Source organism: Medicago sativa, chromosome 3, assembly GCF_051527215.1.
Source record: "Medicago sativa cultivar Bolivia chromosome 3, Bolivia_mono, whole genome shotgun sequence".
NCBI lineage: Eukaryota > Viridiplantae > Streptophyta > Magnoliopsida > Fabales > Fabaceae > Medicago > Medicago sativa.
The window spans coordinates 31,391,175-31,463,263 of record NC_140751.1 but is presented as its reverse complement, the minus strand read 5'-3'; the positions used below and the strand labels follow the sequence as shown (position 1 = coordinate 31,463,263).

At 36.1% G+C, this 72,089-nt stretch overlaps 4 protein-coding genes across 7 annotated transcripts; 3 read left to right on the top strand and 1 right to left on the bottom strand.

Annotated features, from left to right (window-relative positions):
• Positions 1–33,092: 33,092 nt before the first annotated feature.
• LOC146937133 (FKBP-like peptidyl-prolyl cis-trans isomerase family protein) lies at positions 33,093–36,521 on the top strand. Its single transcript, XM_085751594.1, has 5 exons — positions 33,093–33,145; positions 34,450–34,599; positions 34,939–35,048; positions 35,663–35,805; positions 36,279–36,521. Exons 2-5 carry the CDS (start codon positions 34,461–34,463, stop codon positions 36,319–36,321), a joined length of 435 nt encoding a protein of 144 aa, XP_085607720.1. The 5' UTR covers positions 33,093–33,145; positions 34,450–34,460; the 3' UTR covers positions 36,322–36,521.
• Positions 36,522–37,370: 849 nt separating this feature from the next.
• Positions 37,371–41,085, bottom strand: LOC146937132 (galactoside 2-alpha-L-fucosyltransferase-like). Its single transcript, XM_085751593.1, has 2 exons — positions 40,894–41,085; positions 37,371–39,013 (listed from the first exon to the last, which is right to left on the bottom strand). The coding sequence occupies exons 1-2, from the start codon at positions 41,066–41,068 to the stop codon at positions 37,566–37,568; spliced, it is 1,623 nt and encodes a 540-aa protein (XP_085607719.1). The 5' UTR covers positions 41,069–41,085; the 3' UTR covers positions 37,371–37,565.
• Positions 41,086–42,719: 1,634 nt separating this feature from the next.
• LOC146937131 (uncharacterized) lies at positions 42,720–46,984 on the top strand. Of its 4 annotated transcripts, none has more exons than XM_085751591.1 (3): positions 42,720–44,725; positions 44,825–44,929; positions 45,835–46,984. In XM_085751591.1, the coding sequence occupies exon 1, from the start codon at positions 42,954–42,956 to the stop codon at positions 44,670–44,672; it is 1,719 nt and encodes a 572-aa protein (XP_085607717.1). In that variant the 5' UTR covers positions 42,720–42,953; the 3' UTR covers positions 44,673–44,725; positions 44,825–44,929; positions 45,835–46,984. The 4 variants fall into 4 exon arrangements, with proteins under 4 accessions (XP_085607717.1, XP_085607716.1, XP_085607715.1 ...); XM_085751590.1 differs by having other exon boundaries at positions 42,822–44,701; positions 45,835–46,337; XM_085751589.1 differs by having other exon boundaries at positions 42,822–44,731; positions 45,835–46,337.
• An 879-nt stretch (positions 46,985–47,863) lies between these two features.
• Positions 47,864–50,329, top strand: LOC146937130 (Tetratricopeptide repeat (TPR)-like superfamily protein). The gene is made up of 2 exons (XM_085751588.1): positions 47,864–49,300; positions 50,091–50,329. The coding sequence occupies exon 1, from the start codon at positions 47,974–47,976 to the stop codon at positions 49,228–49,230; it is 1,257 nt and encodes a 418-aa protein (XP_085607714.1). The 5' UTR covers positions 47,864–47,973; the 3' UTR covers positions 49,231–49,300; positions 50,091–50,329.
• Positions 50,330–72,089: the final 21,760 nt, after the last annotated feature.

Genomic DNA, 72,089 nt, shown 5'->3' with positions numbered 1-72,089 from the left:
GCTCTGCAACTTCTCTCTTCTTCTCCGATCGTCTTCTCCGATGAGCACAACGGTGCAGGGATGGCAGTTCGCTGGTGGCGCCACCGTACCGGAATGTTTTTCTAAATCTTTTTTACATCGTTGTGTTCGTCGTCTCCTCCTCTTTATGATTTTGAAACTAGTTTTCGGATGAGAAGCCGGATCCGGAGTAGATCTACGGTTTTGTTTCAGATGCAAACTTGAATACAAAACGAAGAAAAAGAAAAGAGAAGAGGTTTACCTCGGTTTTAATCGGAGGAATACGAACTAGAAAAGCTCGCCGGAGATCTTATAACTTTCTTCGAACCGGTGAGTTGCTTCGAATCTCCTTCTCACCGAAAATAAATCGGTGAAACCTCTCCTTAGCCGCTGATTTTGCTTCCTTTTCCTTTCTGGAATGAAAACTCTTCTTCTCCGATTCGAAACCGCTTCGATCCTTCTTCTTCTCTACTCAAACCTCTTCCCTGTGATCGTATGAAAACGCCATTGTCGTGGTGAATTCGTACTGGAATTGCAGAGAATAGCGGTTCAATGATGAAGATTCGACCTCGAATCTCTGAGAACCGTGAAGAATTTGTTCGATTTTGGCTTTGAATTCGGTTCTGGAGAATTAGGGTTTGTGATTGTTCTTTTTTGTTCTTGAGTTTTCTGAAGCTTTGATCTAACTGAATAGAGAGAGAGAAAATGTTACTCTGTTTGAGATGTGGCGGTTATGGAATGGTGTGATTCTGAAAAAAATCTCTGACACTTGTGATGAGTTGGCTTGTATTTATAGGCCAAGTGTGACATCTGAACCAATGAGCTTGTGACATGTGTCCTGGAACTTATTTGGCTCGGCCTTGCTGCATTTTTGGACTTGGGATTTTTCTGCAATTTTTGAAAATACAAGGACCAAACTGCAAATTGAAAAAGGACTAAAAAAATGCAATTTTAATAACTTGGAGGACTAAAATCAAAATAACAGAAAATAGGGACTAAAATGAAAATAATAATAAAATTTGGTTTAAAATTGGTAAATTGAAACTAACGTAAATTGAAGCAATTAAAAACAACAAAAAGGACTAAAATGAACCAACTACAAAATGAGGTACTTTAAAGTAACCTCTCTGCCGAAATTTTGTCAGGAAATTACCAAAATGCCCCTAGACACAAAACAAACTCAAATGCAATTTTTGAAATGGATTTTAACATGGAATTAAAGCAAGGATTCATACAAACAAATTGAAAAGACTCAGAGACAATTTTCAAAGATAAAAAAGGGTTTTAATACATGAAAAGACTAAAATGCCCCTTTCCCTGATTTTTGCAAATAAGATTGAAATAATATGCAGAGATATATGCAATTGATCAGAAATAATTTCAAATGACTTTAGATGCAAGAAAAACCTTTTGGATGACTTGAAATGCAAGAAAACCACAGACAAAATCACAATTAAACATTTTCAAGTAACAGCAGTAAATTTCAGATAAAGTAGAGTAAAATATCAGAGTAAAACAACAGTCAATCACAATTTCTCAAGAGTCAAAGACCCATCTCAGAGAAGTGGCAAATCATTTTGAGCAAGTATTTTTAGGTCCAAAATTAGGGTATAACAGCTGCCCCTATTTAAGTTTCTTTGTCCGGAGGGTCAAGAGACGAAGTCTTTGATTTGACGGGACGAAGATACTTAAATATTAACATTTGCACTGTTTTTGGACGTAAAAATACGCTCTCACATTTTCAAAAACATGAATGCCATGCAACACTTTGATTATGAATGCAAGATAAACAAAACTGGAGTCCACAAGATATGTCATATCACTGGGGATCTAGGTAGACATTAACAGGGTAGACAAACCAGGGGACAAAAGGTAGGTACAAGCTGTTCTTTGGAGCGAACTAGCCACTTGACCAAGTAATACAAACAAAAGATGGGTACAAGCTGTTCTTCGGATCGAACTTGCTACTTGACCGGAAACGAAAGACAGGTACAAGCTGTTCTTTGGATCGAACTCGTCACTTGACCGGAAACACGGATACATAAGCAGATACAAGTTGTTCTTTGGATCGAACTTGCTACTTGATCAAAAACGCAAACAGATAGACAGGTACAAGCTGTTCTTTGGATCGAACTAGCCACTTGACCAGAAACATAGGCAAAAAGGAAGATACAAGCTGTTCTTTGGATCGAACTTGCTACTTGATTGAAAACACGCACAGATAGGCAGGTACAAGCTGTTCTTTGGATCGAACTTGCTGCTTGACCGAAAACATAGGCAGATAAGCAGGTGCAAACTGTTCTTTGGATCGAACTTGTTGTTTGACCGATAACAAAACATAAGCCGGGTACAAACTGTTCTTTGGATCGAACTTGTCGTTTGACCGGAAACACAGGCATATAAGCAGGTACTGTAACACCCCGTTTTCCCAACTTGAAAATTTCATCATAAATCAGAGTATTTAAATCACAAACGGAATGTCACATACTTCCTTAAAACCACAAAATAGATAATAATAATTATCTTTCAAAATTCAACGTCAAAATCTATAATCATGCAGCGGAAATTATTCGACATAATAAAAGTCTTGGCACACAGGCCTTATCAGAAATCTCATAAGTTTTAGTTAATGTTTATTCATAAAAAGTTCATGAAAGCAAGCCCCATCCCGTTACATATCAGAGCACCTAGACACAAGTGAGGAGTCCTCTCACGAACACTTCTAATCTTTATTACCTGCACATTACCCACGGTCGAGGCAACATATACGCAGAAGGGGTGAGATTTCACAGTCAATAAATTAAACATATAATTCGTCAAAATGCATTTAACAACATGAATCATCATTTACATTTAAAACATTTACCATTTAGCATTATATGAAATCATATAAATATATTCTAAATTCACATCACATATATAATCACATAAAATCACACCACATCATATAAATCATATAAATATACACATCACATCACATAGTTCATATAAACATATAAGTCATATCAATATTCACATCTCATCACATAATTCATATAAATATATATAAATATATTTCTAGGCTCAATAAATAAACCAAATAAATCAAGTAACAAAGAATAAATCAAATAATTAAAAAAGTGGGCGTTACAACTCTCCCCCACTTAAAGAATTTTCGTCCTCGAAAATTAAACATCCTGCAAACAACTCTGGATTAGTCTATACAACAAACAACAATTTTAAACAACATACAATCAAACAACAAGTCAGAACAACAAAAGACAATGTAAAATTATTACACAACACTACGTTGCTTGACACGACTCTACTACTTGGCCGGACGGACCGACCTGCTCTGATACCAATTGTAACACCCCGTTTTCCCAACTTGAAAATTTCATCATAAATCAGAGTATTTAAATCACAAACGGAATGTCACATACTTCCTTAAAACCACAAAATAGATAATAATAATTATCTTTCAAAATTCAACGTCAAAATCTATAATCATGCAGCGGAAATTATTCGACATAATAAAAGTCTTGGCACACAGGCCTTATCAGAAATCTCATAAGTTTTAGTTAATGTTTATTCATAAAAAGTTCATGAAAGCAAGCCCCATCCCGTTACATATCAGAGCACCTAGACACAAGTGAGGAGTCCTCTCACGAACACTTCTAATCTTTATTACCTGCACATTACCCACGGTCGAGGCAACATATACGCAGAAGGGGTGAGATTTCACAGTCAATAAATTAAACATATAATTCGTCAAAATGCATTTAACAACATGAATCATCATTTACATTTAAAACATTTACCATTTAGCATTATATGAAATCATATAAATATATTCTAAATTCACATCACATATATAATCACATAAAATCACACCACATCATATAAATCATATAAATATACACATCACATCACATAGTTCATATAAACATATAAGTCATATCAATATTCACATCTCATCACATAATTCATATAAATATATATAAATATATTTCTAGGCTCAATAAATAAACCAAATAAATCAAGTAACAAAGAATAAATCAAATAATTAAAAAAGTGGGCGTTACAGGTACAAGCTGTTCTTTGGATTGAACTAGCCACTTGACCAATAACAAAACATATAGCAAGATACATGGGAAGCTTGATTTAGCAAGATACAAATTGAGAGTAGATCGACATTGACTTGACTTGAAGATAGACATGACCATTATCGTTGGCCCAGAAGAAACTTTCACAGAGATTTTAACATAGACATCAAATTTGCAGGTAGAAACATGGCCAAGTAACGTTGGCTCACAGAAATTTCACAGGAGTTTTCACATAGACATAAACAAAGACTTTAACAGAGGCATTAACAGAGACATTGAATTGAAAATTGAGATTGAAAGAGACATAGGCATTGAATTGAATTGAAAGTTGAGATAGAAAATGCAACATGTATGTATGGTATAACAATTCTACAAATGCATGAGCATATAGAATGCATGATTATGCATGTATGAATGCTTGGAAATGCATGATTGGTTTACAATTTGGCAGAGAAGTTTCACAGAGACAGACAGAACATTGGAAGATTGGGCACGCAGTGGCTCGTGCTATAACATATACACATGGAAATCCTCCCTGGAGAGACCGTCGTTGAGAGACGTATCGAAACCATGACTGAGGGCAATATATCACATCACATATACAAAACTTGCAGAAGAGGGAACCTTGGAAGGTTCTTTGATACAGGTTGCCATTGCTAGGCGTGTCAGTGCTGGGTAAACATTGGATGTTCGCATCTGTGGTCAATGCTTTTCATATCATTTTTCATTCTTCATTTTTCAATCTTTCATTTTTCAATCCCATTTTTGCCTGAACCGCCCTTTCGGGTTTTCGATCCACCGGAACACATTCTTTTCATTGCCCCATTTTTGCCTGAATTGCCTTCACAGGTTGTCAATCCAGCGGGGTGCTCATTTTTTCCTAAGCCGCCCTTTCGGGTTTTCGACTTAGCGAGCTTTTCATTTGCATTTTTCCATTTTTCATTTTTCATTCTTATTCTGTTTTTTCATTCTTGCCATTGACCACAGATCATCCTAGGGAACAACCTGCTTGTAACATGTATTGAAATGGACATTGACACACATTTATTCATGCATGTTTCACTTGAATGTACCCTATTGCTCAGGTTTGCTTTCAAAATAGAGAAAAAGGTTTTTCAATTTTCAAAGATGTTTGTTTCAGACATTGACATTATCAAATAGAAAGAAAATGTTTTGTATATAGCATTGAAAATGGAAAGAAAATAGAATTTCAAACAAAAGCACAGGCTCAAATTGATGTAGAAATTTTGAATTCACAAGTACAGAAGCTTCTGATGAAGACGATCATTGACAGCTGCAGATGCCCCAAGGGGTGATGGTGATTTGCCAGATATGGTTACTTGTCTTTCATTATCAATCTCATTTTTGCATGAACCGGCCTTTCGGGTTTTCGGCTCATCGAGACGCTCATTTTTGCCTGAGTTGCGTACAATCTCAGCGAGCTTTTTCATATTCATTTTTTTTGTCCCTAACTTTTGCCTGGATCGCCCTTTCGGGTTTTCGATCCACCGGGAAGCGCATTTTTGCCTAGGCCGCCCTTTCAAGTTTTCGACCTACCACGCTGTTCTTTTCATTTTTAGATGAAGTATTTCTTGACTATATCGGCATTTACGGGATTTGGAAGCTCAACACCATCCATGTGTGTAAGAATCAAAGCACCACCAGAGAAAGCCTTCTTGACAACATAAGGACCTTCATAGTTAGGTGTCCACTTGCCCCTTGGGTTGGGTTGCTGGCTCATCCTTCTTTTCAAAACAAGTTCGCCTTCCTTGAATTCACGAGGTCGGACTTTCTTGTCAAAAGCATTCTTCATTCGCACTTGATACAACTGTCCATGAGCCATAGCACCCATGCGTTTTTCTTCAATCAAATTCAACTGATCATACCGACTTTGACACCATTCAGCCTCAGTCAACTTTGCTTCCATGATCACTCGAAGAGATAGAATCTCCACTTCCAGAGGGAGAACTGCTTCCATGCCATATACAAGAGAAAAGGGAGTTGCCCCGGTTGAACTGCGCACTGTAGTACGGTAACCATGCAAGGCAAAAGGTAGCATCTCATGCCAGTCTTTGTAAGTAGTGACCATCTTCTGAACAATCTTCTTGATGTTCTTGTTAGCGGCCTCAACTGCACCATTCATCTGAGGTCTGTAAGGAGAAGAGTTGTGATGTTCAATCTTGAATTCTTCACATAGAGCTTGCATCATGTTATTGTTCAGATTGGAACCATTGTCAGTGATGATCTTGCTGGGAACACCGTATCGGCAGATGATGTTATTCTTGATAAACTTCACTACCACTTGCTTGGTCACATTTGCATATGAAGCAGCTTCAACCCACTTGGTGAAGTAGTCAATTGCTACTAGAATGAAACGATGTCCATTAGAAGCTTTTGGCTCGATTCTTCCGATCATGTCAATGCCCCACATTGAGAAAGGCCATGGGGAAGAGATAACATTGAGAGCATGTGGAGGCACATGAATCTTGTCGGCATAAATTTGGCATTTGTGGCATCTCTTGGCATGTTTGTAGCAGTCACGCTCCATAGTCATCCAGTAATAGCCAGCTCTTAACAGCTTTCTTGACATAGTATGGCCCGTAGCATGGGTCCCGAAGGTACCGTCATGCACATCATGCATTAATTTCTCAGCTTCTTGTTCATCAACACATCTCAACAAGACCATGTCATAGTTCCTTTTGTATAGGACTTCCCCGTCCAGAAGGAATTTACTAGCCAGTCTTCTCAACATTTTCTTGTCTTTGTTAGAAGCACCAGGTGGATATTCACGATTCTGCAAGAATTGCTTGATGTCATAATACCAAGGCTTTCTATCATTCACATCTTCATCGGCCTGACTATGCACTTTTTCAATAGTAAACACATGAGCAGGTCTATCAAGTCGTTGCACCTTGATTATGGGCACATCATTCCAGTGGTTCACACGAAACATGGAAGACAAAGTAGCAAGGGCATCAGCCATCTGATTTTCAATCCCGAGGGATATGGTGTAGCTCAACGTTCGTAAAATATGTCAACAGCCATCTTGCATAGTCACGGTAGGGAATCAGCTTCTCATGATGCGTTTCCCACTCGCCTTTTATCTGATTAATGACAAGCGCGGAATCTCTGTAGATGTCAAGACACTTGATCCTTAGGTCAATTGCTTCTTCAATTCCCAAGATACATGCTTCATATTCAGCCATGTTGTTCGTGCATTCAAAAGTTATTCGAGCAGTAAAAGGAATGTGGTGCCCCTGCGGAGTTACAACAACGGCCCCAATCCCTTTACCATAAGCATTGACAGCACCATCAAATACCAACCCCCATTTGCTATTGGGATCTGGCCCTTCACCAATCAGTGGTTCCTCACAGTCCTTTGCTTTCAGATACATAATCTCTTCATCAGGGAATTCAAACTTGATAGGTTGGTACTCATCCAGAGGTTGACAAGCAAGGTGTTCAGCAAGAATGCTTCCTTTGATCGCCTTTTGAGCTTTATACACCATATCATATTCAGACAACAGCATCTGCCAACGTGCAATTTTTCCAATAACAGCAGGCTTTTCAAAGATGTATTTAATTGGGTCCATTCGGGATATCAACCAAGTTGTATGATTCACCATATAATGACGCATGCGTTTGGCAGCCCAAACTAGAGGTCAGCATGTCTTTTCAAGCATTGTATATCGAGTCTCACAGTCAGTGAATTTCTTGCTCAGATAGTAGATAACATGTTCTTTCTTTCCAGTCCCATCTTGTTGACCGAGAACACATCCCATGGATTCATCTAATACTGACAAGTACATAATCAAAGGCCTTCCTTCCACCGGCGGGACGAGGATAGGAGGTTCTAACAGGTATTCTTTAATGCTATCAAAAGCTTCCTGGCATTCATCATTCCATACAACAGGTTGATTCTTTCTGAGCAATTTGAAAATTGGTCCACAGGTAGCAGTCATGTGAGATATGAATCTAGATATGTAATTCAGGCGTCTGAGGAAGCCTCTGACCTGCTTTTCAGTTTGAGGAGTTGGCATCTCTCTGATGGTCCAGACTTTGTCGGGATCAACTTCGATGCCTCTTTGGCTGACAATGAAGCCTAGCAGCTTTCCAGATCTTACATCGAATGTACATTTGTTGGGATTCAACTGTAGCTTGTACTTTCTCAATCTTTCAAACATTTTTTTCAAGTATACAACATGTTGCTCTTCGTCACTTGATTTCACGATCATATCATCTACATATACCTCAATCTCTTTGTGAATCATATCATGAAACAGAGTAGTCATACCCCTTTGATAGGTAGCACCAGCATTTATCAAGCCAAAAGGCATTACTTTATAACAAAATGTCCCGCACGGAGTGATGAAGGACATCTTTTCCCTATCTTCAGGCGAGATCTGTATCTGGTTATAGCCAGAGAAACCATCCATAAAGGAGAACACTTTGGACTGAGCAGTACTGTCAACGAGTACATCAATATGAGGCAATGGAAAGTTGTCTTTTGGACTGGATTTATTCAAATCTCTATAACCAACACACATCCGCACTTTTCCATCTTTCTTTGATACTGGTACAATATTGGCAATCCACTCAGTATATTCAGCTGTCATGAGGAAACCTGCATCGATTTGCTTTTGCACCTCAGCCTTAATTTTAAGAGCCATGTCTGGATGAGACCTTCTCAATTTCTACTTGACGGGAGGGCATTCAGGTCTTGTTGGTATCCGATGCTCCACAATCTTAGGATCTAGACCCGGCATATCTTCATAGGACCATGCAAAGACATCTGGATAATCACGGAGAAGCTGAATAATCTTCTTTTTTACTTCTGGCTTAAGTGCAGCACCAATTTTGATCTCTCTCTTGTTCTCTTTAGTACCCAGATTAACGAGCTCAATCTCTTCTATGTGAGGCTGAATGGCTCTTCTTTCTTGCTCAAGCAGTCGAGTGATCTCATACGGTATCTCTTCATCATCATCCTCATCTTCAGCTTCACATACAGGGAATTCAAAATTTCGAGGAAACGTAGGGTCACTGTGTTCAACGGGTTTATTATTATGGTTCAATCTGCATAATATGATTGGGATGATTTTAGAAAAGGTTTTTTATGCAGGTTTTTGAAATTAATAAGAAAATAAAGACGTTTTAGTTTTTTCTGGCATTACCGTTATTTCCAAGAAAAAGGCACTAAAAAATAAAAAACAAAGAGTCGCGGAAAAAACGACAACTTTTATTGATAACAGCAATGCCGAAACAAACATGCCCTTACAAAGACATCACTTTCGCCTTGGGCAGAGCGAAAGGATTGTTATTTTGAAAACAAAGAAAAGCATGAGCAACAAGACACATTACATGGAAACATGCATGACTAAAGGAATATCAACGGCCTCCCAATTTCTCACAGTGCCTCCCGGTACAACAAACACAGGCACATAACTACTTTCAGCAGCATCTTCGGCAATAGCGTTGATAAACCCAGCACTGTAGAAAGTTCCTGTTGAAACGCCTGAGGTCGGGGAGAACCCAAGGCCCTCTTTGCGCTTATTTTCCAGAATCTGTATCACTTTGCCCTAGCCAGCAGCTTGCCCTTCTTGAACAGCTTTCTGGGCGTCTTTCAATGAGGCCATAGTACCACTAGCTCTTCGAGGCTCCGCACCTTCGATAGTCAAGCCTTGAAATGACGTCCCTTCAGCGGACCCTGCTTCAACACAAGAGAAAGATGACACTTGGCTAACCAGATACGCTTCTTCACCATGTACAGTGACAAGCTTACCATTCCTCACAAACTTGAGCTTTTGATGCAGAGTGGAAGTCACTGCCTCACAAACTTTAAGCGATAAAACACGCGAATATAACAAATATTCAAGAAATAGACGCTATGTCTCATCAAAACATCAATTCTCATGCATATGCCATGGTCAAATACATCAACATAAATCTCCATCAATACATATGTCATGGTCAAATACATCAACATAAAATTCTCCAATCTCAACAACAAGTACATCTCAATAAGCAGAATAAGGCCGCGTTTGGATAAACAACTTATATAGATGCTTATAGCATTAGGGCTTATAACATTAGAGCTTACATCATAAGCTCTTATACTTGATAAGCTATTTATGTTTGGATATGTACACTAAAAAGTACTTACATAAATTGAAGTGTTTGGATGTGACATTACATAAGCAATTATCGAAATTTTAAATATTTTTAATTTAACAAAAAAATCAAAGAATCGAACCACAATTATCAAGATTTTTTTTGATAAAATTAATCAAGATGTAAAAAACAATATTATAATATCTTAATTATAATTATATAATCAATATTCGTCCTTAAAAAAATATCAATATTCATATAAGACAAAATTAACATTAGAGGTGTAAATAAACTTACCATATATATAGATATTAGTGTACAGTTTGTTACCAAAAAAAAAAAGACAAGTTAAGTTTGTTTTTTTATTCAGTTTCATTTTGTTATGTAACAAAAAAATGATAAAAATCTTCCTTAAAAAAAATAATAAAAATCTTAGTTACGTGTGTTACTTAAGATAAGTAAATAGCAATTTTGTTACTCATGCACTACCAAAGATAACTAACATTATAATTAAAATATATGTTTCGAAAAAGTGGATCCAGAGAGAATCGAAGGAGGTTACATAAATTCATAAGCTCCTTGTTAAGCCGGAGGGTAAGCTGAAAATTTAAGCTTATTAAAATATGGCATAAGCAGCTTATGAAACTATGATAAGCTATTTTTATTTATTTACCCAAACACCTTTAAAAAGGCTTATGGGAGTAGATGAGCCCACATAAGCTCAAAATAAGCCAATCCAAACGGGGCCTAAGTCCAACAAAAGAAAAAGGACACCGACTCGACCTAATCAGTGCCCTAAACTAAACTCCAACCGATAGCGGAGGCTAACTCCAGCTATCCAAAGCACTCACCGCAAGTGAACTACTCCTGCACAGCGTCTACCCATCCATACAGACAGGTAGGCGGTTAAAACCACTGGAGGTTAGTATTACATCAATCATAATCAATATAAATAACTTGATATAGATAAACAGTTCAATTCTCAATTAATCAACATGAATAAATAACCTCCACATCCACATTCATATTACAACCACAATCATTGCTAATATATAAACATTTAGCACATTCATCATCAACACTCATCATTCAATACAACAACCAAGACTCATGCAATGTGACATGCCTAAACTCGACACATACATGCATGTGGTACCAAATCACCTCAAGGTCGTCACCCATGATGCAACAAACACATCATAATCACCTCAATTGGATATATAATCCACCACCATCAGTCATGAATGCATGAACATATGACTCGACTACAATGTATATGTTCACACAAAAAATAATCACCTCAACATCACCAACATCTAGTATATATGCAATCGACAACAATTCACCGCCACTTGACATATATACAACCACCAACATTTAGCATATATGGAATCAACAACAATTCACCATCATATATACAATCACCAACAACATCCGTAAGTCAATCAACATGTAGTTGTCACATATATACGTCATCAATCATCTCCACATAATTTATATCAACTATCCACAAAGGATTCATAAGGCAATCGACTCTTAAAAACATTTCCAACAAAGTTCGTCTCTCAAATCACAACTTAGAAATAATTGAGCATTTAAGCCAAAACCAAGTAAACAAGTTTCAATGCCTCAACTAAGCATACCCCCAGGCCACATATGAGTGCAGTAGAGGATGCCTTGGCGTTTCACCGTCCAAATGTGACGGATTCACGAAAATCACAAAGTTCGTCTCATTTTATCATTTTTCAAGGAATTTCCATTTTCAAACTAAAATAAGTTAGATCCATCACATCATGATTTAAAAACCATTAAACACTTAAATTGAACTCATAGAAACCAAGTTTAAAGTTAGGAAACAATCCATAAGGTTTGGGTCGACTTAGGATTAGTTATGTGGGTTTTTCAATAAAAATTTTCAAAAGTATTTTCCCATAACTTGAAAACCAAAACTCATTTTCAAGTCAAACCAAAGCCTCTGGAAAGCTAAAAATATTATCTACAATTCTCATGTTTATACCAAAAGCCAGCTCAAAAGGGAAACGGGAGAAAAAGGCACAAAAACGCGAAACAGGGGGTGTTGCCCTGTACAGCTCGCCGCCGCGAGTAACCTTACTCGCGAGGCGCTAGAGAGCCTCCCTTGCTCGGGTCCAACTCGCCTCGCGAGCGCGGTGGCGAGTTGTGACAGTAGTTTTGGGAAAAATAACCATTTCCACTCCAAAACCCCAATTTGGACTCCCCAATGCTCAAATTTGATCCCAAGGTTTGTCCAAACATTTCCAAACATAAAAAGACACTCAAATCCATATAAAATTTGCATTAAAACACTCTTTCCATAAAATTCATCATTTGACCCATTTTTCATAAAACTTCAAAAAACACATGATTTCATTACAAGCTCAAAGATTATGACCACCCAAGGTTCCATTCATCAACAACAACATCTCTCAACAACAACAACAACAAATCATGAATTCATCAATAATTCATCTACAATAACACCTCATATCATCATTTTTGGGCAAAAATGCAAAGCACACATATAACCACAACTTAAGCATGTAGTCTCATCATCAACAACTCAATTAACATTCAATTTGCATACTCAAACATTGCATCAAAACATAAGCACGAATTTCACAATTAATTCTACCATAATCACTTATTCAATTAAGCACTTAAGTAAGAATTAGGGTAGAAGCTACAACTAATTGATTATGCTTGAATTCTAACCCCCTTACCTTAATTCTTCACAATCTCTAGTTAGTGCTTCACTTTGGCTCCAACCCTTGATTCTCTAGCCTCTTCTAGCCCTCTCTAGATCCTTCTCTTCAAACCCTTTTTCTCTTCTCTTGTTCTTTCTCTCTCTACCTCTCCTCTCAAATGAAAATGAAATGAAATGTTTGTAAAACCGCAATTTCACTACCAACTAGAGTTTATATAGGCTCCCCTAATTGGGCTTAATTCACAATGTCTTAATGGGTCTAACCCATTTCTATTCTAATCCAAAATGTTACTATTCACTTAACGGTAAAATATAACACTAACGGTCACTTACCGGTAAATAATTAATTACTCCACTCTCCAATCACTTAGTAAAATAATAACTCTCACTAAGCACTAAAAATAACTTTCAGTAAAAATTACAAAATTACCCCTGCTCTCAAAATGACCAAAATGCCCCTAAGTTCAAAATGACTAAAATACCCTTCTCACACCGAATTCTACGAATCCCAACCAAAAATACACACAGAGGCAAATAATCACACAAGAGCACATATAACACACATAAATAAATAAAATAAATCTAATCGAAAAATCGGGATGTTACAAGTCCTTCTTTCTTTCTTTCTTCTACTATTTATGTCCCTTCAGTTTCGAGTGGTCTTCATACCATACAAAGTGGTTTAATCAAACGATTAAACCATATTTAAATGTGTTATTTCTTGAACGATTACTTACGGTTCAGTACGTAATCGAACAGGTGAATTGTATTGTTTTATCTTGGAGGCGGCGTGGTTTTAGTCTACCTTGCACAAACTTGGGTTGTGCCGCAAAACGTCTTAAAGAAAGCGACAAAAGTAGATCAAAAAAGTGAGACATGACATGTTTAGGAAAAACCAGGCGACCTTCCAATGACAAATTCTTTTTAATATGGTCAACTAATGACTACAAAAAAATTATCTGATAAGGGTCGTTGCCTACGGGAATAACAAGTTACAAAAAATAATGAAGCCAATTTCACAATTAAAAAATGAATGCAACAAATATTTTAATAAGATTAAAAATTTGTATTAAATCAATTTTAATTTGTTTTCATAAATATTAAGAAATTAAATTAAAATTATAAATCAATGGTTAATATTACATTTAGTTATGACACACAAATTTATCATTTGGATTAAACACATAATTTAGGTTTGGATATTATTTGAAACCCTAGTATAACACCGACCTACTCACACAATATATACTAAGGTTAGATTCATAGGATAGATGCGGCTAAACAAAAGATGAGAAAATAAGGTCCAAAGTTCAGACCACTCAGTCCATCGTAAGTCAATAGGGTTCAATGTTTTTCTCTTTGCCAGCACCATTCTTTAACTACAAGTTTGTATATGTTTCCACCATGGGCAGCTTCTCCAATTTTCCGTCTATTAATCAATTAATTTTATTGGAATGTTTCTTTTTAATCTATTCTGTTTTGTTGGCACTGCAGTGAAACCTTTATGATGCTTTTGTTGTGGATGATCTTTTCTTCATCCTTCGTTCTTTGATTGATGTGTTTTCTCCTCAGTTCCTTTGCATGCTGCGATGAAGTTTCATCAGTAAAGATTGTATGACCCTTTCCCATTGTTTTCGTTTAACCATATGTAAATCTGATTTTATTGTAAGGATTTACATCTATGAGGTTTCTTATGCTATTTCATGATGATTTAAATCTGATTTTTTTTGTTGAATGGATTTTTTATTATATCACAAATATATGAAATTAAATTGTCTAATAAAATGGTGTCAATCTTAACTTGGTTATATATTTTTCATGTGACTTCTGATGAATTATTGATTTGTTCTATGGAGATGATGAAGATGATTCCTTCCCCGCAAATAATATCTTACGCAAAACGCTCATGCTTTCTAGTAATGATAATGATGAGGCTCTTTGTTTTAATAATGAGAGTGATAATAAGTGTAAGATTTTCTTTGAAGAATTTCCTAATGACCAAACACTTGGTAACCATTGGATGGAAAATCATGAAAAAGAAGCACAATGGTTATTTAGAAGTTATGCTCGTGCCCTTTGTTTTAAGTAATTCCCTAACAAGAAACTATTGAAATCACATGTAAACTTTGTTGAATGCTTCTTGCTTTTAAAATGTATTCCTTGTGGTGAACAATTTGGAAATAAGGATGAATAATGGTTGCATGTTAAGTCAGTTCTCCCTGGCGAACTTAATCTGTTAAAATCCCCCGAGCAGCTAACTTTGTCTAGCGGTGATGATTCTTTGAAAATGATTGAGAAGGCAAATGAGATGGGGGAAACGTCTATGAAGCAGCCTCATGAAAACAAGAAAACATGTTGTAAATAAAACTTGAAGGAAAAATCTACGGATTCATCAGATCCATCAAGCGTTGTAATGCAGCAAGATGAATCTCAATCCATCATAAATTCAAATCATATAAGATTAGGGTCATCACGAAGAATCATATGATTTCAATCCATCATGAATCTCAATCTGTGATGACCCTAATCTTATATGATTTGAATTTATGACGGATTGAGATTCATCATTAAAATCTCAATCTGTGATTTTAGTAGTTTCTTGTTAGTGAAGGACTTAAAACAAAGGGCACAAGCATAACTTCTAAATAAGCATTGTGCTTCTTTTTCACGATTTTCCATCCAACGGTTACTAAGTGTTTGGTCATTAGGAAATTCTTCAAAGCAAATCTTACACTTATTATCACTCTCATTATTAAAACAAGAGTCTTCATTAGGAGAGTGCTTTCCCTAAGATATTATTTACTGAAGGAATCTTAACTTGGTTTTCTATCTTGTTGTAAATAATAGAATTTCATATTTCTGAATTATTAATTTATGAATATCTTATGCTATAGCTTGTTTAAGCATTGTTGTACTTGTTTGTGTTATAAAATTATTCTTTGAGCTGTAGACAGAGGTAAATTCAGTAATGATGATTGCGACAGTTTATCGGTGTTATCCAAAGTTGTGCAATGAATAATAGGTTTTTGGTAAAACCTAAATTAAGGCTTTGATGGGTGTCGTTTGGTTCTTGTAGCTTCCCAGATTGTTCTTTAGTTATTTTATTATTTATTAAGAGCATGTTTCTCAGGTTGGTTGTTTGCTTGTAATTTTTTTTTTTTCTGGCCTTATTTTGCAGAACAATGCATTTCTGTTACGCCGTCTATTAAATGGATAGAAAGAACCTTCAAATTTACTAAATTGTGTAGAGGATTTGAAATGGAGAGAAAGAACGTTTTTATGGAGGAAGATTACTTCAATTATTTTATCAGAGTAGGTTGATGCATTTAAAAATTGATTAAATGTGTAATTGGTCCCTGCACTTTCAACAGATTTTGGCATTGGTCCCTGCACTTTTTTTTGTTTGGCATTGGTCCCTACACTTTGTAAAAATATTGGCATTGGTCCTTGTACTTTTTTTTGTTTGGCATTGGTCCCTGCACTTTGTAAAAATATTGGTATTGGTCCCTGCACTTTGGAAAAATATTGGTATTGGTCCCAATCATTTCATGCCACGTGGCACCAATACCAATATTTTTTCAAAGTGCATGGACCAATACCAATATTTTTACAAAGTGCAGGGACCAATGCCAAACAAAAAAAAGTGCAGGGACCAATGCCAATATTTTTACAAAGTGCAGGGACCAATGCCAAACAAAAAAAATTGCAGGGACCAATGCCAAAATCTGTTAAAAGTGCAGGGACCAATTACACATTTAAACCTTAAAAATATTAGTACATTTGTGTTGCTAAGTATTGGCTTAGGTTCTTTAAAAACAAAAACAAAAAAGCTATTGGCTTAGGTGGTATTAAGCTTGACTTACTTGTTTCTTCCATGCATCGCTTATGCTAAGTATTCCACTTGTGCTTGGTATGGAGCACTTTTATTGATTACATCATTTTTCATTTGAAAAAGTAAAAGAAATAGATTGTTCATGAATTAAGGTTTTGATATTGCTTCAAGTACTCACTTGATTCAAATTGCTTGTTTCATATGGTTGATAAATCACTTGGTGTTGATTTCTACAATAATTTTGAAGGGTACAAATATTATTTCGTTTCAAACTTAATAACAAATCATTGTAAATAAATTGTTTCTTTAAATTAATACTATATATTATGCTAATATTTTAGTTCGTACATTTTTTTTGTTTGTACGTATGCACGAGTTTGTAACTAATATTTAATTAAAATCTCTTTTCTCTCATTTTCTCCTCTCTTTTGAACCAAACATATTTAATAAAAGCATACTCCCTTCTTTCTCCTCTTCTTCCTTAAAATTCCTAAACTCCCCTCCAATTGTTTGAACCAAACGTACTCTTTTGAACCAAACATATATTTAATAAAAGCATATTCCCTTCTTTCTCCTCTTCTTCCTTAAAATTCCTAAACTCCCCTCCAATTGTTTGAACCAAACGTACCCTAATAATGAGTCAAACCGTTCAACATCGATTATGCTGAATACATTTGCATATTCGCAAGTGACAACCCTCCAACATATATTAACATCAAACCAGCTTTAATCTCTTAAAAAAATCAAACTAGTTTTAATTTTTACAAGTTTTTCGAACACTGATTAATCATATTTCCAGAAAATGACATTTCCTCCATCAAAGTCATAGTTTGAAATTTAAGGAAAATTAAATATATATCAAAATCATTAGTCTTTTCTTTTTTTTAAAACCCAAATCAAATTTTATTAAAAAACAGAAAACGGCGGCACATGACAAATTCAAACAAAACATATAAAATTCTTAACGCAACCACAATACAAATTCAATATATTACAACCTGAAAGTTAGGAAATAAACCACTTCTAATACTATAACTGTTCTATTAATGTATAAAAGTCATATTTATTCTAATACTATAACTGTGGATAGCAAATACCATCATGCTTCAATAAAAATGCTTAAAAAAAAGAAGTAAATACCATCAAAATTCATGGGGGAGACATTACTAATCGAAAGTTTTGCACCTATTGGTTAGAGAAATGGGCACACCCATCTTCTTTGGATCCATAGATAAGGAACACTCTATATTCATGTTGAACTTGTGTGTCACAAATATCCAGATAACATTAGCCTTTGAGTTCACTAACATGTTCAATGTCAAGGGTATTGATTCACCTAAAACTTTATCACCTGGTGCTATATGCAGTGGAATTTGACTTCCTTCAACCATCACATCAATAGATCTCGCACTTTTTCTTGGTTGATAAAATTTAGGTATCTGCAAAAATATAATCGCACTCATACTTATTCATTTATTTATTTTTTAACAAGTCAAAATGAGATATATAATATTATTAATTAATTTGTTAATTAATAATTGAGGTATATATTTATTGAAAAAACTGAGGTATACTTCCTCAAAAAATAAAAAAAAATAAAAACTGAGGTATATATAGTGTTAAATTTGTAAAATATTTTCAATATAGAGACTCAAGTGAATTTAAATTATTCATAACCCAAACTTAAAAACTGTGATTTTATAAAGATTAAGAACATATTTAAGCATAACATATTTGTAGATGATGATCTAATAAATTAAAGAAAAAACATATGCATTGGACTCTTGTACTTTTCTCCTTCGGGTATGAATAAAATTATTTTATCATTATTTTCGAGAGGATGAATAAAATTATATATTTGCCGTTCAAATAAAAAACATATAAATAGATTTATTTATACTTACATTTCCTGTGGCTATTAGAAGTTGATTGTAATTTTTGATCTCCAATGGTATTGACCTAACGTGAACTCCGGAATATGTTGCAGTATTTGTAAAAGTCAGTTTCAAAGAGGAATTTGTGCTCACCATGGAAGTGTTAAATCCATAGTGATGCATGCCCTCTTCAATAGAATATCTATCAAATGTTATACTCTGCCAAAAATTAAACAAACAAAAGAAAAAGTGAGAAAAAAGAAAGATTGAAAAAGTGAGAATCTTATTCCTCTCTCTCTTTTATCGTTGCTTTTTAACAAAAGACCAGCGGTAAAAATGTGGGGTGGGGTGGGGGGGGGGGGGGGGGGGGGGGGGCGGGCTTAGAAATTGAAAAACTATTTTTTTTTTTCAACAGCAAACAAAAATATACAAGTACAAGTGATTTTTAACCCAACTTGAGATAAGCACAACATATAATCTAAAAACCCAACAAATACTTTGTACATGCTACTAACCCCCTCTCTCATATCCGCCACAAAACACTCCTTTTTCTCCGACAAAGTAAAAAGCCTTTAGGAAAATATGTCGAAGAGAGGTATCTCCAACCCACATATGCTCCTAAAAACTAGTTCTCCCATCATTCACCACCTTCTGCCTAACTATATCGTTAAACCAATCACCGGGCAAAACACTACCTTTCCAACATAAATCAAGTCCCTCCACCACAAAGAGTGATACACTGTTCAATTCCCAACAAAAGGCGGTGATGGGAACCAACACCCCCTCCTACATAGCAACCAAAATCTTCTTCTAAAATGGTTCCCCGTCTAAAATGGGGAATGAATTCTCTCCCGTGAATGGAAAGATCTAGTGAAATCCTAACCATTTAAAATTAAAGATTAAAAAGTATTTAATATTTAAAGCAAATAGATAGAGAGAGAGAGAGAGAGAGAGAGAGAGAACATTCAATGGTTTGAATTTTCAATGGAGGTATTCCCTCTAAAATGAGGAGCCACCTCCACTTAGATAACAAAGCTAGATTAACTTCTTAAGTATTTTACCTCTAAACTTCCCACTTGACCCGTCAAATTTTGGACTCCCCACCACCCCGTGCCAATTTTTCTCCACACACCCTTTGACATTTTAAAGAGAGGCATATAGAAAATTGGAATTGATCACAACAACCCAACCCCAAAACTCTAAGTAGATTCCTCCCAAACATTATTCCCCACCAGAAGATGATAAATAAAAGGAAAAATATGAACTTAACAATTCAAAAAGTTTGTCGTCAACTTTAAGAAGTTCAAGTTGACATTCTTACCTACAACCAGGGCCGGTCTTGTGCAAGTGCATCAAGGCCTTTGACATAGGGCCTCAAACTTAAAGGGGCCTAAAAATTTGAAAAAAATAAGAAAAAAAACTTGTACCAATGTACAAAGTCCGTCCCTAATTCAACTATTTTATTGTAAATTAAACATTGTCGGTAGGTTAATGTATATTTGTATATGGGTAAAAATCATGTTTGAACCATTGTTGGTATATCTAATTAGATCGTAAATGTTTGTCACTCTAAGTGGTGTTGAATTTTTTTTCAATACTTTTATAATTAAAATTATTGGAGACGGCCCTGTCTTTTTTTTTTTTAACAAGTTGACATCGGAGAGAATCGAATCTGAGACCTTGAGGAGGAACACACTCCCATACAACCTATTTGTCTCTCTCCCTCTCTAATTTTTCTTAATTTTTTTACCAAAAAATCAAATTTAAAATTCACATGATTAATTTTAAATTAACAATATAATACAAACGAAACAAAGGTGGAATACCACTTATATTGAAGAAAATTGACCTTAAACATCATCAGGTAAATGTGCATATTTTGCATCATAAACAAAACAAATAACAATAAAAACTAAACAGAAGATTAAATGTCACATATAATTATTGGGGAAAAAAAGAAGTGAAATTTCACTTAATTTGTAAAAACAAAGTTTTTTTTATTTTTGACAGAAGTAGTAAAAACAAAGTTTTATTTAGGATCACATCACAATATTAAACATTATATGAAATAATATAATATCCAAATTATTAGATACATGTAATATTACATCAAACACAAATATATTTCAAACAAGGAAAAGTAGAACATTATACCTCGAGGAATAGGTCAGGTTTTTGTCTACTTATAGCCCAAATAACCAACAAGGGAAGGACAACCCCAGCAAATATAGCAGAGAAATAAAAAAAGAAAGAAGAACATCCATGATGTTTATCATCTCCATTATCATAACCTAAACCTTTTTCTTCAACATTACTAGATTGATACCTCCAAGGACGCCGGCAGTATCCTGGACGATTGATCCCATCATCAATGATGTCTATGGAGGAAGATTCCGAGTCATCTGAATGATCAGAATGAGGAGAGTCCATTGTTTCTAGCTCGATAGACTGTGATGGGTTTTGATCACAGTTTCCCTTGGTCATGTTGAGGTTTGTGTGTGTCATTGTTGATCGATCCGAAAGAAGGTTTAGGTTTAGGGTTTAGGTTTGTGTGAGTGGTATAGAGAGAAAGAGTACAATGAAAAACAAGTTTGTTGCATAGCAGCTGAATATTTTCTTACGTATATTTTGCCTAATTTCCAAAAGAGACTTGCGAAGATTTCGCATCCTAGCACGTAAATTGTAGTATTAGAAGAAAATATATATTTAAGCGTGTATTATTGTTGTGCCATTATTTAAATTTGGATTTTAAATAAGAAAGTTTTGATTTTGTGATTATTGATTACAAGTGTAATAACACAGCAAAAAAAAAAAAAAAAAACTAGTTCAATAATCTCCGCTGGAAAATTAAAACCAGTAGAATAAGATTTGGAAACGTAATTAATTCCACTCAACAGAAAGGGAAACGTAATTAATTGTAATTGATAAATTCTCGATGCCAATTATTGCAAACCAAAGCCATTAAAAAATTTGGCATAGCTAAGTTGTTAGGGACTGATTTTTCAAAAAAAAAAAAAAAGTTGCTAGGAACCGTGGGGATTGGGGTTGAAACCTCAAATTTCTCACTTATTCACCTTAAAAGTGAAATTCTACCCACGAGACTACTTGACAAAAAAATTAATATTGCAAAGCAAATCTTCACCAAATACTACTCCATCTATTTTAAGAGTATTTGTCAGTAATTTCACACAAAATAAAGAAATATAATTAATATTGTATGAAAAATAGAAAATATGAATGGCTTTACATAAATATCTTTGATTAAAAGAATTAAAAAAATTTGAATAACAAATAGTAAGGGCATCTTCTATCTCATATCTCCTATCCCCTCCCTTATTCATACATTTGAGAACCCACCAAATGCCAAAGTCCACATGACCGTCTCCTATCTCTTAACAAAAAAAATAACACCAGTATTCCATTGTACTTAACATACAAACGGTTCTTCCTTCAAAAAAAAAACATACATACAAGATATTAAAACAATTTTTAATGACAAGACTTTTTTTTTTTTTTAGAAAATTTTTTAATGACAAGACTTAAATTAGTAAATAAAATTTAATTCGGATTCTAAATCAAGTTTATAAAAAAAAAAAATTGATGTCAATTGTTTTTACTACTAAATAACAAAATATCTTTTATTTATAACATTGTTATTTGACTCAAGTGAAAAAATATCTACTCAGTGTAACATTTTCGTACTCAGACTCTGTTTACTCCGGATAGTTAATACAAAAAAGAAATTTTGATAATCCACATGCAACAATTTTTTTTTTGTTGTACAACAAAAATAATGTTATGCTAACCAATGCTAAGGCTAATTAAACTATTCAAAATAATTATAATGATTTCATTCAAAAATAAATAGGCTAAAGTGCAACTTTGGCCCCCTATCTTTCAAAAAGTTGCGATTTTGGCCCCCTAAGTTTGAAAACTACAATTTTGGTCCCCTATGTTTTAGCCTCTTTGCATATTTGGTCCTTTTGGTCAATTTTGACCGGTCAACGCCCATGTGGCATGCCACATGGGTAATTATTAAATTAAAAATAAATAAAAAAACATTTTTTAATTAAATAAATGAAAAATCTAATTAAAAACATTTAAAAAATCAGGAAAATTGAAAAATTAATAAAAAAATTGAAAAAAATTCTGAAAATATTAAAATATTCTGGAAAAATGAAAAATTAATAAAAAAATTGAAAAAAATATAAAAAAATTCTGGAAAATTGAAAATTAATAAAAATGAAAAAATATGCAAAAAATTTAAAAATTCTAGAAAAATAAAAAAATCTGAAAAAATTTAAAAATTCTCGAAAAATTAATAAAAATAAAAAATGATTAAAAAATAAAATAATCTAATAAAATGAAAAATAATTAAAAATTCTAAAAAAATAAAAAAGATTAAAAAATTTTGGAAAAATGAAAAAAATATTAAAAAATTTCAAAATTTTTGAAAAAATTGAAAAGATTAATCATGTGTATTTATAAATCGAGCTTAGGTTTTTTCAGTGTATTTATTTCCAAAAAAATTTCAGTGTATTTTTGTGTATTTATAAACCGATAATAAGGGAAAAAATATGTGTATTTATAAACCGAGCTTAGGTTTTGTGTGTATTTTTCGAAATTTTGAAATTTTCATTAGTATTTTTTCCGGGAATTTTTGTGTATTTATACACTGAAAAAACCTAAGCTCGACATATATACTAATGAAAATTTCGAAATTTCAAAAAATACTAATGAAAAATTTTAATTAGAATTTTAATTAGAATTTCGGCACGTTTCTAATTTTAATTAGAATTTTCATTAGTATTTTTCGAAATTTCGAAATTTTCATTAGTATATATGTCGAGCTTAGGTTTTTTCAGTGTATAAATACACAAAAATTCCCGGAAAAAATACTAATGAAAATTTTGAAATTTCGAAAAATAAACAAAAAACCTAAGCTCGGTTTATAAATACACATATTTTTTCCCTTATTCTCGGTTTATAAATACACAAAAATACACTGAAATTTTTTTGGAAATAAATACACTGAAAAAACCTAAGCTTGGTTTATAAATACACATGATTAATCTTTTTAATTTTTTTTGAAATTTTTGAAATTTTTTTATTAATTTTTCATTTTTCCAAAATTTTTTAATCTTTTTTATTTTTTTCAGAATTTTTCATTCTTTTTCATTTTATTAGATTATTTTATTTTTTAATCATTTTTTATTTTATTTAATTTTTCGAGAATTTTTAAATTTTTTTCGTATTTTTTCAGATTTTTTTTATTTTTCTAGAATTTTTAAATTTTTTCCATATTTTTTCATTTTTATTAATTTTCAATTTTCCAGAATTTTTTTATATTTTTATTAATTTTTCACTTTTTCAGAATTTTTTAATATTTTCATAATTTTTTTCAATTTTTTTATTAATTTTTCAATTTTCTTGATTTTTTAAATGTTTTTAATTAGATTTTTCATTTATTTAATTAAAAAATGATTTTTTTAATTTAATAATTACCCATGTGTCATGCCACATGGGCGTTGACCGGTCAAAATTGATAAAAAGGACCAAATATGCAAAGGGGCTAAAACATAGGGGACCAAAATTGTAGTTTTCAAACTTATGGGGCCAAAATCGCAACTTTTTGAAAGATAGAGGGCCAAAGTTGCACTTTAGCCAAATAAATAGTAGCAAATTTTGAATATCAATTTCTTAAACCACTTATTCAAAATAAAAATAATTTAGGATATGTTGAATCCACAAATAACTCTAAGATGAGTTACTCGGCATAATAACCACTTATAAACAATGAATTTCACTAATACATGAGACAAATACTTCCTTTGGGGGGGGGGGGGGGGGGGGGGGGGGGGGGGGGGGAATTTCACTTGGTTCAAGGGTGACGGGAAGTCGATGAGTCGCCTTGATCGGTTCTTGTTATCAGAGGATTAGTGTCTGTTGAGGCCTAACTCTTTGCAGATTGCTCAGGTGAGAGGTTTGTCAGATCATTGTCCTTTGGTTCTGTCCGTTGATGAAGATAATTGGGGTCCTAGGCCGACTCGCTTGTTGAAGTGTTGGACTGATATTCCTGGGTACAAACAGTTTGTGAGTGCTAAGTGGAAGTCTTTTCAGGTTACCGGATGGGGCGGCTATGTCTTAAAAGAAAAATTCAAATTAATAAAACTTGCTATTAAGGAGTGGCATGCCTCTCATACTCAAAATTTACCGGGGAAGATTTTAGCTTTGAAGGATCGCCTGGCAACTTTAGATGAAAAAGGCGAATCTATGTTGTTGATTGAGGAGGAATGCGCAGAAATTCATGATGTTTCGTCAGATATTCACTCTTTCTCCTGACTTAATACTAGTATTTGTTGGCAGCAATCCCGGGTTCAGTGGTTGTGTGATGGTGATGCTAATTCAAAATATTTTCACTCAGTCATGTCTACCAGGCGGCGTCGTAATTCGATGTGCTCTATTTTGGTGGATGGGGTCTTGGTGGAAGGTGTTCACCCCATTCGTGAAGTAGTTTTTGGGCATTTTCAGAATCACTTTCGAGCTGATGTTGTGGAACGCCCCAGTATTTCCAATCTGCAGTTTCAAACTTTGTCTGTTGAGGAGGATGGGGGTCTTATCAAACCATTTTTGTTAGATGAAATTAAGGAAGCTGTGTGTCATTGTGATAGTTACAAGAGCCCGGGGCCTGACGGAATTAACTATGGTTTCATCAAGGAATTTTGGCTAAAGATGAAGGATGAGATTTTGCGTTTTTTCTCCGAGTTCCATCGCAATGGTAAATTATCCAAAGGTATTAACACTACTTTCATTGCTCTCATTCTGAAGGTTGACAGCCCTCAGCGCCTTAATGATTTTTGACCCATCTCTCTGGTGGTGAGTCTGTATAAAATCCTTGCAAAATTATTAGCTAATAGACTTCGCGTGGTGATTGGTTCTGTCATTTCGGATTCTCAATCAGAGTTTGTCAAAAATAGACAAATTTTTGACGGTATTCTTATAGCTAATGAGGTTGTGGATGAAGCTTGGAAATTAAAGAAAGATCTTATGTTGTTTAAGGTGGATTTTGAAAAGGCTTATGACTCTGTTGATTGGGGCTATCTGGACTCTGTGTTGGGTCATATGTCTTTCCCGGTTCTTTGGAGAAAGTGGATTCGTGAGTATGTTGGTGCAACTACGGCTTCGGTGCTTGTTAATGGTAGTCTGACAGACAAGTTCCCGTTAAAAGGGGGATTACGGCAAGGCGACCCTTTCTCACCATTCCTTTTTTTGTTAGCTGCAGAGGGTCTTAATATTCTGATGAAATCTTTGGTTCAGACTCAGTTGTTCACTGGTTATAGTATTGGGGAGGTTAATCCGGTTGTGGTATCCCATCTCTAATTTGCGGATGACATCTTGTTAATGGGAATTAAAAGTTGGGAAAATGTTCGTGCTCTAAGGGCTGCTCTTGTTATATTTGAGGCTATGCCAGGTTTGAAGGTGAACTTTCATAAGAGCATTTGGTTTGATGGTCAATATCGCCCCCTCGTGGTTAAATGAGGCGGCATATGTTTTAAGTTTCAAAGTAAGCAAGGTTCAGTTCATGAACTTGGGTATGTCTATCGGAGGTAATGCTGCTAGCTAATACTGATAAGATCCTTCTGCACAACTACATCATCATCATCATCCAAAAAACCAACTTTCTTGAGCTTTGGAAACATCTCATGCAGGTAGAATTCAATCTTAGGTCTGAAGTTACTTTTTTAATATAGATCTTTAACCTTAAATGCTTATCAACAATGTCCTTGAGAATCGAGAGATAAAAAGTCACTTATAACTGCTACATTTTATTTTGGATAAGGTGCTTTTTTACGTTGAATGGATTTTTTATTATATTAAAAAGATATGAAATTAAATTGTCTAATAAAATGGTCTCAATCTTAACTTGGTTATATATTTATCATGTGACTTCTGATATATCATTTATCTATTCTATGGATATGATGAAGATGATTCCTTCAGTGCAAATAATATCTCACGCAAAACGTTCATGCTTTCTAGTAATGATAATTATGTGGCCCTTCGACCGACAGACTCTCCTAATGAAGACTCTTGTTTTAATAATGAGAGTGATAATAAGTGTAATATTTGCTTTGAAGAATTTCTTAATGACCAAACACTTGGTAACCATTGGATGGAAATTCATGAAAAGGAAGCACAATGGTTATTTAGAAGTTATGCTTGTACCCTTTGTTTTAAGTCTTTCACTAACAAGAAAGAAACTATTGAAATCACATGTTCAGGGACATGATGTGAACTTTGTTGAATGCTTGTTGCTTTTAAAATGTATTTCTTGTGGTGAACAATTTGGAAATATGGAGGAACTATGGTTGCATGTTAAGTCAGTTCACCCTGGCGAACTTAAGCTTTCAAAATCACCTGAGTAACTTTGTCTAGGGGTGATGATTCGTTGAAAATGATTGAGAAGGCAAATGAGATGGGGAAACGTCCATGAAGAAGCCTCGTGTAAACAAGAAAACATGTTGTAAACAAAACTTGAAGGAAAAGTCTACAAATTCATCAGATCCGGCAAGCGTTGTAATGCAACAAGATGAATCTCAATCTATCATCAACTTAAATCAAACAAGATTAGGGTCATCATGAAGAATCATGGGATTTTCAAAGAATAGGGTCATCAACTTAAATCACCATATGATATTTTTGTGTGAGGGTGTGTTGTTGATTTTTATTATATTTTATGTTATTTGTGATGCTTGAGAATAAAGATGTAAATTGTTTACGATTTAATTGTGTGGTTGCCTTAGTGGCTGGGTTTTATAGAGATAAAACCCTGTAACGCCTTAATTGTGTTCTTTGAAATAATTATCATGGCATGGCATATGCATAGCCTGTGTGGCTTGTTTCATTATCATGACATTTGCATAGCCTGTGTGGCTCGTTCGTAGCATGTGTGGCTTGTTCCTAGCCTGTGTGGCTCGTTTAGCCTGTGTGGCTTGTTTATATCCGGATCATGTAGTGATTAAGAGTATGCATCTCATGCATAATTTCATTTGAGTTCTTTTAAAATATGGCCTATGTATTTTTATTTCTTTTTGATCGAGAAGATTTTATACTATCTATTTTAGAGCATTGTTTCTTGTGCTTTGAGTATGAACCAATTTCGATAAGGAAATTGACCCTTACATTAATAAAATGTTGTAGGTACCAAAGATGAAATATGAAGCTTGATGTGTGATGAAACGCTTCCGGGGGCAAATTGGGTTTTTCAATGAAAAAGAAGACTAGTTTTCTTTAATTTGTAATTGTAACTTTTAAAATATTTTTGAACTCTATTATTTCTTCCGTTTGAAAATAATAAATCTTAAGGAGTAATTTTCTATTGATTTATTTTTAATAGTTTATCTTTCTATTAGTTTCGTTCAAACAGTTTGTTAAAAAAAAATAGTCACATATTTTCTAAAGAAATAAATAATTTTAATTTATGTCTTGGATTAAAATCCGGGGCGTTACAATGTCAATATCTCCCCCTCGTGGTTAAATGAAGCAGCATCCGTTTTAAGTTGCAAAGTGAGCAAGGTGTCGTTCATGTACGTGGGTATGTCTATCGGAGGTAATCCTCGGCGATTGAGTTTTTGGGATCCTATTGTGTATCGCATTAAAGTTAGACTATCTGGTTGGAATAGTCGTTTTTTATCTTTTGGCGGCCGCCTGGTTTTTTTAAAGTCTGTCCTGACCTCTCTGCCTGTCTATACGCTTTCCTTCTTCAAAACTCCATCATGTATAATCTCTTCCATTGAATCTTTGTTTAATAAATTTTTTTGGGGTGGGAATGAGGATCATAGGAAAATATCTTGGATAGGGTGGCATAATGTGTGCCTCCATAAGAAGTTTGGAGGTTTGGGGGTGAGACAGTTGAAGGAGTTTAATCATACTTTGTTAGGAAAGTGGTGTTGGAGAATGCTTGTTGATAGGAGTGGTTTTTGGTATCAAGGTTTAGTCGCTCGTTATGGTGAAGTAGGCGAGATGTTGGAGGTTGGGGGCCGGAGTTGTTTTCTTGGTGGAGGGAGGTGGCGAGGATAAGGGATGGGGGCGGTGATGTTGGTGGAGTCTGGTTTGGGGAGTGTGTGTCGAAGAAGTTGGGGGATGGATCCGACACTTTGTTTTGGTATGATAATTGGTTAGGGTCGGTTGCTTTGTGTGTGAGGTATCCTCGACTGTTTGATCTTTCCGAGAACAAATCCATTATAGTGGCAAATTTGTTCTCTCTTGGATTTGAGCAAGGAGAGGAGGCGTGGAAGTGGAGGCGGAGTTTGTGGGCTTGGGAGGAATAGGAGTTAGAGGAGTGTAGGACTTTATTGCTTGATGTTTCTTTGCATGTTAATGTTTCAGACAGGTGGGGATGGTTGTCGGACCCTTCAAAAGGGTACTTAGTTCGCGGTTCTTATCACTTGTTGAATACAAAGGATATTCCTCTTGCGGATCCTGCAGCATCTTTGATTTGGCATAATCAGGTTTCGTTGAAGGTTTCTATCTTTCCCCTGAGTTGCTTCGTTACAGATTGCTAACTAAGTCCAACTTGGTCTATAGAGGGGTTATTTCTTCAGAAGCTTCTATGTGTGTATCAGAGTGTGGCTTTGTAGAAACAACGCAACATTTGTTTTTATCTTGTAATACTTATTCATCTTTATGGCCTCTAGTGCGCCAGTGGTTGGGTATTATAGGCGTCAACTCTAATATTATAGCCGATCATTTTCTACAATTCATGCATTTATCAGGTGGTGGCAAAGCAAAACGGTCATTCCTTCAGCTTATTTGGCTATTGTGTGTTTGGGTCTTATGGAATGAGCGCAATAATAGGTTTTTCAATAATGTTGTAACTCATATTCCCAGATTGCTAGATAAAGTGAAATATATGTCTTTAGCCTGGATGAAAGCCAAAAAGGCTGCCTTTAGGTTTGGCACAGATAGGTGGTGTTCAAGTCCGTTTCAATGCCTGAGCACCACTTAATTAATGGTTTGTTTGCTGGTTGTGTAACTGATACTTTTTTCCTCCAATAATTCTTTTGGCACATCTTGTGCTAGAGGAGTTGCTTTTTGTGGTTAATATATATTCCATTTTTGCTTGTTAAAAAAAAATGAGACAAATACATGTTGCCGATAAATATTTAAAAAATACAAGACAACTTTTTGTCACCTATACAAAAATAAAATATGCAACAAATATTTATCAGTAAATAGTATACAAAACCACAAGACAAATATTTGCAATCGTTATATATAACGCACGACAAATATTTTTCACTAATAAATATTAAAGAGCATGGGACACATAATTATCTCTGATACATAAAAAATCGTTGATGCATAAAAAATAAAAAAAAAGCTTAATAACAGTTTTAACCCCCTAAGTTTCAAGAAGTTGCGATTTTGGCCACCTAAGAAAAAAAACCACAAAACCAACCCCTAAGTTTTGCCTCTGTGGCAGTTTTTGCCCCATAGGCCAATTCTGACTCGGTCAACGCACACGTGTATTTTTTAATTATTTAAAAAATAATTTCTTTATTTTTGTAATTAAAAAAATAATTTTTTTATTTTATTTTTTAATTAAAAAATTATTTTTTTATTTTTAAATTATTTAATAAATACTTTTTTATTTAATTTTTTTTTGTAATTATGTAAAAAAAATTAATTTTTTAATACTTTTTTATTACATTTTTTTAATTAAAAAAATAAATTAATACACACATGACGTCCACTTGTGCGTTGACCGAGTCAAAACTGGCCTAGGGGGCGGTTTTGTAGTTTTTTTTCTTATGGGACCAAAATCACAACTTCTTGAAACTTAGGGGGCTAAAACTAATATTAAGCCTAAAAAAACATGGGTCAAACATTCATCATTGATAAATATTAAAAAAAAAAAAACACAGGACGCATACATTTTTTTTAGGAACACGGGACACATATATACTTGGTTTGATATAGTGATAAGTTTTGTACATTGTTGTGTGTATTGATTAATTTGTTTACTAAGAAATAATTCAAAGTTGAACATTCTTTCAAAAAAAAAAAAAATTCAAAGTTGAACATCTCGTTCATAATTGAATTATCTAATTCATTCATTGCTTGTTTTGTTATCATTGAAGCTCTTGCTAAATCTAATTTGTTAGGTAAGGACTTTTGCCACTTATAAATACTTGTTCATTCCATCTCCGAGCCAATGTGAAATTCTTTAATACACATCTATACACCCAACATTATTGGACTTGGTACGTAGATATAAATGATGGCTGGTCTGGTAATGGTAACCTGAGAGCAAGTCGCCCAATAGATCTTAAAGGAGGATCTGATATCATCTTCAGAAATCTAAGGTCTTTTTATCTAACAATGTCTTAAGGGATCTTGATAATAACTTTAGAAAAGATTTGAGAATCCATATTACCAAAGGATATTATAGTGTATTTAGGTGTGTCATTGCCTCATCAAAGGGATTTTAAATCCACTATGAATTAATTCTTAATAAAATGGGAAAGTTATCAGTCTTAAAGGAAAATTCTATGTCTTTTGTTGGAAGGTTTACTTTGGGCTAATCTTCCTTAACCAGTAGTCGTGGTTATGTGATTTAACCAAGTAGAATCCCAATGTCTCTTTATGTCGCACGCGACAGAAAAAGCATTCAAATATTTTATTTTGGGGCTCTACAACTGATCATAATAAAATACATATCATATATGAAAACAAATTTGTTGTCTTAATAAGGAAGGGGTTATGGATCCTTTTGCTAAATTTATTTCATAATAGTTTCCCTCTTATCTAGATGGAATTTGATGTCTCTCATTATACGGTGTACGTCGAGTGGAACTAGGAAATGCTCAATCAACTTTTTCCTCAAGAAATTTGTGAGAAAATTACAATGATTAAGCGAACCTCTAGTGGAAAATCGAACTTTCTTTATGGAACCTTACTACAAAAGGAAATTTCTCAATCAAGTATTCTTATTGTATCATGCACGTGAAACATCACCTTTTCCAACAAACCATGATATTTTTTAACACGTCTGGTCTTGGCAAGGATAAATGGTCTTGGCAAGGATAAAACAAGTCAAATATATCTTTTGGAAAATAGCTCATGATAAAATCCTGAAAAAATGGTATAAGTCTATAAGATATCACAAATGCATGCCTAGAGACAATCTATGTGCAAGGTGTATTAATTACCCTAAAACGATTATGTATGTCTTAAGAGACTTTGAAGAAGTAAAAATGTTATAGAATGGCCTTACCTCTCGGGATCTTTAGAGTAAATTTTTTAGTCTTATTTGTATCAATGGCTCAATTCAAACGTCACAACTCCTAATATTGGTACGAATCATGACATCTGGCCAATCTCTTTGGTGTTGTTGTTAATGGGGGAGTGGAATGATATAAATAAGGGTAAAATATGCATTTCATCCTTGCAATTATAGGCCATTTGATTTTTCATCCCTGACCTTACTAATCCTCCCATTTTGCCCTTGTAAAAGTTAATCATTTGAAAATTTGTCCCACATCAGAGTTAATCAAACTTTTATTGGTTTTGGACTGGCTAAGTTCATAATATCATATACGAACATTATGTAGTTTCTGAGGCTCATCCTTTGAGACCCAACGTAGAGGTCTTTTGGACACCTCCACCACATCACATGATCATTGTAATGTTTAATATTTTGTGGGTCTCATAAAATTCATCAAAGATTTCTACTTGTGGAAGACTTATTAGAGAATCTCATAGTAATTTCATTTATGGCTTTTATAATATACTTGGCTCTTTCTCTGTTGTGGGGTGAATCCGTCGAATATCATAAGAATCATTTTTTAGATTCATTCCTTAGTTTTGGTCAATATGGTTCAAGAGGCTAACTAGTGTGTTGACTTTTCAGCAAATTTCATTCATGATTCCTTAGATTTTAATTGTATTTTTTATTTATTTATTCATGTTTTTTCTACTTTAAAACTTCCACTAGAAGATGATGTAGGAGGGGGCTTTTTATCACTTTTAATTTCTTCAATTAATTCCTTTTCATATAAAAAAAAAAAAAAAATGAGGTGTTACCTCAAATGATAAGAGTCTAGTCTTGTAACCTCAAGATATAGAGTTCAAATCTCCTCAAAAACTCTTGTCCTCAAAAACAATTGTAAATGACCATTAATCCTACTTTAATTGATAAATAAAATAAAAACCCTTCTCCCATTTTAATAAATTCTCCTCGAGGTCCCAGGTTCACAGTGCCAATTTGGGTGGGCGAATTTAGTTTAAAAAAAAAAGTAATAATAATATGTTGGTGTAATAGCATAAAAAGGGGGTTGGAATAGTAGCAACCCTAAGAACATGAAAGGTTTGAATTTAGGCCCAATGGGGCTGTTGCTACACGAAATGGAATGTGATTCCTCGTCTCGACTGGTGTGAATAAGTTGCGTGAGTCTTCTTCATCCTTGATTGTTCTTCCTGAATTTCTAAACTCTGCAACTTTTCTATTCATTTGTGCTTAGAGGTAAACAAATGTTTAGATTTTTATCTTTTTTGATTCAGTTCACTGTTTTTACATGATGTGTAATAGAACTCTGCAATCTAATGTAGAATTTTACCATTTTCTGATACCCAAGTTGAATTTCAATCTCTAGGTTCATATTGTTGCCCTATATTTGATTGATTAGTTAGCTTATAATTATGGGTTGGGATTGCATTTTCTTTTTCTTTTTTACTTTTAATATTATTAATAGATAATAATTGGTTTTGTCTTAGTTTGTTAGCAATTATGATAATGTTCTTATGTTGTGTTGCGTGTAGCCTAGCAACTTGCATTTCAGCTTACAGTAGCACCATCACTAGCGGCTGCTACGGTGAAACCGTTTCAAATTTGCTTTTAAAAATCGGTTAAATAAATAATTTATAAAATCACGGGTTTTCAAGTTTAGTCCTTAGATGATTTAGTCCTTTTTAAGGTGAATGAGTGGGGTGTCTGGAGTTTGAACCCCGACCCATGCATATATTATGCAATGTCCCTACCAACTGAGCTATGCTCACGGGGACTGATCCTTATTGTTCATTTATATGGATTAAAATTGAATAAAATCTTTCTGTCAAACAAATACTGGAATAAACTTTATGTAGATGCTAAACTTGAAATGTTGTGATTTTATAGACTTAAAAGTTAAAACTTAATTAATCTTAAAAACTTTGTAAACAACTAGCTAACCTTTGAATAAGTGGCGCTTATGACTGCATTTTCATTGAACAAAAGTTTACGAGGCCTTAGGCCACACTTGGTTAAACACCTTGACTGAAATTGAGTTGTGAAACTTAAACAGATTACTGATTTTGCATTTTCCAGGCGTAAGTGTAATCTTCGTGTGTAATTGAGTATGTGTATGAAAGCTTGATAGATGTTGCTAGTCATTTCGGTTAAGTTGTTACGAGTCATGTGTTTGTCTGGAGATCATGAATCAATTTCTGTAAATGAGTCTATATGAGCTTGTTTTGTTGGGTTATTATCTCTACAGATATCAGATGGTTGATGTCGATGTCTTTAGCTAGAAAGCATGTTTAACACTCTGGAGATTTTATGTTAAATTAAACCAACTGATTCTGATTGTAATCTACAATAAATCAGAAACTAACTCTGGCATAAGCTTGGCAGAACCTAATCATCTAACAATGTCCAATGTAATCTGATGTGTGATAGACATCCAACATAGAAGATGAAGAAATTGTAGTTCCTGTTTTCAATGACTTCTACTGTGTGACTTATGTAATTTAATAATAGTTGTTGACTTGTTTCATTGATATGATGAATAGTTGTTGGAACGATGGGAAAAGACGCAAAGGCAAAGGAGTCAAAGGGTAAGGGAAAGCAGGCTGCAAGTGGAAGTGATGAGAATGCTTCCAAGGGAAAAGGAAAAGGTGGGAAAGCTGCTGATGGGCTTGGTACTTGCACCTATGTCAAAGGTACAAATTTTTCCCCATTTACAAGCACCTTCTGGCCCATTTACTTTGAATGTTTTCTGTTATTATTTTCACTTCAACTAATAAACATAAGGGAATATTGATCCAATAGTTTCCTCACTATGTTCTTTTTACGATTTTCAAAAATATATTGAAATTTTGGAAATTATTAAACAGTTTTAATTGATTTAGTAAAATGCACACTTGAACATAAATTTTAGAAAATGAAAATTGAAAATGCTTTTAGAAAGTAAACAAGGCTATAATAACCGTATATGATAAGTTTCTTTGATTGTTTTTCTCTTTGAATTTACATTGATTTCTGGCTTTTACTTTGCACAGCAAGACATATCTTATGTGAGAAACAAGGTAAGATTAATGAAGCCTACAAGAAGCTGCAAGATGGTTGGCTTGACAATGGGGATAAAGTTCCTCCAGCAGAGTTTGCAAAGGTATTTTTCATTTATTTTGGAAGTTATACACTAGGATCAAACAGAGGTAGTGCCGTAGTGCTATACATTTGTTACTACTGTTTTCTACTAAAAAGAGAGTATAATTGCCAGGAAATTTTTGAAAGGGTGCTAAAAATCTCTTGACAAAAAAATAAAAATAAAAGAACAGTAAGAAATGTATCTAAGTTTTGACGTATACACTAAACCCTTATTTGGCTTTCTATTTAAAATGAGGCTAAGAAACTTATTATGTGGTAAATGGCTAAATGCCATAGTTATTTTATCCCCTTCCGCTCAGAAATGGATTCAATGCTGCAGTTGGTATTTCAGCAGTCTTGAATTCAGCTGTAGGATGAAAGATCAGACGACTCAGATTTTGAATTGTATTAAATCCGATTTGTTGATATCAAAATATGAGTTGTCTGATCTGCATACAATGACCGTTGACGTGTATTTACTGGCCACAGGAAATCCTGATTCCCCCCTCCTCCAAAATACATACGCATGTCCGTTTGGTCGAAGGAATGAGAAATAAGAATCAAAATTAGTCTTGAGATAGAAATATTCTGTCTTTTCAATTGTTTATCACTGATAATATTTCGCCGACCTCACAGGTAGCTCAAGAGTATTCTGAATGCCCATCAGGAAAGAAGGGTGGAGACCTTGGATGGTTTCCACGAGGAAAGATGGCTGGCCCATTCCAGGAAGTTGCCTTCAACACACCTGTTGGAGTTACCAGTGCTCCTTTCAAATCAACGTATTGCTCTTGCACCCTTCTAGTTGCTATTATATGCATTATTGATCTCATATTAGTATCACTACTTGTGTCTTTTCTCTTCTCTCCTTAGCTAGGTCTTTTGGATTGATTAGTTTGAGTTTACGTATTAACATAAGAGTCTTGCTAACAAGTGCCCTCGGGGCCATCTTTAAGGATTCCAAATTAAATACACATATTTTCAAATGCTTCAATTTCCAATGCATTGAATACACATATTTTCATAATTACCTGTTAAGGAAAGCTTGTAGGAACAACTTATGACATGTCAACTTATTTTCTTATGTTCTCGAGGATAGCTAATAAAAAAAAGCTGATAACTTGTATAAAAATGGTTTGATTTGTTATAGAAATAGTTTATACATAAGCACTTAAGCACTTATATGATCATCGTTTATGCTATAAGTTGTTTATCCAAACAGGACCCTATTAATATTTGGTTGGATGTCATGCAGGCATGGCTACCATATTATCTTATCTGAAGGAAGAAAGAACTGAGTTGAGTTCTGAATAAGAACGAAGCTGAGTTTCAGTGGCATTTGAGCACTTAAGTGTTGTCTGGTTAAATGATCGGATATTGCTTTTTCTTTATGTGATTGTGGTTGATAATGTAAACCAACATATATGTGTGCTGATCGTGCCTTCTAATACTTAGATAACTGAGCATAATATATGTGAATGTGGATGGTTTAATTGCAGTTGTTGTGACGTTTATTATTGCTTTAATCTTGTTGAATAGTTGATATAGGTAAATATCTTTTTATTTAACACACAAAAAAAAAAAAAAAAAGTGAATTTTAATTTTGGTCCCAAAGAAAATCTTTCATGCTTCCCAAATTTGGAACTATAAATTTTGACCTCTCGTCTTGTGACATTCAAATGTTCAATGGTGTTTATATGTGTAATGAAAGATCTCATAGTCATCTCAAATGCACCCAAAATATATGTAGTGTCTAACTTGTCTTTCATCTTGAGACCTAATACAAATTATATTTAGCTGCATAAAAACGAGTGTTCTTATTAATCAAAAACTCTAAATTCACATTTTAGAGGCTTAAAATCAAAAGAAAATTTTAGATGAGTTGAAAACCTAAGAAAAGAATTCCGAGTATATTTTTCAAAATAAATCGAAAGAACAACATTGTAAATGATCATATAACACGTTTATCACACTCAATTCAATTTTAAAAACAAATTTTACTAGTCCAACAGTATTTAAAATTATAAGATCTTAGAACAATAGTCAACGGTATAGATTGAAAAATTGAAGTATTGTGTAAGAAGTTCAACACTCATTTCTTTCTGCTACTAACATTTTTTTGGTAAATTATAGGTAAGTCAAGAGTATGTGATACATTAAATTGGTTGTAAGACATCCCAACTATGTTGACACCTCTATCAACCAAAAATCGTCTGCAAGCATACTCATATCCTCACAAATCTCCAATGTCTTCACAAATTAACAACTAACAACAATTCAACAATAAATAAAGCTTTTTATGCATATTGTTCTCTATTATTTGTTTCAGTTACTTAGAGTCTTAAACTGAGAAAATCAAGGTTGTTATTTCAACAATAGGCAACTACCAACATCAATATCAATATTAATAGGAAAGAAAGCTAACCCAATATAGCATGCACTCAATATGGAGTTATGGTTTCTGTAGAAAACTATATAAATTTGAAATCAGTAACTAATGTTATCCTAAAGCAAAATAACTAGTGGTATCCAATTCATAACTTCAATAACTAGCACTATTATTGTCTACAACCTTAAGACCCCAACTCATATCCTCACAATGTCTTACATGAGGAACAAGTGCACCTGTGTCAGTGCCTCTCTTAGCCTTACAATCATAGAAAGGAGGAGCATGAAAACACGGTTCCATTGACATTGCACGTCGACAAGGAGGATCAGGAGCAGTTTCGTTCTCAGGTTTGTATAGTATCCAAGGTTTCAAACCTCCGAGCCCCTGTGCGACGTAGCCGAAAGTAGACCATGAGCTAGTCACCAACACATCGGTTAAACTCAATAGATACATTTCTGCCCAAGCTTTTTGATTGTGTATTTGCTTCTCAGTTTGTTGATATCCCTCATGGCTTGGTTGGTAAACACCAATAACTTCTCCGGTCACAGTTGGATATTCCCAATACATGTCTCTTACTTTTTCGAAATAACCAGAGTTTAAGGATGTCATTAGTACCGCTTTCGACTTCAAATTTTTTAATGAACCAATATTATCATGCTTCTTGTCAACATCAGGCAAGAGATTCTCCTTCAAAGTACAAGCTAAGATTTGATCAAACACATGTTGAAATGGACCGGGTCTCGTGTCGAAAACCCTAATCTGGATGCCGACTCTTTCATCAACGTTGGCTAAATAAGCTTGATAGTATCTAGAAACAAATCCCCAAACTTTGTTTGTAGGGTGAAACAAATACCTGCCTAAGAAATGGAAAACTTTGTCCTTGTTTGGAAAGAGATTACTGAGCTCCTGATCAAAAGACGGCATCAAGAATAACGACGGGATAAAGTAATTATCTGTTTTCATCATTAACCAAGGAACTTTCTGCAGAAATTTTTGTTCTTCATCGCAGAAAAAAAGCTTATCCTCATCATCATAATCATGCGCCAAATGAAGGTAGACAGAAGAAGGTACTTTGGAATTTGTGACTGATTTATTTTTCAGCATTTTTCCATGACAGTGATCAGATTTCTGATTCAAACTAAGAAATTGACTGTTGAGAGGGAAATCAGGAGGGAGAAACCAGGAGACATCTGGAATCGGTTCACAAAAGAGATCGACCATATCGACTCCAGGGTCAACCAAAAGAACACGATTTGTGAGGAGAGCATACAGAAATGCAGAAGCTAAGGTCAAAATCCTGTTCCCTAAACCGCTAAATGAAATCCAAACTACGTACTTACAGTCTGGGGACTCACTTAAATGGCCAGAATTGAGATCTTTTACTGTTTTATTGTAGGATTCGGTATAAGGTCCGCATTTTTTGTGGAGAGCTTCGTATCTTCGTAATCTTGAAATGAGGTAAGGAGATGGATTCCCTGATAGTCCTTTAACTGAATGATACCGGCTGAGACAGGATCTATCATCAAATCCAGATGCTAGAAGTCCACCAAGTAGTTTATCTTTTGGGAACTCTTTAGAATCAGAGGCATCACTCTTCAAACCTAATAACCAAATAATATGAAACTCTATCATTATAAGACCAAAAGTTATGCAAATGAGAAACAAAACCAATAGAAAACCAATAAATGCATAAAATAGGACACCAACAGAGCATGTAAACAAGTAGTAAGCAAAAACTAACATCCCAATTCAGGGACCTATTCAAGTATCCAAAAAGATAGTCTACATGGTCATACATTCTCCCTCTCTATTGTCCATTTTTTAAGAACTTTGTTATTATTCATCTGTCATTTTCAAAATCAAGATTCAAGGTTTGATAACTACTTTTTCAATTACATCCTTAACTATTTATCAAATAGAAAAACTGTTGCCATAGAAAAAAGAAATATCAAGGTTATATTAAAAGAAGACTAATAATTTCATCAAAAACAACTAAATTAATTTAATATACCTTAGCCAATGTCAGAAAACCATAAAAAACAATCAAATAGTTGAGCTGATATGGTTAATGAACTTTAGTTAAGATTGAATCAACCGGAAAAACCGAGTTCGATCCTGACTGAAACCATCTTTGACTAGACTATTGCTTACAGGATCAACTTCCTCCACCCACATTTCCAAAAAATTAAACTTGGATTTGGAAGTGTACTTCCATATGGCATGATTTATCCGGAATTGTAATTTCAAACACTTAGAAGTTGTGGTTTTCCAAATGTGTGCATATATAAAGTGATTTTTGGGTGGTAATTTTTCTCCCTTTACTATCTCTTGGCCGAACTGTTCACTACCGTGACAAAGAGAGGGTTAAGAGTTTTAAGATAAAACAAACCCTTATAATACATTAAGGATCTGTTTGGCACAAAGCATATTTGAGCTTATAGCTTATAAGCTCGTATAACTAAAAAGACTTGTTTGGTAACTACACTTTTCTCACGAGCTTATAGCTTAATTTTATGAGCTTATAGCGTTTTCCGATAAGTTAATTCAAGTAACTTATAGAGTAAAGTTTATAGCTTATCACTTTTTATCTCAATTTTACCCCTGCAATTTTAATTGAAAAAAAATAAGTGCTAATTAAATCTACTTTCTTTATGTTATTTCATATTTATAAGCTACTTTAACCGCTAATTTAATCAAACACTACAAATTCAATTAGCCAGTTTATCCACTATCAGCTATAAGCTAGCTTATCGCTACTACCTATAAGCTAGCATATAATCCGCTATATATTTTACGGGGAATTAGTCACTTTAGTCCCTGAATGGGAGAGGATCCGTCACTTTAGTCCCTGAATGAAGAGAAATTGCAAAACAGTCCCTGCATGGTCAATTTCAGGGACTAAAGTGACTAACGGAGTCTACATTCAGGGACTAAATTGACTAACGAAGTTTGCATTCAGGGACTAAATTGACTAACAAAGTCTACATTCAGGGACTATTTTACAATTTATCTGCATTCAGGGACTAAAGTGACTAATTCCTTCCGATTCAGGGACTAAAGTGACTAATTCCCCTATATTGTACCAAACAGAACTTAAAAATATTATCATATGATCTAATAACGTAAAAGGTGTGAACCAAATTGAATTAAACGTTACATTAATCAAGATTGAATCACACATATAAAACGAAATAGAAAACACATCAATCAGAGCATGTAAAAAAGAAAGAAAAAAAAAAAACAGATAAACACATAACCATCCAATCCTATGAAACACAAATACTCTCTCGGATTAGGTGTGTCAGTCGTATACACTGACACACATTATAGACTTAATTATGTCATTTTCTGAAACTGTTATCAGTGTCTGTGTCCGAGTCGGTGTTTCATATTAGGATCTAGATTAGATTAATAAAGTAAATACCAAATTAAAAAGTGCATTATATTAATGAAGAGGAAATAAGAAGAAAAAGAAACAAACCTAGTTGTTGATTTTGTTTGAGATGAAGAAGACTAGTTGTAGGAGTTGTAGTTGATGATGATGGAGAAGATGGAAGAATGAAGGAGAGAGAGAAGAGAAAAAGAGTTAAAAGAAAGAGAGAAGCGAATAAGCGAGTGGAAGTGAAAACAGGAACATTTCTATGGAACTTCTTCATTGTAGTGTTAATGCAGCAATGTGATTCTGATTCTAATTATGATATATAACACTTTGGTTTGGTTAAAATTCCTTGAATTTAGATCCGTGGATTCATTCACTGATGGAAAAACGATTTTAACAGCTCATAGTCAAAAAAAAAATTTTGACAAAACAGCTCATCATCGTGCCAAAGGAAATTTTTAGTAAATACTAGTCAAATTTAGAAAGTTAGTTATTTAGAAATTAAATATAATCATTTGGTATTAAATGTGATCAAAGATAAACCTTAATAGGAATTAAAATATTTTTGATAATTATTCCTACAAATTTTACTCATTTCTTTTTAAAATATTGAAAAAAAAATTAAAATCATCCGAACTTGGATGAGATAGTAAAGTATCTCTTTCAATTTCCTGTTAAAAAAAATTGATTCATAAAAATTTGTAAGAATCAAAATGTAAATTTTCATATCTCAGGAGATGAAATAATTTTTGTCAAACCTGGACAGCAAAAGGACAATAAAAAAATACATGAGTGAGATCCTCATGATTCATGAACAACTGGCACAATTGTTCGGACAAACCACGCCTTTGTCAAGAAGGCGAACATGTGTCGGTAAGCACCCCCGACACATACGCCACACTAAATTCTTGACCTTCGGCAAGACCTTGAGCTTCCATATCCCAGCAGGGCCGGCCCAACACATATTGAGGCTCAAGGCGAAATTCAAAATGAGGCACTTTTAGTTATTATTAGTTTGTGCAAAATAAAAAAGTTATTAATTGTATTCGTTTTACGAAAGTAATATTTTAATTCAAAATTTCACTATTCTAACTTTTTTTGGATGCAAAATCATTCATTAAATTATTGTAATTGATTTCATTCAACGACTCTTTTTCAATCGACAACAAAACAAATCCATTTAATCTTTGTGGACACACCGATCTTAAATTTTTTTTGGATGCAAAATCATTCATTAAATTATTGTAATTGATTTCGTTCAACGACTCTTTTTCAATCGACAACAAAACAAATCCATTTAATCTTTGTGGACACACCGATCTTAAATAAGATATTATTAAGTTTAATTTTGAATTTTATTTTCGAAAGACGCAACAATTATATGAATTGTTGGCATTATTCTATAAGCAATTTACGCATTTGAAAATGAATTAAGTTTTTTTAATATAATCAAGTATTAAGTATATAAATTGGTGTATCATTTTCCACTTGTATTATTTCTCTTAAAATTTCTAACTTCATAAATAAATATGAGGTATTGGATACAATAGTTAAAGAAATAAAAAAAATTGAGGCCTTAGGCAAAGGCCTAGTTAACCTATAGCTTGGGTCGGCCCGGTATCCTAGATCAATACCCTCGACGCCAAACATGGATGGTTTCAAGGCCCGGTGAGCCCGGGCAGTCGCCTGGGCTCTGGCACAAATTTTTTGTAATTTCTTTTATAAATCCCTCTGAATTTTTTATATAAACCCCTATAGATTGGACAATTTCTTTATATTTTTTTATGTAAACCCCTATAAATGTGTTGCAAATTTTTTTTTCGAGGTTTTATAATAATCCTGGCTCTGCCACTGACACTATCAACAGAGTAACGACCATGCATTTCGGCTTTCCAAATAACTCTATCCTCGTCAGAGTTTAATTAGTTGGCATGCATCGTAAATGCAAAAAAAAAAAAAAAAATTATATACATGCAATAATTTTGTCACCTCGATTTAAAATTGCAATTGAAGTTATTTCAAAAAAAAAAAAAATGCAATTGAAGTTGAAGCTTGCAAACCAATGTTAAGGTAAGAAAGGTGAACAAAAAATTTGCACCTCTACACTTTCACTCATTCATAATTTTGTCAAGAGCTATATTGTCTAATCTGCTTCAAACGCAATGTTGAAGTTGTTACGTCGCAAAAACATTCTAATCACATTCAACAAAAACCTTTCATCAATAACCAAATCAACCTCTTTCTCTTCAAACTCTTTCATAAAAAACACAAACACCAAAAACAACATAAAAAAAACAACTTCACTCACAAAACAATATCTTCACAACTCAAACAAACCCGCCACATTACCTTCTTTACGCGAATGCAACGCGCTTCTTCATTCGTTAGTCAAATCGAAGAGGTTTGATTCCGTGTGGAGTGTTTATAATAACTTGCTGTCGCACGGGTTATCGCCTACTGTGATCACATATGGAATTTTATTGAACTGTTGTTGTAATCAGGGTGATTTTAGTAATGCCCGCAAGGTGTTTGATGAAATGATTCAAAGAGGAATTGTACCTAATGTGGTGGTTTACACTATTCTTATTCGTGTTTTTTGTAATGAGGGTGATATGGATGAAGCTGAGAGGGTTTTTAAGTTGATGAGGGAATCTGGGGTGGAACCGAATTTGTATGCTTATGTTACTCTCATTGATGGGTATTGTAAAATGGGTAATGTTAAACTTGTTTTTGAAATTTATAGTGATATGTTACGGAATGGTTTGCATCCTGATGTTGTGACTTTTGCGAATATAGTTGATGTTTTGTGTAAGGTGGGTGATTTGAAGGCTGCGCGAAACTGCTTTGTTTATATGGATAAATTTGGTGTTTCTCCTAATTTGTATGTTTATAATTGTTTGATTGATGGTTACTGTAAGGCGGGGGATTTGGTTAAAGCAATGCAATTGCGAGATGAAATGGAACGGAATGGAGTTTTCGGGGATGTTTTTACTTGTAGTATACTTGTTAAGGGTTTATGTGACTCGGGTAGGTTTGAGGAAGCTAAGGATTTGATGGAGGAGATGGGAAAAACTGGGGTTTTTGCTAATGCTGTGACTTACAATGTGGTAATCGATGGATACTGCAAAATGAGTGATATGGAGAAGGCTATTGAGGTGTGTTCACAAATGACTGAAAGGAAGATAGAACCCAATGTGATCACATTTTCTACGTTGATTGATGGGTTTTGCAAAAAAGGGAACATGAAAGCTGCTATGGGGTTGTATACAGAAATGGTTATCAAAGGTCTTACGCCTGATGTGGTGACTTTCACGACTTTGATCGACGGGCATTGCAAGGTTGGGAACAACAAAGTGGCTTTCGAACTACATAAGGAGATGATGGACGCGGGACTAACGCCAAATGTTGTCACAGTTACTTCTCTGATTGATGGCCTTTTGAAAGAAGGAAAGACTTACGGTGCAATCAAACTTTTCTTGGAGAAAACTGTAGTTGGTTCCCCTGGAGGTAAAACTGATCATAGCGGGTTGTGTTCTCCAAATGAGGTTATGTATGCTGCTTTAATTCAAGGTTTATGTAAAGATGGACATATTTTTAAGGCCACTAAGTTTTTCAAAGAAATGAGATGTAGCGGTTTCAAACCAGACATGGTGCTTTATGTTATCATGTTGGAGGCACATTTTCGATTCAAACACATGTTTGATGTAATGATGTTGCATGCAGACATGCTGAAGATGGGTGTTCTAAGAAATACTTCCATATATCGTGTGTTGACTAGGGTTTACGAAGAGAATGGAGGTTTGAAACCAGATCGAATGTGTTCTGAGCATTTAATGGATTATGGACATATGAATCTGTTAAAGTTGGTTAAATCACGATAATATATCGCAACGGATTTTTTAACAAGCATGTGAGATTCCCCAACAATTTTAAAGTAACAGTAATCCTCCAATTCTCTTCTATTTCAATTTTCATCATTTGGTACCAGTTAATATCATATTCATTCCATTTACTAAGATTGTGATGGCGTCAGGATGCCAATTACTGCCAGAAACATCCTTCAGTTCGGAGATAGACAACTGGCAGGACCTATGGAGAGAGTACTCCCGATTGCTTTCGAAAAGTATAAGGATTATAGGTATGTGTTTTGGCAGTGTCAAGGTTCTTAGGTATGGGTTTATTGAATTGTTTCTGAATTATCAGTACCAATCTGTAATGTAATGGCTCGGTAAATTTTTCCTCTTGATTAGGAAACTTAAATGCCGAATTGTCTAAGCAAATCTATATATAATGCAATAACTATGACTGTGGCTGCTGTTAAGTGAATGACCCGTATCATCTTTCATTCATTGTTTGATTTTGTCATGAGTCATGGGTGTGTTTTTTACTTACTAAACCCTTATTATTAGTGTTATAACTTTGCTTAATTGAGTGATTGAGTTTTGGAGAGTATGCTTTTCTTCATAATGATGCTATCTATAATGTAACTCGATGTCATGTGGTTTATAGCCAAAAATAAAAAATAAAAATAAAAAAATCCATTATGGGTATGAGCTTGATTTGCTGTGCATGGTAATGAAATTACTTGTAAACTTTACATGTCATGAAGGGTCAATTGGATAGATTTGGGATGTTCATGAGCTGAAATTGCAACTCTAGCCTTGGGTTTAGGAAGTATTTGTTTAAAGTGTTTTGCTGGTCTCTTCAGTTGAGATAAACATGCTTCAGTTTTGTTGTATAGTTTATATTACTCCCAAAATTCTTTTTTTTTATTAAATTTTGACACCATTCCTTTACTAGTAATTCCAATGAAAATTTAATACCCGTCTTGTCACCTTAACATTTGAAGATGTTATTCAATTTTTTTCGAAACTTGATCCTTTTTAATTATCTTCTTGAAAAGTTATAGATTGACATAAAAGTTTGCAGTGATGGGAAAGTTGAATGGAATAAACCAGTAATGCCGTTGTATAATGAATTCTGTTTGAATTAGTTTTGTCTAAAATTGAATATGCATTAATTTTAGTACATTTTGCAATGCAGGGGATTCTCAACTTTCCATGCTCAACATTAGGTGCCATCATTCATCGGTGAATCATTGATTTTTGGCTACTATGAGTATGTTGCTGTGTTTTGTTTCTGCTCATTCATCTCTAATGCACATGCCAATACCTACTTTATCACCATGAGTCGGAAAAGAGGCGTCAACATTGCATATTGTTCGTCCTGCTGCTATTTTTCCAGCTGCTACAACCTGTAGCAGCCTGCTCCATATTAGTTCAGACTGCGGCTTCACTAACAGTTTCCAGTCGGACAACAACGTTTGAGTACGCACAAGAACACTAGTTTGAGCATTTGTAGTATTGTTCCAGACTTTGTTATTTCGTTGCTTCCAAATGCCCCAAACAACACAAGCAAAAAGTGACGCATCATCTGTAGATAATTGATGTAATATCTGAAAAATAACAGCAGCTGCGAAGTTATTGTCATGAGTTGCAGAAATTACAGTTTGAGATAAATCACATAAGCTCCATATGTTTTGGCTACTGAGGCATCCGAAAAACACATGTTTACAATACTCATCAATTGGCATTGTTAGTGCATAGAACACAATGACTTGGATAATTAACTCCTTTGTCATGCAATCAAATTCGAGTTGGAAGGCTCCGTCTATACACCCGCCATATCAAATTCTTAACCTTCGGCGGAGCCTTTGTTTTCCAAAGCAAATTACATGAGCCAAATGCTTCAATCCTCGGTAACCGAAGGATGCACTGGAGTGTTGAGAATACTTGCTGCAGTGTTATAATCAAAGACAGAATTAATGAGAGGGGTATTCTACACTTTTGCTTCTTGGACAATAAGATCAACAACTTTCAAATTATGAACCAATTGAGTTCCATCATGCACTGGTGTTAAAGAAGTGGCTTTCGACCTACATAAAGAGATCATGCACTATTGTGGCAATTTATTAACAGAAATGCTTTTTATCGTGAGGAGTGGTATCACGAACCATCACAACATGAGGTGGCAATTAGTGATTGATTTCTTATATAACACACCAACTATGATTTTTACTTAGTCCCGAGCATACACAACTTCTCTCTTTAAAATTACAAAAACACGTATTGATTTGCTAGATTCTTGATGAGATTTGACCTCTCTAAATAGCACTGCTGTTTTATTAATTCAACTTCAATCTGTAGAATTTATTTATAAGAAAAATAAGATTGCAACTTTCTTCATTTATAAAGGAGAAATATATTTTGATATGGAAATTTTGACCGACAAGGGGGGAGATCGACACTTAGGTCAATAAGTGGATAGGAGTGAAACATGCATGTGTGAACTTGATCGTGGTTTCTTCACATGTATGATTGGGGACTGAGACTTTTGTTGTATGACAGGCTACCCTCAAATCCGTTTCAAACAAAGTCACCAAACATGATAAAAGGTGTTGTGTTTAACAATTTTGGCTTCCTAGCTCCGGAGGCCATTGATCTCTTACAAAGAGGTCAAATGTTACTGCTTAACGATGTTTGTGTTCCTTATGTCAATGAATGTTGTTTTCAAAAGTATTGGTTTTGTCATTGAAAGGACCAGGGATGCAACTTGTTGCTCTTTTATCTTTGTAAATATTAATTGTGAAATGAAATAATGGGCCTGTTTGTTTTGGATTTTTTTTTGAAAAAAATCTATTTTTTTGAGTAAAAAAATCACTTTTTTAGTTTTTGTTGTATTTGTTTGAGATTTTTAAAAAATCCATTTTGCTAAAAAAATCATTTTTAGCCTCAAAATGAAAATCTATTTCAAGTAGCTTTTCCAAAATCCATTTTTTTCTTAATGCAAGGAACTCAAGTGGAAGTGTTTCAAATCTAAAAAAATGATTTTTATGATAGTAGACAAACAGAAATAGCTTTAGATTTTTTTAAAAATCTCTAAAAAAAATCTCTAGATTCTTTTAACTCAAAATCTATTTTTTTTAAAGCTGAAACAAACGCACCCAATATTATATCTTATCTAAATGAAATGTCAATTACAATATTGTACGTGCAATTTCCTCTAAAAACAATAGTAAAAAGAGATGGATTGTAAACATCATTTTGATTGATATTCAAATAACAAAAACTTTTTGTTAATCCTAACCCATGTCATTGTTCTGAAATTGAATTTGTGACATTCATGACACACATGAAACGGTTCAACACTTTGCTTCAAATGAGTGAGAACAAATTGGTTTATGTCCCCATAGCTCAGTTTCACAATAACAACAACAACCTTAAACAACAAAAACCAAACCAAACCCTTAAAAATTATCTTGAATGCAACAACCACACCAAGGTTCTTCTATTCTTTAGAACCTTGTTAAGAGAAAAATCACCAACTTTCAACTCCATTGATAGCTTTTCTTTTTTGTATACCCTTAAAGCCTGCATTAACAAAAACCATTCCTATATTCAAGGAAAACAATTGCATGCCCTCATCATAAAATTTGGATATGAATCCATAATTCAACTCCAAACATCCCTTTTGAAAGTGTATGCTGAAGGTGGTAACTTATTTGATGCACACCAAGTGTTTGATGAAATACCCAAAAAGAATATTATATGTTGGACGTCTTTGATTTCGGCTTATGTTGAAAATCATAAATCGAATAAAGGTTTGGATTTGTTTAGGCTGATGCTGATGAACAATGTGGAGCCTGATCAAATTGTTTTGACGACTGCTCTCTCTGCTTGTGCGGATACTGGGGGACTCGAAATGGGTGAATGGATTCATGATTTCGTTCGGCGTAAACAAGGGATGAAAATTGATTTGTGTTTGAATAATGCTCTCATAAATATGTACGCTAAGTGTGGTGATATTGTAAATGCAAGGAAGTTGTTTGATAACACAAGAAACAAAGATGTCACGACTTGGACTTCTATGATTGTTGGGCATGCAGTACATGGTCAAGCTCATGAAGCTCTTCAACTTTTCTCAGAAATGAACTTTAATGTATCCCCGAACGATGTAACGTTCATTGGAGTTTTAATGGCTTGCAGCCATGCAGGGTTGGTCGAGGAAGGGAAACGCCATTTTCAAAGTATGACCAACGATTATGGTATAGAACCAAGAGAGCCTCATTTTGGCTGCATGGTGGACCTCTTATGCCGAAGCGGCCATCTGAGAGAAGCCTATGACTTCATTATGGAGATGTCGGGGCCTCCAAATGCGGTCATGTGGCGAACCTTACTGGGGGCATGTAGCCTCCATGGTGATTTAGAGCTAGCTACCGAAGTTCGGGATAAGTTGATCAACTTGGACCCTGGCTATGTTGGTGACAGTGTTGCTTTGTCGAATATTTATGCGGATAAAGAAATGTGGGATAAGAAGATTATTATTAGGAATCAGATTAAACAGTCTAAAGCTCATGGATTCAGCTCAATTGAAGTATGAGGTTTGGTTATTTAATTTGGAACTTCAAATGATAATCTTCTTCTAATGGCCAACTAAACGTTGTTTGAAGGTACAAGAAAAATTCCAGAATGCTGTTTAGTTTGTTTTTCCTTTTCTATTCCGCCCCGTCCGATATTTAATTGTTAAGAAACTCAGAATAGAAACAACTCAATGACATTCCAACAATAAAAGTGGTACAAACTTATATCTCATAGATCACTCCAAGTTGTAACTGTTTCCAACTGTAAATCGGTAGAATTCAGTCTGTTACACTCAGTTTAAAGAATAAATTTTCAATTTTCAATTTTTTTAAAAACTCAGTATCCGGCTCGATAAGTGACTAATCTGGGGGACCAAGCCGTCCAAATCCTACACCACAAGGCCGTTTCCATTTTTTATTTTTTATTAATGTTTGATACTAAAGCAGGCTAAAAATATTACATTTATCTGATGGTGTTTTTATTGAATATTTGCTGATAGAACAAGCTCCATATTAAATATTTCCTATGGATGACTTCATTTCGTTGTAGGCATATCATGCACTTGTGATTTCTTTTATTTTATTTATGTTAAAAGTGTATACTTCATGATGTTGATCATCTGAACTTAGTGATAGATATATTCAGTCTTGTGCTATATTTTCTTTGAATTTCACGCTGTCGATGCTGGAATTTTTCCAATCAAGTCTTGCATTCCAAAAGCTTGATAATGAACCTCAAATTCAACAGAGGTAGATGCACATTTCTTTTGACATGTCAGGATAAACTTCTTTAGGTCCGCGATTAAGCCAACTTAAGTCAACAAACCAAGATTGGCTTATGCATAATATAGTTACTGATTCATATGATACTAATATGCAGATAACACGAATAATGGCGATCAAGGAGGCTTATTTGTGGCATGTATAACAAAATATTAATTTGTCCACGTAATGAAAATGTTAGGGATTATTTGGGTTTTATTTTTGTCGGAGATTAGATTGGTCGCACGAAAATTGTGAAGGACCAAAATAGATCTTCATTGAAATCAAAATATGTTACTTTTGATTTTGACCATCATCTTTGGAGGCTTAATAATATTCCTTGCTTTGTTGCTCTAACTTAGCTTGACTCTCTTGTTGTTTTGGATTTTGTTGTAATTGTAACTTGGTACTCTTAATAAGTTCTTTTCGGCACATCTTGTGCTAGAAGGACTTATTCTTGGTTGGTATTATATTTTATTTTGACATTTAAAAAAAAAATTGGGAAGAATCAAAAACATTGATCACATCAGTGATTAAGAATCACGATCATTGATTAAATATTCATATTTTTCTAATATGATATTTTTTAGGGTAATATGAAATATTTATATTAGGCTAAAATTGCATGGACGATCTAATGATTGTCTTTTCGACTAAAATATCAAACGGTTAAAATTTTAAAAGTTATTGAGGTCTTTGGTGGATCACCTACAATGTTGATCCACCCAAGACATTGGTTTTAAAAGCTAACGAAAAATGATTTATTTGACTAACAAAAAAAGCATTAACGAACTTAAATGTACCAACAATTAGGGGGACCAAAATAAAAACAAAGAATAAGTTAAAGGTCCAAATATACAATTTATCGTTATATTTATGATCTGCAAATTGATTTTGTTTTGAGAAGAAACTTTTTTATTAGTAAATGAATAAATGAATATGCTTTATGATTTGAGCTTTAATGAGTTTTAAACAGAACCAAGGAATAGAATGTGTTCAGATAAAAAATTACCATAAGACATTTTATCGTGGAATTAAATGCTATGCCTCAATAAAAAAAAATTAATTGGGTTAATTTGACCGTAATTTATGGTCCTATGGAATGCCATAAGTGTTGGAATTAAATGATATGCCTCAATAAAAAAAAAAAAAAATTGACTTATAACCAAAAAAAAAAAAAAACTTGACCAAAAATAAATTGGTGGTGAATGATGCCTCAATTGCCAATAGGTGATATACGGTGTTAGAGTTTTTTTTTTTTTTAATAAAAGATGCTTATAGCATTTCATTAATAATAATAATAATAGATAGTAACCAATAATAATAATAATAATCTCTCAAAAAATAATAATAATAATAATAGTAATAGATTCAACACAATGTGAGATAACATAATAAATATTGGGACTAGCTAAAGAAGTGGCTTCTCTTGCTAAAGCATCAGCCGTCTCATTTGTTTGTCGCCGAGTAAACTCAACCCTTGAATTTGTGAAAGAAGTGGACAACAACTCTCGACACGCTCCAATGATACTTCCAAAATTTGTGACATCCGTCTTACAGGAATGGAACGCATCTCTCGTGATCTTGGAATCAAGCTCGAAGTCGATATTATCAAATTGCATATCTGTCATCCATTGGAGAGCATGATAGAGTCCCAAGGCTTCACCTATTGCTACCGGATAAATGTGACCAAACTGCTGCACCTTTGCTCCAAACTGCTGCACCTTTGCTAACACAAAAGTCCCCAACTCATCCCGAACACAGATGTCAATACCTGTTCGCTGAAATTGGTCTGAGAAAGTTGTGTCTACATTGCACTTAAACCTTTCGGTACTAGGTGGCTGCCACTGCGGGATAGCAGGCCAGGTTTGATGATGTTACGTTGCAGCTGTACAGGCTGCTGCACAGGATCAGTTTGGGACTGTTGCGGCTGTAGGGACTGCTGCACAGGTCCGGTTTGAGAATGTTGCAGCTGTACTGGCCCATTGCACAGGTCTGTTTTGAGTCTGTTGCAGCTGTACAGACTGCTGCACAGACACGGCAAAATGCATCTGCTGAATGCCCGCATGCAGTGACACATCTGGCTGCGGCAAATTTGCTTCTTGCTAATCATCCGGTAAGTGTATAGCTCTGTCAACAACCTGTGCGCTATTCTCCATTACATCTTCCCATATTTTAAGGTTCCGATGCTTCCACAAACTCCAACAAATAGCGGCAAAACGCTGTTGAATATTCATAGGTGAATTTTGAAGCAAATAGAAAATTGGGTTAACAGCAGAATCCGAATTCATGGTAGCGTTTTGGAAATCCTGCCAAATTCCAACTGAATTCCAAACCTGAATAGCAAGTGGACACTCAAACAAAAGGTGAATGAGATCCTCATAATTGTAATTACAGCTTGCACAATTCGTCGGACACGACACCCCCTTGTCTTGTAATCAAACTCTTGTGGGCAAACATCCCCTACACATACGCCAAACCAAATGCTTAACCTTTGGTGGAATCTTGAGATGCCAAATGTCTCGCCAATTACCCAGACGATGAAGGTGGGAAACATCAACCATTTCTTCAACACAAAGACGATAAACGCTACACACCGTATAACAACTGTTCCTCTCCGCTTTCCAAATAAGACGATCATTCTGAAATTGTTCAAACAATAGCGTGTTCAAAATGTCAGCAATGTCATTACTAAACATTTGCCTAATAAGAGGCGCATTCCAAACCTTATCATACTCAGACAGTAAACTATGAACTTTAAAATCACGTACATGGTAACCTCCCGCTATATTACCGTCAATACTCTCACCATTAGACAACCATGGTGTATCAAGAATTGGAACTGTTGTACCAGAACCAATACTCCATCTCGCTCCACCACGCACGATAAAGCGGGCATGCAAAATATTGCGCCACACATAACTCGGGTTGTGATCGATGGTGGCAGTAAGATAGGATTTAGTCGGAAAATACCGAGCCTTGAAAATGCGGGAAACAAGAGATTGTGGGCCTGTAAGGAATTTCAAACCTTGCTTTCCCAACATCGCAAGATTAAAAGCAGAGAGATCCTTGAAACCAAGACCACCATGATTTTTGTGCATCGAAAGCTTCTCCCAACTCAACCAATTTATACCCTGTGTGTAGTACGACCATGACCCCACCAAAACGAGTTCATCATTCTTTCGATGGTAGTGATCAGTGCCGTTGGTAAATGAAAGAGACTCGTGACATATGAAGGAATGGCTTGGAGAACCAACTTAATCATAACTTCTCATAACTTCCCGACCTGCTTTAGAAAGACACTTACTGCTCCGAGAATTAACCCTTTGCCACACACGATCCTTGATATAAGCAAAAGTGGTTGTCCTATCTCGACCGATCATGGATGTCATACCTAAATACTTCCCGATGCCCAAAACAGCTCGGACTGCCAAAATGTTGGTGATGTTATTCTTCAGATCATCTGTCACGTTCCTACTGTAGAAAATCTCAGACTTCGGTAAACTAATAGCTTGGCCAGACGCCACCTCATAAACATTAAGAATAAACCTTAGCAAATAAACTTTTTTTTTCCTTCTGATAATAGAATTGCAAATAAACCTTAGCAAATAAACCAAGCTATTGAGTTCAAGGTTAGCTAGCTTTATTGAGGACGAATCGTTTGATAGAACTTAAGTTTGATTCCTAAGTAGAACAATTATTGATCAAACTATCCTTACCTGATCACAACTGTACTCTAGATTTCACATCTTTCCTCTGGGAAGCGGAGGGTTAATGCAACAAAAAAAAAAACCTTAGTGAATAAAAATAGTTCCGAAAACATGCGGTGATAATATTATTAATTTTTTTTTGCCAAAATGTTCTGTAGAAAAAATATATTAGAATTTTTTAAATTTGAAACTTGTTCAAAAAATAAATAATTTTTTTTTTGAAGAAGCAAAAATGGAATTTATAAACAAAACAGTGGCTCTTTTTAGCACAAGGTGTACTAAAAAGACCACCCCAAAGTACAAACAGTCAGGTAATAATTACAACATAAAGGTCAGTCGATACCCAAGCAAAGCAACGGGTCCGACCACCATCTCTGAGAATCATACACAAAAGTGGCTCTGTTAGCTTTCAACCACCAATAAAAATTAAATTTAACTTTTTCAATAAGCTCTCTACTTGTAGCTTGGACATTATTAAATATCATGTTATTACGAGCATTCCAAATTGTCCAAATGCACAGAAGCCATATAAGCTGAAGAAAATCTCGACGAGTCCTGGAATGACCTATGCAATGAATAAACTGAATAAAATGATCATGTATATTATGCGGATCAACTCTGGAAACACCAATCCAAGACCTGGTATGCTGCCATAAGGAACCGAACATATCGCAATGAATGAAAAGACGAGATGTTGGTTCATCAAAGCCACACCCCGCCACGCACCTAGCAGCCTCGACCTGAAGAATGCCACGCCAGACAAGGTTATTTTTTGTTGGCAACCTGTCACGCAGCAATCTCCAAGCAAGGATAGAAAACTTTAGGAGCACCTGTCTATGCTAAATCAGATCTCCCATGACATCAACTAAAGGAGAATTTTGAGTAGTTAAAATTTGATAAGCATCACGCACTGTATAGCCCCGCTCAATGTCGAGGTTCCACTGCCACCTGTCAAAAACATCATGCTGCATAACAAAATTGTTAAAGTAAATGCGTACACTCCACTACCATCTCCTCCTCTCACACCCACAACCTTCTCCTCCACCTCCACGCCGCGCCCCTTTCCTCCCACCCTAAAGCAAACATTTCTCCCACCGTACTCGACTTATTTGTCGTCAATTCAAAAAGGCAGCTAAACCTCGTACGCAAAGGAACATCACCTATACAACCAAAAAAGTGTATTTGTTCCATTCCTGACACTTCTCGACACCCTCTCTGTAAACCAACCTCCCTCTTCAACACCTACGTCATCCCTAATCTTCGCTATTTCCCTCCACCAAGAAGATACACTCCGGCCCCCAACCTCCAACCTTCCGTCCTCCTCGCCATACCTCGCCACCAACTGTTGGAACAAAATGTGTTTAACAATGAACCTTAAAGAGTTTTGATGATAACAAGGTATTAAAAATTCTAAATTGGACTAGCTAATATTTGTTTAAGTGTACAGGACCACAGTTAAAAAGTTACATCATTAATTGGTTCTGAATGAGCAAATAAAGAGCAAAAGAAGATGAAGCTTAGACGATTCTGAAGGCAATACGCTCTTGAAAGTAAAAGTGCTCCTGAAGTCAAGCTGCTCCTGAAGAATAGTGCTCCTGAAGACAAGAGGTCCAGAAGCCACATCATCAGAAGCCACATCATCAAAAGCTGCATCATCAGAAGCTGAAGAAGGTGCACCATCAGAAGCTGCAGAAGCTGCTTCATCAGAAGCTGCACCATCAGAAGCTGAAGAAGCTGCACCATCAGAAGCTGCAGAAGCTGCTTCATCAGAAGCTGCATCATCAGAAGCTGCCTCATCAGAAGTCATTTCACCAGAAGCTGAAGATCAACTGGATTTGCAGAAGATTCAAAGATTGAAGAATCTACATTGCAAAAGCTGTCTATTGGATTCGAAAACACAGCAGAAAATTAGTGGAACATTGCAACGGTCATTTCAAAGGTGTTTGAAGGCATGTGCTTGCAATTTGGACGAAAGCGTTGACATTGTACTTTGTACGAATTGTACAACCACGTTCTCCACTACTCTGTTTTGTGTCCACGCTACAAGACAAGAAAACAGCTTCAGAATACGGCTTCGCCTGCAAAGATGTTCCTTTGGATAAGGAATGGATTTCAAATTTGTTCTTCATAGGACAACAACCAAATCAGGCAAAATATCATTGGTGAGAGATCAAGCTTCAACAACGACTCTTTGGTGTGCTGGCAATTTCACAACGTCTCTTTCACACCTCTATATAAAGAAGTGAAGACTTAGAGTTTTGGTAATGCAAGAACGTTGAACGAAAGACTCACAACATTTTTTACAAGTGCCAAACCTCTGCTGAAATTGTTCTGCATTCACTTAGAATTTCTGTGTCTCAAAGTCATATCTTAGAAATTCTTAAGTCCATTGAGTCTGTATCTGATTTATATTGTGAGCACCTCTGATTGTATATCAAGTGTTCAACCTTAAACAATTTTCTGTGTAATTTTGTTTAGTTAGGAAGTCTCTTGCAGTTGTGCTTGAGCAGGAAGTCTCTTGATTGTGTTCTTGAGCAAAGGAAGTCTCTAGCTTGTGTGCTTGAGCAAAGGAAGTCTCTTGCTTGTGTGCTTGAGCAATTGTAATCAGATATTACTCTTAGTGAAATCTCCATGGAAGTGCAAGGGGGACTGGACTACTTCCGGATTGTGGAAGGAACCAGTATAATTGCTTTGTGTCGTTCTGTTATACCCTAATTTTGGACCTAAAAATACTAGTCAATTTTTCTTTTCTTGCATTACAAGCTATTTGAACCATCTCTGATCAGTTGCATCTTTCTCTGCATTTTATTTCAATTTTATTTGCAAAATTCACATGCAGGGGCATTTTAGTCATTTCCTATGTCAAGTGTCTCTCAGTCTTTCAAAATTTTGTTTTAAGTCCTTTCAAGTAGTGTGAATAAGTCTCTGTTTCATTCTATGTCAAAATCCATTTTTAAAATTGCATTTGAAGCCATTTTGAGCCAGTTTTGCCCCTAGGGGCATTTTGGTCATTTCAAGTGTCAAGTCACTGTTTAAATCCTAAAAATTGTCTCTGAGTCTTTTAATTTTGCTTGTATGAGTCTTTGATTTAATCCCTTGTTAAAAACCCATTTTAAGATTCGTATCTGAGTCATTTACAGTCGTTTTAGCCCCAGGGGCATTTTGGTCATTTCACACGAAATTTCGGCAGAGAGGTACTTTAAAGTACCTCATTTAGGCCATTGGTTCGTTTTAGTCCGTTTTGTCAGTTTTAATCGTTTCACTTTACGTTCAGTCAAATTATCATTTTTTATTTTCAATTTTATTTTTAGTTTTTTTTAAAAAAAAGTCCAAAGTGTCCAAAATTGCGTTTCAATCCCTTAAGTCACCTTATTTGTTTTTAGGTCCTTTTTCTTTATTCGTTTTTTAAGTCAAACTTTTTAAATCTTTTGGTCAAATTACACTTTAGTCCAGGTTTCTTAACAATTTTGCAGGTTAGTCCCTCAAAGTCCAGAAATTGCACAAAGGTCCTTAAGCAAATTTTCAGTCCAGTTCGAATTAGTTACAAATCCAGAACAGGTGGCAAGCTTTCATTGGCCACCAAGGCCACATGGCTCCCTATAAAAGGAGCATTCACTGCAATGTGTCAGAATCACCATTCACAATTTGCCAACACATCAAACACGCAGAAACAGAATTTCTCTTTCTCTCTCTTTTCTGTTACGATCAAAACCTCCAAAAAACTCAAGAACACCGAAGAACACAAACCCTAATTTCTATCAATGGCGATGAATTTGAAGCAGTTCTCAGAGATTCATTGAAGAATCTTCATCATCGAACCCTTTCTTCTGCAATTCGAAGCTCAAGTTCATCACCTAGGTGACAAACCTGAACGATCACAGAAAGCGAGGCATCAAGAGTGAAAAGAAGAGAAGATCGAAGTGAATTCTGAACCAGTGAAGCAGAAAGAGAAAGAATAACTGATTTATTTTCAGTTCAAGACTTACCAGAAGCTTCGCAGGATCTAATTGTTCGAATCTCCAAACAAAATCAGGTAAACACACAATTCCTTCTCGTTCTTGCTTCAAATCATCATCGAAGGATTAAAAGTGAAGTTAAACGGTGAATCGAAGTAAAAACTTCGAAAAGATTCGAAAAAGTGAAAACGAAACCCTAATTTCAAAAAGCATGAAGGTTCACCGTTCGTTCTTCAATTTAAAGCATGAATTCATCATCAGCATGTAAATTAAGCCAGGATAGGGTTAGGTTTCAAAGAAATCAGAAGAAATTTTCGAAACCCTAAGTCATAGATGCAAGTGTAGATCTGTGTGAATCCATGCTTAGTTTTGAAAAATTAGTGTCAGAATCGTAAAGAGGAGATCAAGACGAGCACAACGGTGTGTTTTGTTTTAGAAAAAGTCTCAGGTACGGCGGCGCCACCGGCGAGCCACCGTACCTGCACAATTGTGCTCGTCGGAGAAGACGACGGAACTCTAGAGAGAGGTGAGAGCTTCTCACTCTAGTTTTGAGAGAAGAGAGAGAAGGAGAAGTGAGAAGTGGCCTTGGACCGGTCTTTTAGCCTTTTAAAGGAGTGTGAACCAGACCGGTTCACCTGAACCAGTCTGGTTCATTCCTGAACCATGTGCTAGCCACCGTCTGATCTAGGTTAGAATGATCTGGATCAATCCAACGCCCCAGGTGCGTTTGGGTGATCCAAGATCCATCCATCGTTGGGCCTGGACCTTTTGTTCTGCGCAGACCATACCTCCTTGCTTTCTTTCTTGCTATTTCTTGTGTTGTACTTTGTATTTGCACCCCCCAAGCATGCTTAAAAGGTTTTAGAAAATCTTAGAAAAATTTATAGAATCTTCTTAGTATTTTTGTGATGTTCTTGTGTTGTTTTTACACTGAAAAAGCTGGATAAAAAAAATATAGATTTTTTTTTAGGATTAGTTCTTGGATTTTATGTTAAAAAGTGGTGAAAATTGTTTCAATCTTTGTTTCTAATTCTTGATATACACTTGTGATGCATGGTATGTGTTCCTCTAACTTCTTAACCACTGTTTGAACATGATTTTGGTACTTGTGTGTGAAATTTAGTTAGTTGCTTAACCTACAAGTTAGTTGTATAGTTAAATAATGTAAATATGCCCCAAATTTGTTTTAAAATGCCAAGTAAATCATGTAGCCTTAATTTCCATTCCAAGACTTTATTATAAACCTTTTAAAATGTAATTGGAATGTGAGAATTATAGGTCACTTGGTTCTTGCATTTTATGAATAAATTTTAGCTATATTTGCACTCTTTTGCCTTTATTTTCTATCCTTTATGTCCTAGTACTTCTCTTGCTTTATTTCCTTTGATATTGCCCTATGCTACTAACCTTTCCATTTCATGTTTCATATTCATCATAAGCATTCCCACTTCATCTTCTTCTTCATCTAGTTTCTTGCATTTTAGGTTTCAATTTCATGCCAAGTGTAAAATGTAAATACTTAGAGGTTTTGTAATATTTTACCTTCATGCAATTTTAATTTCTTGGCAAAGAGGCCATAGAATGTATCTAGGGTATGATGTAAAGGACAATGGACTCTAATGATGTACACCGACACAAGCACCGACACATGCACACACATCACTAAGTAGCTAGAATATGCATGTTTAGATGTATGTTTAGGATTGTATGTTTAGATGAATGCCTAGGACTTATACTTAGAAAAAACCAATTTTCCAAACAAATGTGAACAACTTCACTCAAACCTTTTCCAAATAAACCTTGGGATCCAATATCCCATTGTTTTTTCTTTTCCATTTTTCTTAATCAAATTTCAATGAAAATAATCATACTTAGACCATATTTTGCAAATGACTAATCAAACCCCACTTTTTCTTAATCTCATGCCCTTGAGGCCTCTTTCTATTCTTCAAACTCCATTTTCAAACTTAAAATCAACCAACAAAAACAAAAACATTTTTGAGAGAGAACTACGGTGGATTTGATCCCTTAAACGGGTACGTAGGCAAGGAACAAAATTCCTTCAATTCAACTAAAATAAAAATCCAAAAACATTCTTCTCCCTCCAATTCTTCATTTAGTAACTCTTAGGTTTAATAACATCCTTTCAAATAGCATTTAAAAATAAAAGCGCGCGCGTAGAAATTAAAGACGGTTCCTATAGGATACTATAGTCGTTATGGGTGCCTAACACCTTCCCGTAGCGAAAACAACTCCCGGACCTCGATTCTCAAGGGTTTTGCTTACTTTTTCCCTTCCCAAGAAAAAAATAAGATATCACCGGTTTAAAAGGTTCAAACGTAATCAATGTTTGACACCCGAAAACCAAGATAAAACGGCTGGCGACTTCACTGGGGACATTCGAGAGTTACGCCTAGTCTTTATTTCCACGCTTGCGCTTGTATTTTTACTTGCTTCTTTTACCTGCTTTCCTATGTGAATAAATGTTTAAATTCTTGCAAACGTGTGGGGTGAGAATATCAAAAGTCCTGCACCCGGGCTGAGTGAACTTAGGATTTAGGAGGGATATAATCGACAATTCATTCCGGGGGTTGCCTCGTGTTTTGGATTATGCGATCAATCCCACATAGCTGAGGCATTTTGGGGGTGATGTTGTCGGCGCGGGTTGTCGCGTTTAGGCACTTTGCTTCTAATTGTTCTATGACGCTATGAACCGTAGATAACCAAACCCATCCATGGCCATTTTCTAGGACGTAGTGCGGAGGCTAAACCGAGTGTCGTCTCGAGTTTTAGTCGTCACGCGATACTACACTCAAGTTAGACCTTCCACGTATAATCATGGAGCGAGAGTTGTCTCGTGACACCGTGAGATACGTCGGAGAGGTTGCAACTTGGGAACCTTCTTAGAACCCGGTTACTATTATCCTAAAACCCTAGTTTCACCGGACACCGTGTCCACCCATGACTCCTCGACTTTGAACTTCAAACCCACCATGTTTTCTCCGAACTTGAACATAATCATGCATTCATGCATACATGCATACATGCATAAACCTTTTATCATTGCATTGTTATCGAAGGGCTTAGACAAGTTGAATTTGTAAACATTGTAGGCATGAAGATGACTAAGTCCTACAAGTTCAAGGAAGTGGATTTGGCTAGTTTGAGGGATTTGGCACTCAAGATTGAGGATCCGACTGGTTTCCGACGCCGTTACGGGGCTTTACTTCCTATTCTCCATACTAATGTGGATGAGAAGCTTGTGCACACTCTAGTGCAATTCTATGATCCGGGGTATCGGTGCTTCACTTTTCCAGACTTTCAGTTGGTGCCTACTCTAGAGGCTTATTCTTCCTTGACGGGTCTATCTATTGCTAAGGGGATACCTTTCTCAGGACCTGAAGATCCTCTTCCTCCATTGGTTATTGCTAAAGATCTCTATCTCAAGACCACCGATGTCTCCAAGAATCTTGTCACTAAGGCACGTATCTGAGGGTTCACTTCAGAGTATCTTCTTGGGAAAGCCAACCTCAATACCACTTGTCAGGACACTCTTGAGGCTATTCTTGCACTTCTCATCTATGGGCTTATTCTCTTCCCGAATCTTGATGGCTTCGTGGACATGAATGCTATTATGATCTTCCACTCCAAGAATCTGGTTCCTACTTTGCTAGCTGACACATACCATGCTATTCACGATCGTTCCAGCAAAGGTCGTGGATACATTCTTTGTTGTGTGCCTCTTCTCTATAGGTGGTTTATTTCGCACCTTCCGCAGTCTTTCCACGACAATCCGAGGAATTGGTCTATTTCACAGAGGATTATGGCTCTCACTCCTAATGAAGTGGTTTGGCTCACTCCCGCTTCTAGGGTCAAGGAAATCATCTTTGGTGGTGGAAAGTTTCTTAATGTACCTCTTCTTGGTACCCGGGGTGGAATCAACTATAACCCGGAGCTTGCTTTGCGACAATTTGGTTTCCCGATGAAAGATAAACCCATCAATCTTGCTACAGCTCCTTACTTCTTTCACTACTCCAATACTCCCACCGGAATTAGAGAAGATTTCATGCAAGCTTGGACTAAACTTCGGAAGAAAGAGGTGAAGCATATGGGTGTAAGGTCCGGTATCGCTCATAAGGCCTATACACAGTGGGTGATAAACCGAGCTGAGGAGGCTGGTACGCCTTACCCCTCTATGAGATATGTGTCTGCATCTATTCCTACCATGCCTTTGCCTCTACTCCCACCTACCCATGAGATGTATCAGGAGCATCTAGCTATGGAGAGTCGGGAGAAGCATTAGTGGAGAGCTAGATACTATGAGGCTGAGAACTTGATCATGACTTTGGATGGAAAGGGTGAGCAGCAGACTCATGAGGTCTTGACACTGAAGAAAGAGTTAGCTAAGGCTAAGAGAGAGATTGAGGAGAAAGATAGATTGCTTATGAGAGACTCTAAGAGGGCTAGGGGTGCCCGTGACTTCTACGCACGATACTGCAGCTATGAGTCTGAGTCTGAGGATGACGCTTCCACTTCCTATGCTTGAGGATTTCCATTTCCTGTTGTTATTTCCATTTGTTTATGTTGCAACTGTCTTGTAAAACTATATGTTGGTTGTTTGTTTCCCGATTATATCAATTGTTGTTTAGTAGTGTTTACAAGTTTATAATTTGTCTAAAACTCTTCGATAACATAAAAAGAGTCTTTTTTTTGCATGTGCATTAACACATCTCATGCATCATATACACTCATTGGTCACAAAAAAACTTCTCTCGTGCTCATTGCCTCCTGGTTTTGTCCGCCGCAGTCTGAAAAGTGGCTCGTGTTCGCAAAGTCTACCAACCGGATAGAATTCATCAGACAAGATTTCACAAGAGAAGGATTATGGCTAACTTTGAAGAAGAAAATGCTCAGCTCCGTGCCGAATTGGCTGCTATGAAAGAAGATCTGGCTAGGGCTCATGACGCTATGTCCACCATGATGGCTGCACAGGAACAACCAGCCACTTCTATTCCAGTTACTGCTGAGGTGATTCCCTCTATCCCACTGTCTACTGTGGCTACTGATGCTCGGTTTGTTATGCCCAACGGCCGTCCTTATGGACTCCCACCTTTCTATTCTCCTAATACTGTTGCCGGTATCTCTGGTTTTGCTGGTCAGGGACAGATTCCTGTGTCTACTGCTATGCCTCAGGTAACCACTGTTGTTACCGACCCTATCGTACACACTGTGCAACAGGTGATTGATGTTGATACTCCGCGTGGACAAGATCCCGTAATGGAAGCTATGAAGAGACAGTTGAAGGAGTTGGCTGGAGAACTCCGTGAGGTCAAGGCTAGCCGAGGAAACAATGGTGCTCCCACTAAAGCTCGTGATCTATGCTTGGTATCCCGCTTTGAGGTTCCTAAGAAATTCAAAGAGCCAGAATTTGACAAGTACAATGGGACTTCTTGCCCACACAACCATGTTATCCGATATGTCCGAAAGATGGCTAACTATGCAGACAATGATGCACTGATGATCCATTGTTTCCAGAGTAGCTTGACAGATGATGCAGCAGATTGGTACACTAGTCTGAGCAAAGACAACATCCACACTTTTGAGGAACTTGCTGCTGCTTTCGAAGGACAATATGAATTCAATACCCGTCTAAGGCCAAACAGGGACTCTCTTAAAGCCCTATCTCAGAAATCAGATGAAACCTTCCGAGAATATGCTCAGAGGTGGAGAGGGGCAGCTGCCCGTGTTTCTCCTCGACTTGATGAGGAAGAGTTGACACAGACATTCCTGAAGACTCTGAAGAAGGAATACAAGGAGAGAATGATAGTCTCTGCCCCAAACAACTTCTCTGACATGGTTACAATGGGAACTCGACTAGAGGAGGCCGTCCGAGATGGTATTATTGTCCTTGAGAAGGGTGAATCTTCCAACAGTGCACCAAAGAAGTACGGTAATGGTCATCACAAGAGAAAGGAATCTGATGTAGGGATGGAGTCTGGTAACCCGTCTGCAGCAGCCATGCAACTACCTTTGCCCTATCAATACATGCAATACTCTCAACATCCTTTCTTCCCACCATTCTACCAACAATATCCTCTGCCACCGGGTCAACCACCAATGCCCGTCAATGCTATCCCTCAGCAAACACAACAACAGCCTCCTGCTCAACAGCAACGGCAGCAACAACAGGGTCCCCGACCCAAGCCTTCCTTTCCACCAATATCAATGCGGTATGGTGAACTGCTTCCAACTCTGCTGGCCAAGGGGCACTGTGTTACTAGACCAGGCAAGCCTCCGCCTGATCCATTGCCTCCCAGGTTCCGTCAGGACTTAACATGTGAATTTCATCAGGGTGCTCAAGGCCATGATATTGAAGGTTGCTTTGCTCTGAAGTATATTGTGAAAGACTTGATAGAAAAGGGACGGTTGACCTTTGAGAACAGCGTTCCTCATGTCCTTGACAACCCGCTTCCAAACCATGTTGTTGTCAACATGATTGAGGCTTTTGAAGGGGTCCCTGTTCCTCAAGAGGATCCCATGTTGGATGTCCGCAATGTCGTTACTCCCTTGGTACCATTACATGTCAAACTTTGCCAGGCTTCTCTGTTCAATCATGATCATGCTACTTGTTCAGAATGTCTGCAGAATCCCATGGGCTGTTGTGTGGTGCAAAATGATATTCAGAGTCTGATGGATGACAAACATTTGATCGTCAGTGATGTATGTGTGATTGTGCCAGTGTTCCATGATTCTCCTGTTGAAAGTGCAAAGAATGTTGAACCTTTGGTGATCAGGTTACCTGGTCCGGTATCTTACACCTCTACCAAAGCAATTCCCTACAAATACAATGCAACTATGGTTGAGAACGGAGTGGAGGTGCCTCTGGTATCCCCAGCTACAGTTGACAATGTTGCCGGTGAAATTACAACTCTGAGAAGTGGAAAAGTCCGTCCACCCTTGTTTCAGAAGAAGGTGGTAACACCTATTGCTTCAATAGCTCCACCAGTTGCTCCTCCTGTTGATAAGAACCCCGGCCCATCAGGCCAATCTATTGAAGAGTCCAACCTGGATGAAATCCTGAGGCTTATCAAGAAAAGTGACTATAAGATTGTTGATCAGCTGTTACAAACCCCATCGAAGATATCCATCTTATCTCTGCTCATGAGCTCGGAAGCTCACAGGAGGGTGTTGATGAAGATACTTGAGCAAGCCTATGTTGACCACGAAGTCTCTGTGGAGCAATTCAATGGAATAGTGGGTAATATCACTGCCTGCAACAACTTAGGGTTTGGTGATGATGAGCTCCCTGAGGCAGGGAAGCACCACAATTTGGCTCTACATATCTCAGTACATTGTGGATCTGACATGATATCCAATGTGTTGGTAGACACTGGATCGTCACTGAATGTAATGCCTGAATCCACACTAAGGCAGTTAAGACATCATGGAATTTCCCTGAGAGGTAGCAGCTATCTGGTTAAAGCTTTTGATGGATCCCGCAAAGATGTTCTCGGAGAAGTGGACTTGCCAATTACCATTGGTCCTGAGACCTTTCAGATTACCTTCCAAGTCATGGACATCAATGCTTCCTACAGCTGTCTCCTCGGTAGACCATGGATCCACGACGCTGGAGCAGTCACCTCTACTTTGCATCAGAAGCTTAAGTTCATGAGGAAAGGTAAGATTGTCACTGTGCATGGTGAGGAAGCATACCTGGTTAGCCAAATATCATCTTTCTCTTGTGTCGAAGCAGGGTCCGCAGAAGGAACGTCGTTTCAAGGCTTGACTGTTGAGGGTGCAGAACCCCGGAGGGCTGGTGCTAGCATGGCCTCACTGAAAGATGCCTAGAGGGCTGTTCAAGCAGGGCAAGCTGCTGGCTGGGGCAAGGTGATTCAGATCTTGGAAAACAAGCGTAAAGAAGGCCTTGGATTCTCCCCGACATCTGCTGTTTCAAAGGGAACCTTTTACAGTGCTGGGTACATCAATGCTATTACTGAAGATGCTGCTGGAGGTGGTTACGTGCCTACCTTTGTTATACCAGGAGGCACTATGAGAAATTGGGAAGCCATTGATGTTCCTTTAGTCATGCATGCTTCCATGTAATGTGTTTTGTTGCTCATGTTTTCTTGTTTTCAAAATAACAATCCTTTCGCTCGGCCCAAGGCGAAAGTGATATCTTTGTAAGGGCGTGTTTGTTTCGGCATCGCCGTTAATCAATAAAAAGTTGTCGTATTTCTCACGACTCTTTGTTTTTTACTTTTTAGTGCCTTTTTCTTGGAAATAATGGTAATGCCAGAAAAAACCAAAACATTTGTTATTTTCTTATTAATTTCAAAAATCTGCATAGAAAACATTTTTCTAAAATCATCCCAATCATATTATGCAGATTGAACCATAATAAACCCGTTGAACACAGTGACCCTATGGTTCCTCCAAATTTTGAATTCCCTGTATATGAAGCTGAAGATGAGGATGATGATTATGAAGAGGTACCGTATGAGATCACTCGACTGCTTGAGCAAGAAAGAAGAGCCATTCAGCCTCACCAGGAAGAGATTGAGCTTATCAACCTGGGTACTGAAGAAGACAAGCGAGAGATCAAGATCGGTGCTGCACTTGAGCCATAAGTGAAAAGGAAGATCATTCAGCTTCTCCATGATTATCCAGATGTCTTTGCATGGTCCTATGAAGATATGCCGGGTCTGGATCCCAAGATTGTGGAACATCGGATACCGACAAGACCTGAATGTCCTCCTGTCAAACAGAAATTGAGAAGGTCTCGTCCAGACATGGCTCTTAAGATCAAGGCTGAGGTGCAGAAGCAAATTGATGCGGGTTTCCTCATGACAGCTGAATATCCTGAGTGGATTGCCAACATCGTACCAGTACCGAAGAAAGATGGGAAAGTTCGAATGTGCGTGGATTACAGAGATTTGAATAAAGCTAGTCCAAAAGATAACTTCCCTTTGCCTCATATTGATGTGCTTGTTGACAGCACTGCTCAATCCAAAGTGTTCTCTTTCATGGATGGTTTCTCTGGCTATAATCAGATACGAATGTCTCCCGAAGATAGAGAAAAGACGTCCTTCATTACTCCATGGGGAACGTTCTGTTATAAAGTGATGCCGTTCGGCTTGATAAATGCTGGTGCTACCTATCAAAGGGGTATGACAACTCTGTTTCATGATATGATCCACAAAGAGATTGAAGTACATGTTGATGATATGATTGTGAAGTCAAGTGATGAAGAGCAGCATGTTGTGTATTTGAAAAAGATGTTTGAAAGACTAAGAAAGTACAAGCTGCGGTTGAATCCTAACAAGTGTACATTCGGTGTACGATCTGGAAAGTTGCTAGGCTTCATTGTCAGCCAGAGAGGCATTGAAGTTGATCCTGACAAAGTCCGAGCCATCAGAGAAATGCCGGCCCCTCAAACTGAGAAGCAAGTCAGAGGTTTCCTCGGACGTCTGAATTATATTTCAAGATTCATATCCCATATGACCACTACCTGTGGACCAATTTTCAAATTGCTCAGAAAGAATCAACCTGTCGTATGGAATGATGAATGTCAGGAAGCTTTTGATAGCATCAAAAAATACCTGTTAGAGCCACCTATCCTTATCCCACCAGTGGAAGGAAGGCCTTTGATTATGTATCTGTCAGTGTTAGATGATTCAGTTGGTTGTGTTCTCGGTCAACAAGATGAGACTGGTAAGAAAGAGCATGCTATCTACTATCTGAGCAAGAAGTTCACCGACTGTGAGACTCGGTACACAATGCTTGAAAAGACCTGTTGTGCTTTAGCTTGGGCTGCCAAACGCCTGCGTCATTATATGGTGAATCATACAACTTGGTTGATATCCCGAATGGATCCAATCAAGTACATTTTTGAAAAGCCTGCTGTTACTGGGAAAATTGCACGTTGGCAAATGTTGTTATCTGAATATGATATTGTGTACAAGGCTCAGAAAGCAATCAAAGGAAGTGTCCTTGCTGAGCATCTTGCTCGTCAACCTCTTGATGATTACCAGCCAATTAAGTTTGATTTCCCTGATGAAGAGATTATGTATCTGAAAGCAAAAGACTGTGAAGAACCACTGATCACTGAAGGGCCAGATCCCAATAGCAAGTGGGGGCTGGTGTTCGATGGTGCTGTTAATGCTTATGGTAAAGGAATTGGAGCCATCATTGTAACTCCGCAAGGGCACCACATTCCTTTCACTGCTCGAATAACTTTTGAATGCACAAACAACATAGCTGAATATGAAGCATGCATCTTGGGCATTGAAGAAGCCCTTGACCTGAGAATCAAGCACCTTGACATCTATGGAGACTCTGCACTTGTTATCAATCAGATAAAGGGTGAATGGGAGACTCATCATGAGAAGCTGATCCCTTACCGTGACTATGCAAGACGTCTATTGACATACTTTACCAAGGTTGAGCTGCACCACATCCCTCGGGATGAAAATCAGATGGCTGACGCTCTTGCTACTTTGTCTTCCATGTTTCGTGTCAATCACTGGAATGATGTTCCCGTAATCAAAGTGCAGCGTCTCGATAGACCCGCCCATGTGTTTACTATTGAAAATATGCCAGATCAGGCTGATGAAGATGTGAATGACAAAAAGCCTTGGTATCACAACATCAAACAATTCTTGCAGAATCGTGAATATCCACCTGGTGCTTCCAACAGAGATAAAAAGACCTTGAGACGATGGGCTAGCAGATTCCTTCTAGACGGAGAAATCCTATACAAGAGGAATTACGACATGGTCTTGTTGAGATGTGTTGATAAACAAGAAGCTGAGAAATTGATGCATGATGTACATGACGGTACCTTTGGGACCCATGCTTCGGGTCACATCATGTCAAGAAAACTGTTAAGAGCCGGCTATTACTGGATAACTATGGAACGTGACTGCCACAAACATGCTAAAAGATGCCACAAATGTCAAATTTATGCTGATAAAATTCATGTGCCTCCACACGCTCTCAATGTTATCTCTTCCCCATGGCCTTTCTCTATGTGGGGCATTGACATGATCGGAAGAATTGAACCGAAGGCTTCCAATGGACATCGTTTCATTCTAGTGGCAATTGACTACTTCACCAAGTGGGTTGAAGCTGCCTCCTATGCCAATGTGACCAAGCAAGTGGTTGTCAAGTTTATCAAGAATAACATCATCTGTCGATATGGTGTTCCCAACAAGATCATCACTGACAATGGTTCCAATCTGAACAATAGTATGATGCAAGCTTTATGTGAAGAATTCAAGATTGAACATCACAACTCTTCTCCTTATAGACCTCAGATGAATGGTGCAGTTGAGGCCGCTAACAAGAACATCAAGAAGATCGTTCAGAAGATGGTCACTACTTACAAAGACTGGCATGAAATGCTACCGTTTGCCTTGCATGGTTACCGTACTACAGTGCGCAGTTCAACCGGGGCAACTCCTTTCTCTCTTGTGTATGGTATGGAAGCAGTTCTCCCTCTGGAAGTGGAGATTCCGTCTCTTCGAGTGATCATGGAAGCAAAGTTAACTGAGGCTGAATGGTGTCAAAGTCGGTATGATCAATTGAATCTGATTGAAGAAAAACGTATGGATGCTTTGGCTCATGGACAGTTGTATCAAGTGCGAATGAAGAATGCTTTTGACAAGAAAGTCCGACCTCGAGAATTCAAGGAAGGCGAACTTGTATTGAAAAAAAGGATAAATCAGCAACCCGACCCAAGGGGCAAGTGGACACCTAACTATGAGGGTCCTTATGTTGTCAAGAAGGCTTTCTCTGGTGGTGCTTTGATTCTTACACACATGGATGGTGTTGAGCTTCCAAATCCTGTTAATGCCGATATAGTCAAGAAATACTTTGTCTAAAAAGAAAAGAACAGCGTGGTAGGTCGAAAACCCGAAAGGGCGGCCTAGGCAAAAAAGCGCTTCCCGGTGGATCGAAAACCCGAAAGGGCGATCCAGGCAAAAGTTAGGGACAAAAAATGAATATGAAGGAGCTCGCTGAGATTGTACGCAACTCAGGCAAGAATGAGCGCCTCGATGAGCCGAAAACCCGAAAGGGCGGTTCATGCAAAAATGAGGTTGACAATAAAAGACAAGTAACTATATCTGGCAAATCACCATCACCCCTTGGGGCATCTGCAACTGTCAATGATCTTCTTTATCAGAGGCTTCTGTACTTGTGGATTCAAAATTTCTATGAAATGTAACGGTCATCGTGTTCAATGTATCACCAACCAATAAAATTACCATTTTCCAAGCTTTGTAAATCCGTGAAGTCACGCCCTTGGCTGACTTTCACTCTTCTACATCAATTTGAGCCTTTCTATTGTTTGAAACTCTGTTTTCTTTCTACTTTCAATGCTGTATACAAAATATTTTCTTTCTATTTTGATGATGTCAATGTCTGAAACAAACATTTTTGAAAACTGAAAAGTCTTTTCCTGTCTATTTTGAAAGCAAACCTGAGCAACAGGGTACATTTCAATGAAACATGCATGAATGAATGAATATCAATGTCTATTTCAATACATGTTACAAGCAGGTTACTCCCCAGGATGATCTGTGGTCAATGGCAAGAATGAAAAACAGAATGAAAAGTGAAAAATGAAAATGAAAATAAAAAGCTCGCTAAGTCGAAAACCCGAAAGGGCGGCTTAGGCAAAAATGAGCACCCCGCTGATTGACAACCTGTGAAGGCAAATCAGGCAAAAATGGGGCAATGAAAAGAATTTATTCCCCGGTGAATCGAAAACCCGAAAGGGCGGTTCAGGCAAAAATGGGGTTTGAAAATAAAAAATGAAAGAATGTTGAAAAGCATTGACCACAGATGCGAACATCCAATGTTTACCCAGCACTGACACGCCTAGCAACGGCGACCTGTATCCAAGAACCTTCCAAGGGTCCTCCTTTACAAGTTTTATTGCCCTCAGCCATGGTTTTGATACGTCTCTCAACGACGATCTCTCCAAAGAGGTTTTTTCCCCTGTGAATATGTTGCAGCACGAGCCACTACGTGCCCAATCTTCCAATGTCTTGTCTGCCTTTGTGAAATTTCTCTGCCAAATTGCCAAGCCAATCATGCATTTCAAGCATTCATACATGCATAATCATGCATTTTTCGTGCTCATACACCCAATAATTTTGCTATACCATACATACATGTTGCATATCCAACTTTCAACTGCCAAATTCAATGCAAGTTTCAACTCTCCAGCTTCAATTTCAATCATGTCAATTGTCAAATTCGAAGCAGTTTCCAATCTCCAATGTCAATTCCAATCTCAATTTCAATGTCAAACTGTCAAATTCAACTCAATTTCAATTGTCAAATTCGATGCAATCTCAACTTTCCAATCTCAATTCCAATTTCAACTGTCAGATTCGAAGCAATCTCAACTTCAATAACAATTCCAATGTTGACATCCAATGACAATGTCAATGTCAATCTCCAATTCCAATTCTAATGCCAATCTCCAATTTCAATCCAATTCCAATGTCAATTTCCAATTCAATCCAATTCCAATGTCAAATTCCAATTTCAATCCAATTCCAATGTCAAAATTCCAATTTCAATCCAATTCCAATGTCAATTTCCAATTTCAACTCCAATTTCAATGTCAATTTCAATATCAATGTCAATGTCTAAGCCAATGTCAATGTCAATGTCAATATCAATGTCAATTTCAATTTCCAAGCCAATGTCAAATGTCAATTTCAACTTTCAATTCAATCCAAATCAATGTCAATTTACTCTTGGGCCAACAAAAATGGTCATGTCTATTTGCAAAATCAGGTCAATGACAATTTACCCTCAATTGGTATCTTGTTAAACCAGTCTTTCAATTGGTATCTTGTTACTGGTCAAGTGCCAGGTTCGATCCAAAAAAGAACCACTTGTACCTGCTTATATACCTATGCTTCCGGACAAACGGCAAGTTCGATAGAACAGTTTGTACCCAGCTTATGCTTTGTCATCAGTCAGATGGCAAGTTCAATCTGAAGAACAGTTTGTACCCAGCTTATGCTTTGTTATCGGTCAAATGACAAGTTCGATCTAAGAGGACAGTCTGCACTCTCCCACATGATGTGGTGATAATCCCGTAAGCAAGTTCGATCCGAAGAAACAGCTTGTATCAACCCTTTTGTCTATGTCTCCAGCCAAACAGCCAGTTCAATCCAAAAGAACAGTTTGTGTCTGCCTATCTGTTTGTATCTTCAGCCAAGTGTCAAGTTCGATCCAAAGAACCGCTTGTATCTGCCTATATGTCTATGTTTCCGGTCAAGTGCCAAGTTCAATCCCAAGAACAGCTTGCACCTATCTCTTGTTTCGTATTCCTTGGTCAAGTGACTAGTTCGACCCAAAGAACAGCTTGTACCTTATTTTCTATCCCCGGCTTGTCTACCCTGTCAGTGTCCACCTAGATCCCCAGTG

What these genes read in the sequence shown, in the direction of transcription:
- LOC146937133 (XM_085751594.1), top strand. Translation starts at nt 34,461, where the DNA reads ATGGGAAAAGACGCAAAGGCAAAGGAGTCAAAGGGTAAGGGAAAGCAG. An exon ending in CTCCAGCAGAGTTTGCAAAG is followed by an intron (nt 35,049 to 35,662) that starts GTATTTTTCATT and finishes CCGACCTCACAG; the next exon opens with GTAGCTCAAGAGTATTCTGA. An exon ending in AGTGCTCCTTTCAAATCAAC is followed by an intron (nt 35,806 to 36,278) that starts GTATTGCTCTTG and finishes GATGTCATGCAG; the next exon opens with GCATGGCTACCATATTATCT.
- LOC146937132 (XM_085751593.1), bottom strand. Translation starts at nt 41,068, where the DNA reads ATGAAGAAGTTCCATAGAAATGTTCCTGTTTTCACTTCCACTCGCTTA. An exon ending in CAAACAAAATCAACAACTAG is followed by an intron (nt 39,014 to 40,893) that starts GTTTGTTTCTTT and finishes TTTGGTTATTAG; the next exon opens with GTTTGAAGAGTGATGCCTCT.
- LOC146937131 (XM_085751591.1), top strand. Translation starts at nt 42,954, where the DNA reads ATGTTGAAGTTGTTACGTCGCAAAAACATTCTAATCACATTCAACAAA.
- LOC146937130 (XM_085751588.1), top strand. Translation starts at nt 47,974, where the DNA reads ATGACACACATGAAACGGTTCAACACTTTGCTTCAAATGAGTGAGAAC.